Source organism: Castor canadensis, chromosome 11 (genome assembly GCF_047511655.1).
Source record: "Castor canadensis chromosome 11, mCasCan1.hap1v2, whole genome shotgun sequence".
Lineage (NCBI taxonomy): Eukaryota > Metazoa > Chordata > Mammalia > Rodentia > Castoridae > Castor > Castor canadensis.
Window position 1 is genome coordinate 109,041,032 of NC_133396.1, and position 52,386 is coordinate 109,093,417.

Here is a 52,386-nt window from a genome sequence, read left to right on the forward strand (position 1 = left end):
GTTCATGAGACCCAACTTCAAAACAACCAGAGCAAAATGGACTAGAGGGGTGGCTGAAGTGATAGAGACCCTGTTTTTGCGAGCAGGAAGCCCTGAGTTCAAACCTCAGTCCTACCAAATTAATCAATTAATGTAAATAAAAGGAAACCAAAACCATGATTTATGCAAGACAGTTGATATAGCAAATACTGGTAAATGTACATGTTTTAAGTTAAAGTAAAAATTTTAAATATTTTTATAAAAAACTTTTAAAATCTTTCTTCAATTATTATTAACCAAGTCAATTCCTAGTCTCTGCCTTCAGAAAAGAGAGCCACTTCTGTTTTGCAATAAGCTTATTCTCTCCCTGTCCCCAGTTTGACCTCTTCCACTCCTTTCTCCATGCTGTGAGTGAAAAGGCCTTTTAGCTTTCGTGATCAGGAGCATTCAGGTTGGTATGACTGTAGACAGAAAAGACCTTTTAAAGGCAAACTTATGGGTGCCACTCCCATGGTTAACCAAGTACTGGGTCCTCTTAACATGCATAATGGAATCCATATGCCTTGGGGCACTCAAGAGCCTTCATGCATTCTAGTTATTCAGGAGGCAGAGGTCAGAAGGATCACAGTTCAAGGGCAGTGTAGAAACTGAGACTCTTATCTCTCAAAAATAAAATACTGAACACACACACACACACACACACAAAAGGGGACTGGTGGAGTGGCTCAAGTGGTGAGCGCCTGCCTCCCAAGTGTGTAGCCTTGGGTTTAAACCTCAGGACCAACAAAAAGAAAAAAGGAGCCTTTATGAGCTGCTCCCTGTGCCTCCAGCCTTACTTTCTGCTGTCATCAAAATGGCTTCTTCTTTCTAATCTGTTTTCTGTTGCCAATAGCACAATAACACAGACCGGGTGAATTACAAATAAAGAGGTTTACTTTGGCTCATGGTTCTGGTACAAGGTCAAGAGGACACATCAGGCAGATGGCCTTCTTGCTGGCAGAATCCCAAGGCAGTGCAGGGTATCCCCTCGCGTGGCAAGTCGGGGAGTATGCACATGAGGACACATGTCTGTGCCTGTGTGTCTTTTCTGGCCACTGTCCATCGGAATTCAATCATGGGGGCTTTGCCATGATCTAATCCTAATCACCCCCCATACTCTGGTTTCTCTTGAAATCATATGAATCCTTCACTTTCTACTAATCACCTCCCAAAGGCTCCGTCTCTAAGCACTATAGTTGAATTAAATTTCCATCCTCTTAATACCTCACAGTGGAAATTAAATTTGAACCCACGAAGCCTTGGAAGACAGACTCAATCCATATTCAAACCATAGCACAGCTTTGCCAAGCACCCTTGAACTGACATTGCTGTGCACACTCTGTGCTTGGTCTTTGTGCTGCCAGGAATGCATTTTGCCTGCTTCCCACCTGTTCCTGTAGAGTCATAGTGTCATCTCCCAGGAAGCCTTCCACAACACCCACCTAACCCACAGCTGACTTTTTTTTTATTTTTCTTTTATTATTCATATGTGCATACAAGGCTTGGTTCATTTCTCCCCACTGCCCCCACCCCCTCCCTTACAACCCACTCCGCCCCCTCCCTCTCCCCCCCACCCCCTCAATACCCAGCAGAAACTATTTTGCCTTATTTCTAATTTTGTTGTAGAGAGAGTATAAGCAATAATAGGAAGGAACAAGGGTTTTTGCTGGTTGAGATAAGGATAGCTATACAGGGCATTGACTCACATTGATTTCCTGTGCGTGGGTGTTACCTTCTAGGTTAATTCTTTTTGATCTCACCTTTTCTCTAGTACCTGTTCCCTTTTCCTATTGGCCTCAGTTGCTTTAAGGTATCTGCTTTAGTTTCTCTGCGTTAAGGGCAACAAATGCTAGCTAGTTTTTTAGGTGTCTTACCTATCCTCACCCCTCCCTTGTGTGCTCTCGCTTTTAGCATGTGCTCATAGTCCAATCCCCTTGTTGTGTTTGCCCTTGATCTAATGTCCACATATAAGGGAGAACATACGATTTTTGGTTTTTTGAGCCAGGCTAACCTCACTCAGAATGATGTTCTCCAATTCCATCCATTTACCAGCGAATGATAACATTTCGTTCCTCTTCATGGCTGCATAAAATTCCATTGTGTATAGATACCACATTTTCTTAATCCATTCGTCAGTGCTGGGGCATCTTGGCTGTTTCCATAACTTGGCCATTGTGAATAGTGCCACAATAAACATGGGTGTGCAGGTGCCTCTGGAGTAACAGTCTTTTGGGTATATCCCCAAGAGTGGTATTGCTGGATCAAATGGTAGATCGATGTCCAGCTTTTTAAGTAGCCTCCAAATTTTTTTCCAGAGTGGTTGTACTAGTCTACATTCCCACCAACAGTGTAAGAGGGTTCCTTTTTCCCCGCATCCTCGCCAACACCTGTTGGTGGTGGTGTTGCTGATGATGGCTATTCTAACAGGGGTGAGGTGGAATCTTAGCGTGGTTTGAATTTGCATTTCCTTTATTGCTAGAGATGGTGAGCATTTTTTCATGTGTTTCTGGCCATTTGAATTTCTTCTTTTGAGAAAGTTCTGTTTAGTTCACGTGCCCATTTCTTTATTGGTTCATTAGTTTTGGGAGAATTTAGTTTTTTAAGTTCCCTGTATATTCTGGTTATCAGTCCTTTGTCTGATATATAGTTGGCAAATATTTTCTCCCACTTTGTGGGTGTTCTCTTCAGTTTAGAGACCATTTCTTTTGATGAACAGAAGCTTTTTAGTTTTATGAGGTCCCATTTATCTATGCTATCTCTTAGTTGCTGTGCTGCTGGGGTTTCATTGAGAAAGTTCTTACCTATACCTACTAACTCCAGAGTATTTCCTACTCTTTCTTGTATCAACTTAAGAGTTTGGGGTCTGATATTAAGATCCTTGATCCATTTTGAGTTAATCTTGGTATAGGGTGATATACATGATCTAGTTTCAGTTTTTTGCAGACTGCTAACCAGTTTTCCCAGCAGTTTTTGTTGAAGAGGCTGCTATTTCTCCATCATATATTTTTAGCTCCTTTGTCAAAGATAAGTTGGTTATAGTTGTGTGGCTTCATATCTGGGTCCTCTATTCTGTTCCACTGGTCTTCTTGTCTGTTTTTGTGCCAGTACCATGCTGTTTTTATTGTTATTGCTTTGTAATATAGTTTGAAGTCAGGTATTGTGATACCTCCTGCATTGTTCTTTTGACTGAGTATTGCCTTGGCTATTCGTGGCCTCTTGTGTTTCCATATAAATTTAACAGTAGATTTTTCTATCTCTTTAATGAATGTCATTGGAATTTTGATGGGAATTGCATTAAACATGTAGATTACTTTGGGGAGTATCGACATTTTTACTATGTTGATTCTACCAATCCATGAGCATGGGAGATCTCTCCACTTTCTATAGTCTTCCTCAATCTCTTTCTTCAGAAGTGTATAGTTTTCCTTGTAGAGGTCTTTCACATCTTTTGTTAGGTTTACACCTAGGTATTTGATTTTGTTTGAGGCTATTGTAAATGGAATTGTTTTCATACATTCTTTTTCCGTTTGCTCATTGTTAGTGTATAGAAATGCTAATGATTTTTCTATGTTGACTTTATATCCTGCTACCTTGCTATAGCTATTGATGATGTCTAGAAGCTTCTGAGTAGAGTTTTTTGGGTCTTTAAGGTATAGGATCATGTCATCTGCAAATAGGGATATTTTGACAGTTTCTTTACCTATTTGTATTCCTTTTATTCCTTCTTCTTGCCTAATTGCTCTGGCTAGGAATTCCAGTACTATGTTGAATAGGAGTGGAGATAGTGGGCATCCTTGTCTGGTTCCTGATTTTAGAGGGAATGGTTTTAATTTTTCTCCGTTAAGTATAATGCTGGCTGTAGGTTTGTCATATATAGCTTTTATGATGTTGAGGAACTTTCCTTCTATTCCTAGTTTTCTTAGAGCTTTTATCATGAAATGATATTGGATCTTATCAAAGGCTTTTTCTGCATCTGTTGAGATGATCAAGTGGTTTTTGTCTTTGCTTCTGTTAATGTGGTTTATTACGTTTATTGATTTTCATATGTTAAACCACCCCTGCATCCCTGGGATGAAGCCTACTTGGTCGTGGTGAATGATCTTTTTGATGTGTTGTTGAATTCGGTTTGCCATTATTTTGTTGAGGATTTTTGCATCAATGTTCATTAAGGAGATTGGCCTATAGTTCTCCTTTTTGGAGGTGTCTTTGCCTGGTTTTGGGATAAGTGTAATACTGGCTTCATAAAATGTGTTTGGCAGTTTTCCTTCCCTTTCTATTTCATGGAACAGTTTAAGGAGGGTTGGTATCAGTTCTTCTTTAAAGGTCTGATAGAATTCAGCAGAGAATCCATCAGGTCCTGGACTTTTCTTTTTGGGGAGACTCTTGATGGCTGCTTCAATTTCATTTTGTGTTATAGGTCTATTCAGGTGATTAATTTCCTCTTGGTTCAGTTTTGGATGATCATATGTATCTAGAAATCTGTCCATTTCTTTTAGATTTTCAAATTTATTTGAATATAGGTTCTCAAAGTAGTCTCTGATGATTTCCTGGACTTCCATGGTGTTTGTTGTTATCTCCCCTTTTGCATTCCTAATTCTACTAATTTGGGTTTTTTTTCTCCTCATTTTAGTCAGGTTTGCCAGGGGTCTATCGATCTTGTTTATTTTTTCAAAGAACCAACTTTTTGTTTCATTAATTCTTTGTATGGTTTTTTTGGTTTCTATTTCGTTGATTTCAGCTATTATTTTTATTATTTCTCTCCTTCTATTTGTTTTGGGATTTGCTTGTTCTTGTTTTTCTAGGAGTTTGAGATGTATCATTAGGTCATTGATTTGGGATCTTTCAATCTTTTTAATATATGCACTCATGGCTATAAACTTTCCTCTCAAGACTGCCTTAGCTGTGTCCCATAGGTTCCAGTAGGTTGTGTTTTCATTTTCATTGACTTCCAGGAACTTTTTAATTTCCTCTTTTATTGCAGTGATGATCCACTCTTCATTAAGTAATGAGTTATTTAGTTTCCAGCTGTTTGCATGTTTTTTGTCTTTACTTTTGTTGTTGAGTTCTACTTTTACTGCATTGTGGTCAGATAGTATGCACGGTATTATTTCTATTTTCTTATATTTGCTGAGGCTTGCTTTGTGCCCTAGGATATGATCTATTTTGGAGAAGGTTCCATGGGCTGCTGAGAAGAATGTATATTGTGTAGAGGTTGGATGAAATGTTCTGTAGACATCTACTAGGTCCACTTGATCTATTGCATATTTTAGATCTTGGATTTCTTTATTGATTTTTTGTTTGGATGACCTATCTATTGATGATAATGGAGTGTTAAAGTCTCCCACAACCACTGTGTTGGCGTTTATATATGCTTTTAGGTCTTTCAGGGTATGTTTGATGAAATTGGGTGAGTTGACATTGGGTGCGTACAGATTGATGATTATTATTTCCTTTTGGTCTATTTCCCCTTTTATTAGTATGGAATGTCCTTCTTTATCTCATTTGATCAATGTAGGTTTGAAGTCTACTTTGTCAGAGGTAAGTATTGCTACTCCTGCCTGTTTTCGGGGGCCATTGGCTTGGTAAATCTTCTTCCAGCCTTTCATCCTAAGCATATGCTTATATCTGTCGGTGAGATGAGTCTCCTGTAAGCAACAAATTGTTGGATCTTCTTTTTTAATCCATTTTGTCAAACGGTGTCTTTTGATGGGTGAATTAAGTCCATTAACATTAAACGTTAGTACTGATAGGTATGTGGTGATTCCTGCCATTTAGTTGTCTTAGTTGTTTGAAGGTTTGATTGTGTGTACCTAACTTGATGTTACTGTCTACTGTCTTGCTTTTTCTTATCCCCCACAGCTGATTTTAATGTTCATATTCTACACTCCGCCAGCACTCTCCTCTTACTCTACCAGGGCACCGATCATTCTGTGATAACATGTTTCTCCGTTTGCCTCCCCTGACTTGACTTTGCGCCCGTGAACATGGACCTATTTAAATGCATCACTGCATCAACAGTACTTGAGGGTAACCAGAATATACTAGCAAAATTATTTGTTGAGTAATAGTTAGTGTAGATAATGGTATAAAATCAGACTTGGGACAACTGTGTATATGTGTATATGGGTTCTCACAGGATACATATGTACCCCCAAAGGGCTGAAGAACTTTGTGAGGGGATTATTTGCAACGTTGTAGGCAGGGATAAGGGAAATGAGAGGAAGAAAAACACCAGGACCAATAAAATGAGGAAGCTGTCCCCACCTCTGGGTTAGACTGGGCAGGACAAGAGAGCAGTTACTAGAAACCAGAAAGAGCCTAGGGAGAGGGACCATTTATAGATGTCGTGGCAGCCTGGCAGGAAGGAACCAGCTGAATAAAAACCAATTCTCTCTCTTCCCATCTTCTGATCTCCTAAAGGATCTTCCACTGGCCCTCCAGGACAGAAGGCTGAGCAGGGCAGAGAAGCAGGAAGAGTGGAGCTGGAAGGGGTGAAGAGTACGCAGCACAGTGTAGAAAAGTGGAAGCAGTATTTCCCTGTCACACAGTTGCTCCTAGAGAATAAAGTGTCAATGCTAATTCATATAGACTTGTTTTTTAGTATGTTATCTTAATTTATTGAAAAACTTTTTTGTTGTGCTTACATATACAGAACATAAAATTTATCATTTTAAGTGTATAGTTGAGTGGCATTAAGTACACTTATATTGTTTGAAACTCGCTGCCACCAATCTCCATGATTTATATCTTTCCAAATGGAAAGTCTGTACCCATTACACAGTAAGGTCTCATTCTCCACTTCCATACCCCTTGGGAAGCATTACTCTGCTTTTTCTGTCTTTGTGATTTTGACTGCTCTGCACACTTTATAAAAGTGGATCATACAGTATTGGTCCTTTTGTGACTGGCTTATTACACTTAGCATAATATCCTCCAGGTTCATCCACATAGTGGCATGTGACAGGATTCCCCTTTTAAAGGCAGAATAACATCCACTGTGTCTTACTCCGTTTGTGCTGCTGAAAAAAACAAATACCCCACACTGGGTAATTCAGAAAGCTCAGAAGTTCATTTCTCACAGTTCTGGAGGCTGGAGCGTAGACTTCATATGCACATAACACCGGAGAAAGAGGGCAAACTTGGGGACTTTAGCATGAATATGTTCAAAAGTCCAAATAAATAAAGCAAGAATCGAATGCATAAAACAAGAACAAGATTACATGACGAAAAAAAAAAACAAATACAGATTTTACAAATAAAAGTCATGGAAATACATAAGGAGGGCACAGTGATTCACACCTATAATCCCGGTTAGTTATGAAGCAGAGACAGAAGGATCACAGTTTGAGGCCATCCTGAGAAGAAAAAAAAAAAAGTTAACTAGGTCCTATCTCAAAGAACAAGCTGGGCATGGTGGCTCACGGCGTTAATCCCAGCTTCATAGGAGGTGTATATGTAGGTAGGGGAATCAAGGTCCAAGACCAGCTAGGGCAAAAATTGCAAGACCCTATCTGAAAAACAATCACAGCAAGAAAGGGCTAGCAGTGTGACTCAAGTGATAGAGTTCCTGCCTAGCAAGCTCAAGGCCATGAGCTCAAACCCCAGCAGGGGGAAAGGGAGGATCTTGAATCCGGGGTTCCACCACCAATTTGTGGCCCAGCTCCAATGATAAGGAAAAGGATGTAGCCCTGCCCCCACTGTACCCCAGGAGGACCTGGGTGACTCACTACACCCACCCACTTTACAATGACCCTTAGTGTACTGTCCAGGAACCCAGTGAGAGATGTGAGGGGAATTTGGGCAGAGCTGGGAGGACCACACCTGTGCAGCCACTGCGATAATTCTTGCTTTGTCTCTGGCTCTCTCCATTCTCCTAAATCTCTCCCAGTAAACACAACAAGCATTTTTGGATGACAGCAGTCAAGGAGGAAGACTGGGAGGGAGAGGCAAGTCTGCACTGGCTGGGACCTGCCCACTGAGTGATTCCAGCCGCCTGTGACTCTAGGCAGCCAGGGCTGAGAACACTGGCTTCCTTGCCTCTCTTCTGCTGGGCTCTAAAACAAAGCTGAGAGAAACATTTCTGTTCTGGGATTCATTTTGTACCCTCCCAGCAGCTTGGTGTCAACATTGGCATTATACATGGTCTGTGAAGTCACCATAGCTTCTGGCAGGAATGAAAAACAAAAGCAAAGACTCCAGCACTTTACAAGTCCGGCCCATAAAAAAGATCAACTTCTAGCAGAGGAAAGAACCCAAATGTGAAAGTTGGAAAGGTATAAATTAATACTAACTAGGCAGCAAAGGTTGCTTCGTAAACGCTTGCTCACCCCTCCTCATCTCTTCACTGCTGCACTAAGCAGCACTAAACTGGGCTGTGTTCTCTTCCACAAAGCCAAAATCGCATTCGCAAGGTCATACAAGTCCTTGCTCTCTCACCAACCCAATCCTCGTTCTCAGCCTTCGTCCTCAATGACACTGTCGATGTGCCCACAGCCCTGAACCTCATCTCCTCCTTCCTGGATTCCCATACCATCTTGTGTCCTAGAAAACCTGGAACCTGTTTCCAGACATGCAGCCCATTGCATGTCTGTGATTGCAACCCATTGCATGTCTGTGATTGCAGGCAAATTCTGAGTCTTCTTTAGCTGGAAGATGGAGATATGGTAGGCACAAATGATTGGTTGTATTTACCTTCTGTCTTTCTTTTTATTTTTATCATGGAAAATCTGTATAAAAATACAATAGCATAATCTGGCTTGTGGGACTCAGTGTCACACCTTTACCGTTAGTGTTAATAATAACAATGGCCATAGTACTCGAGATAGGCCACACACTCATGAGGAGGTTTACATACTTTATCTCTTTTATTTCTCTTAATGATCCTACAGTGTAAGCTCTTGTTAAATACCTGATTTATAGATGAGAACGTGGAGGCACCAAGAGACAGAAATTTCCCAGATTTCACAGCAAAGAAGTAAGAGGCAAGGCCAACTGGCCTGACTCCAAGACTTGACCTGTTAAATCATTCATCATTGTTCTCCCCCTCTGTTTGCCCTAATTCCATACACTTTACCTCATTTTTTGTCTTCCAAGAGCTCCCCACCAACCCTGATTGGCACAGGTCTCCCACTCCTCTGAACTTGACTGTAGTCTATGAAAGACTTCAGAGTTCACTGTTGGGCAGCTGAAGATTTGGATTCTGGGAGCCTGGATGGAGTCTGAGATGCTACTTTTCTATCAAGTTCCCAGGCAGCCCCACACTGAGCAGCCAGAACTTCATCAGCTATATTTACTAAAACACAGACAACTGGTCTGGAGGCATGGCTCAAGTGGTAAAGCACAGCACAGAGCCCTGAGAGGAGAGAGAAACAATGGTTATATCTGTATACTCCTTTTTACCTTGATATTTCTGTACTTATTATTTTTATAATCAGAAATACGTGTCTAAGTGTTAAACTTACTGTGTATCCACACAATATTCCAAATAAGACTCAAATTTCCCCACTCAGCATCAGAGACTCTTTGTGATCTGTCCCTTCATGGTTTCTATGTCCTAATCTGTAATCTCCAAAAACCCCTCACTCTCACCCACCAAATCTCCCAACCATCTGTATTTCTCCAGCTGCCTCTTCCTTCCTTCTTCACTCCCTGCCTTCCTGACCTAGCTGACTTACTCATCCTTCATGTATCTCCTCCTCTAGGAAGTCCCCCTAACTCCCTTAATTCCTGTCTCTCTGCTTTCAGCTCTGCACTCCAACAGCAACCACAGTCACATTGGACACAGTATTTTTCACCTTATATGTGTTGCTTTACTTGTCCATCTGTTCTGCTAGATTAGAATTCTGCAAAAGCAAGATTTTCATAGCTCCAGGGATATAGTTGGCACTCAGTATGTGCCTGAATAAGTGTAAATCTTTAAAAAAAAAAGATTTGTAAAATGTAATAGGTTTCCAAATATAGTTGGAATATTCCAAATATAGTTGTCTGTTCCTCAGTATCCACAAGGGACTGATTCCAAGACCCCTAAGCATACCAAAACCCAAGGATGCTCAAGTCCCTCATATAAAATGGCATAGTGTTTGCATAGAACCTAGTCACATCCCCCTGTGTACCTTAAATCATCTCTAGATTACTTATAATACCTAATCCAATGTAAACTTTATATAAGCTGTGTTACACTATATTATTTAGGGAATAATGACATGTTCTTATTCAATACAGTTGCAATTATTTTCTTGAATATTTCTCACCTATGGCAGGTTGAATCTACAGGTGCAGAACCTATGCACACAGAAGACCCACTGTATTGGTTATTATTATTCTCACTTCAAAGATGAAGAAGCAGGTTCAGAGAGGTTAGGTGACTTTCCCTAAGTCACAAAGCTAATAAATGGGAGAACCTGAACTCAAATCCCAACTTTCTAACCTTCTTTCTACTTCACCACAGCTGCCAACATTAAATACTAACAAGAAAAAAAATATTTGTTGTCATGTGCTAGGTCAAGATGATAGACAGCTACCTCCTAACTGGAAGATTTCAGTCAGGAATAGACCTAGACAGCGCTCATGGCTGATGCATCTATTGCTGCCTTGTAAGAACAGATCAAGCTGAGATGTTTGAATGTCTTTTAAAACTTGCAGGGCTTTGATCCATTTTGAGTTGATTTTTATACAGGCTGAGAGGGATCTACGGTCAGTCTCCTTCACAGGGATAGCCAGTTTTCCCAGCACCACTTTTTAAAGAGTCTGTCTTTTCTCCACTGAATCCATCTGGAAACAAGTAACAACAAATATTAGTGAGGTTGGGGGAGAACTCTCCTGCTGCTAGGAATGTAAATTAGCCCAGCCACTATGGAATTCAGTAGGGCAGTTCCTCAAAAACTTAAAAATAGAACGTCCATATGATTCTGTTATAGCATGTTTGGGTATATATCCAAAAGAATCACAGTCAGCTTACTATAGAGATACTGTACACCCACGTATCACATATTTTCTCTCATATGTGGAAACTAGAGGAGAAAAAAAAAAGAGTATAAAAGTAAAAGGAGGATTACTAGGGAGGAAGAAGGGGAGGGGAAATGGAGGAAGGGGGAGGGAAGATAAGAAAGAGTACTGGGGCTGGGTACCAGTGGCTCATGACTGTGAGCTTAGCTACTCAGGAGGCAGAGATCAAGAGGATCGTGGTTCAAAGCCAGCCCAGGCAAATAGTTCACGAAACCCTCTCTCAAAAAAACCCATCACAAAAAAGGGTTTGTGGGGTGGCTCAAGGTGTAGGCTTTGAGTTCAAACCCCAGTACTGAAGAAAGAAAGGAGGGAAGGGAACGGAAGGGAAGGAGAGAGGAGGGGAAAGGGGGAAGGAAGGAAGGAAAGAAGGATGGGGCCCTGAGTTCAAACTCCAGTACTGCAAAAAAAAAAGTATTGAAGAGTATAAATATGACCAAAGTACATTATATGCATGTATGGAAGTGTCATAATGAAACTGTTTATACAATTTAATATATGGTAATAAAAATCATTTATCCATTTCATTTAACAACATTTACTTGTCAAAATAGGACATAGATTTTAGGACACAGAGAGATAAAGATAGAGACAGAGACAGGAACTGAGCATGAGACTGAGAGCCTACAGAGGTATTTCCATCTATCCACTCTTGCCCTCCTCAGATACCCCAGTAGGATTTTTAAGCACAGAGGATGCCACTCCAAGCTAGGACCACTCTCTCTCTTCAGCACCCCTTGTTGACTGCTGATTTCCACTTCCTACCAGCCTCCACAGTTACACACTACACACCAAGACAAACCAATGCCCTCACGGAACCTGCCAGACATTGAGAGAGACAAATGCCTTGAGAGAGACATAGGGGATTTCTCTACTCTGTGATAAGGGCCAGGAGATGCTAAGGGAGCCAAGGAGCAACCCCAGTTTAGGAGATGTCAGGTCAGGGAGCTTCATGGTAGAAATGACATCTGACCAGAACCTTGAGGCTATCTGGTTCTACAATTGGTCCTCAGCCAGTGTGTGTACCTCTGGCTCCTGTCACTGCCTTTCCTCACAGCCTGGAGTGTAAATTTCTCAAATGTAAGGAATGTGCCACCTTCATCTGTGCATTCCCCACAGCATCCCACAGCAGCTGCTTCCAAGACTGAAGCGCTCATCAACAGAAGGACAGCAGGGCCTGGCATCTTACCCAGATCCCAGCCTGACCATGAAGTGAGTGCCAGGAACCACAGGGTGTTCCCAGCAAAGCAGAACTCTATAAAGTGATAACCTAGACACACAGGCCACCTTGCCAAAGGCGAGACACACATTTAAGATAATCACAAAGCAGGTTGTTTCTTACTTAAAACTTCTACCCGAAGCTCAACAGCTGATCTAGCACCTTCTTTCCCAACCTCCCCACTATATCTGGTTCCAAATGCCTGGATCTGGACAATTCCTAGTAGTTGTGCTCTTTCCTCATCCTCAATCCTGCAGCTCAACTGTGGTAACTTGCAGATTCTTCCCGTGATTCCTCTCCAATCTGCACTTCCTGTCCACTCTCACCAAAATCATTCTGGGTCAGAGCTGCAGCATCACCCGCCTCATCATTCTGTCTTCTGGTCCTCATTTTCTCCTACCTCCACCCCACTCTACCATCATCATGGTATCACCATGCCATTACCTTATTATGCAGAGCCTGGAATTCAAAAGCATTCTTTGCGGGAAGGCAGCTGCTGTTCTGAGTTTTGCTGTCATACTGACTACCCATGTAGTCATACTGACTGGCCATGAATACTGTCTCTACTGGAGCTGTGTTGGAGCATTCCTTGTGCTCCTGCCCAGGTTATGGCTAGGTTCCTAAGCAGTTTTCCTTGCAGGTAGTGGTCACAGGGGTGGCTTTGATATCAGGTTTATCTGGGTTCTAGTGGGGCCTATGTTTGCCAACAGGGAAGTGATTTGCTCTCTCTCAGCTTCCTTCCCTCGTCTGAAAACAGACTTAGCATCTATCTTACAGGACTCTTGTCAGACTCAGAGATAATATATATGTCACAATAAATTATTACTATAATAATCACACTAGTCAACCTAAAATACCTCTTTTTTTTTGGCTTTGGGGATTGAATCCAGGGATCAAGAATGCTAAACATGTGCTCTACCACTGAGCTCTTCTCCCAACCCCAAAAAATACTTCTTGAGATGATTATAAGAAGTAAAACATTGTGGACTATAAAATTATTGGGCTGATTTTTAGTAGGAAAGACATGGAGTACATTTTGGCCTTTGAAATGCCCACTGGTTACCAGTAATTACCAGTAAGTACATCCTCCAGTGGCTACACACTTTGGCTTTCAGAAAATCTGTGCTCAAAATTGTGAGAATGAATTTATTTAAAAGTCAACCGAAAACACTGGTTGAATTTTATACCCAAATTGAGGTTTTGATCCATCTGGCACCCAGCATAGTTCAATATAACATCTCCATTTCACCACTTTTGGGGGCATTTTGGCAATACTGGAATTTGAACTTAGGGTCTGGTACCTGCTAGGCAGGTGTTCTACCACTTGAGCCATACTCCCAGCCCCTTTTTAGTTTATTTCTCACATGGAGTCTCCTTTTTTGCCCCAAACTGGTCTCGAACCACAATCCTACCTACTATGCCTCCTGCATAACTGGAGCCACAAACATATACTACCATGCTTGGCTTGTTGGTTGAGATGAGGGCTCAGTATTTTTTTTTTTTTTTGGCCTGGGCTAGTCTTGAATCTTGACCCTCCCCTATCTCCATCTCCTGAGTAGCTGGGATTACAAGGTACACCACCAAGCCCAGCCCTTTTCTTTTTTAGCATCTTGTACACAGAACATTTTATCCTATTGTTTAGAAAATGAGGTAGAAAACAAACCTAAATCACAGTCTCCATCTCAAGCCAGCTGGGTCATCTTCCCAACCCTATATTCAATCCTCTGGTTTCTATACTTGACTTCCTACACTTTACTCCAAAAGGGCCACTCAGGAAGAGACAAACCCCACTGCAGAGCTACTCACTCTGTGGCCACCAGAGGGTCCCACAGCATTACCTAGAAAGCAAGGACACATCCTTTTCCAGTACAAATCTCTGATCTTAAATCTTTCCCAGTTGGGCAACTCCAGGACTGCCCTGGAGTCCCACGGCTAAATGCTGGCTCACTCTGTTAAGGCATCAGTCTGTACTGATGCAGACAGCATTGCACAAGAGGTTTCGGTCACTGGGGCCCCACAGAATCAAATTTCTGTGCATCTGAGCCCTCCTCAGCCACATTCTAATGTCATCAATGAACAAAGAGTATCTGTGGCTTAAGTAACTGTTTGCCTTTGATACAGCCCCAGAATTTCTGCCAGGAGCACCATTTGCCCTCAAGTTTTAATCAAGAAAAGAGAAATGCCTACTATAGACGAGAAGCCCACTGCCCATGATAGGCAGGTCAGGTCTTGCCCAGTCCTGCCCCCAACACCAAGCATGGAATTTAGATAAGCTGATGTTCTGTTCAGGTCTAATTACTCAACTCAAGGTTCAGGGTGAGCTCCCTCCTCCATGGCAGGAACTGGGAAATCAGGTTACCTGATGGCTAGAAAATAGTAGAAGGGAGCTAAAATTCCATCTTTTCTCTGATAGCCACCCCAATTCATGACAGAAACAGACCCAAAATTTGGAACTGCTTTTCATTCTGGTTCTGTCTCTTTTTTGAGGGCTTATTAAGAGGGTAATAATATTTTTAATGTATTCAGGAAATATATTTTAAAAATAGCAAAAAGACTTCAAAAGATTGTTTTTAAATACCTACAGGGCTCCTTTGCCAGAATGGCTTCACACAAACCACTTCATATAATCCTCATAATAACTCATTCTCAAGGACAGAAATTTGAAACTCATTCTATGGAAGGAAAAAAAGAAGCAAAGACTTGCCCATGGCACAAAGCAATCATGCAACAGAGCCAGGGTTCAACCCAAAGCTATATGGTGCCCATTTACCCTCCACTTATTATTAACAAATAATACCTATAGCTAATATGAATGGAGTGCTTACCATGTATCAGGCACTCTCCTAAGAATTTGTACCCATTTATTTTTCACTTATATTCACAACATTCCTATGAGGCAGGTAACTACTATCAAGTCCATACTCCAGAGGAGAAAACTGAGGTTTGAAAAGGTTAGGTGATCATTCAAGATCATATAGTCAATTAGTAGCAGAGGAAACAACTCATTCCTAAGCCCATTTGAAACTCTAGAGTCTTCCCCTTGTAACCACTATGTTACCCGGTTGTTTTGTTTTTCTGTTGCTAATAAAAGTCTTGACCATATTCCTGTAAATACTGCCTCTCCACCCTCATCTCATGTCACTGTCTCCCTTGTTCAGTGGTTTTTGGGACATTTCTGCTATCAGACTAAGCACTGCCCTGCCAATGAGCCTTTGTACATCTTCTTCCCTCCACTTGGAAAGCTGCCTCCCACCCCTCCTAGTGCAACCTAGTTCTTCTTCCTCTAAGTCTGGGTTTCAGTCCCTGACTCAGGGCAGACTTGCCTGACTTTCTATCTAAAACAAGGCCTTTCCATTCTTCTCAAAGATCCTTGTGGTACTCATTGCGACTTAAATGTTTAGTTTACTTCTCTCCTTGCATTTTCTCTGTCTTTCCCACTAGAATGTAAGACTCATGAAGGCAGAAATTTGTCTGTCTTGATACTGGCATGCCAAAACATGCCAGAAGTAGGTGCTCAGTAAGTATTTGATAGATTATAATCATTAGAATTTTCAACTTGCATATAAAAGAAAGTAGATGGTTTACAACTTAAGCTAAGAGTTCTTCTGTGTCCAAACAAAATTTTTTTAAACTACAGTCTTTAAACTGCTAGAGAGAATTAGCACAGCCTCAGCTAAATCCTCCAGAGCGAAGTATGCTTAAAGGCACTCATTCACAAATCACACACACCAGAGACCTTGCGCAGCCAACAGACCTGCTTGGCTTCCTCAAAACTGCTTCTCCTCAGAGTGGCGAATCACACAGAGGGGACAGGGACCTGTTCTCCAGCACCTGCTGCCTGCTGAGGCTGAGCTGGATACCTCCATGTTCGTTAAGTGGCTCAGTCTTTCCCATGCTTCAGAAAATAGAGACGTCTACTCCATTTTACCTGAAAGGAGGCTTGGGTTCACAGTAGTGAAGTGATAGCCTAGAGCCATGCAGTTCAGTGGAGAGTCCCCACTCCCTCTAGCATTCTTCAGTGGCCCCTCCTTACCTTGAAAATAAGTTCCAATCTCCTTAGCAGGTGCCAGAAAAGTGATACCTCCTCTCAGGATTCTTCCCATGCAGGGTGCCAGGGGCTTGCAGAGTTAGAGGAATTCCTGGAATGGGTATAACACAAGTCCATGCTTGGGCATCTGCTTTTTTCTCCTGTCTCTCCCCCACAGAATGTGCCTTTTCCTACTAATCTTTTAAGATCCACATAAACAAATACACCAAAACAGATAACCCCTAGTAGAAATCTGTCCTACCAAAACAAACATGTGGGCAAAGATACTTATTCAAAAGTAGTCTTTTCACAAATAATTACTTATGACTGAAAAAATTACAAACAGCTTAAATGTTTTTAAAATGTGGGAAGACCAGATATGGTGGTACACATCTGTAATCCCAGCTATTTGGGAGGCAAAGATAAGAGGATTATAGTTTGAGGCAGACCCAGTGTGAGACTCTGAAACAAACTGAAATCAAAGAGACTTGAGAGTGTGGCTCAAGTGGTAGAGCACTTGCCTAGCAAACATAGAGCCCTGAGTTCAATTCCCAGTACTGCCAAAAAAATGTGAGAAATGTTTAACAAACTAGAACCTCCTATGCAGGGCATACTAGTACAGTCACACTTATTGTTTTGGTTTTTGTTACTTTCTTTTATTTTCTTTTTTGGATTGCCAGCAAAAAGGTCTTGACCAGATTGGTATTTAAAAAGTATGATTCTCAATGAAGTGGCTTGGAAGACTACCATGATTCTTTACAAGGGCATGTAAAGTTTCTACAGCTATGATTCACAACAGTGTCTGGACAGACAGGAGATTGAGGAAAGCTGCACAGGTTTCTGTGGGGTACAGGGTGCATTTTCCAGGACCTGTGAGCACTTTATCTCAAGAGTGTTTACAATAGAGTGGTAAGGATTGTCAACGGTTCTACCCAAACAGTAACACTGTGCTAATATGATCAGTATAAGAATGTCATTATTATATTATACATGTAAATTGATCCCTTCAAATGTGCTGCCAAGTAATAGTAACACTCAAAAGAATGTTACTCTGTTCATTAGGGTTATTCTGTAGTAAATAAGCCTTCAGATCCTGGGATCTTCTTATCCACATAACCAGTCCAACTGAGTCAGCAAGTAGCTTTCCTCCATGTGGTGATTCAGAGACCCAGGCTCCTCCTAGCTGTGGCTCTTCCATCTCTACAGCCTCAGAGTCCTGACAGATGGAGAAAAAGAATATTGAAAAGTCCCCTCTTGCTGCTTGGGCCTGCAAGTGACATAATCGCTTGCAATCTCATTCTGTGGGTGACTAGTCACCTAGTTCCAGTTAGGCACAGGAGGTGTTAGGAACATAATCCCTGGCTGAGCAGAACTCTACCCTGTGAAAGGAGAAATAACATTTCTGGTTAATAGCCCATCATCTGTGCTCCTGCCGCAAATTCAAAATAGTCCAGAACCACTGAGTAATGGGGTTTTGTTGCTATGCCTCATGAAGAAGTAGGAAAATATCCAGTATTGCCTCCCTAGCAGACCAGTCCTCCTGCTCCCAGCATTCTGCATTGTCAGGTACCTTGGGTGTGAGGGAGGATTTACACTGCCTTCTCTGGATCTGGCCCCCATTCCATTCCTCCAATGCCTTTCAGTCTGTTCTTCTGTGCACAGCTTCCCTTCATTGTCTGCTATGACAACATCCTTGCTGGCCAGATCTGGCTCAGGCACTGGTCCCTGCTTCGATCAGTTGTCACTAGGGAAGCAAAGCAAGCTTCACTGTATGCATGTGATTGATGAGACATAACTACTTCCCAGAGAAAGTAATTGCTTGGGACCACTTTTCCTAGAGAGAGATTTATAGGCATGGCAGGTACTTGGAGCTTTATAGAGCAGTGCACAGAATAGTTAATAGGCCACACATGGGCTGGGGGATTAGCTCAGTGGTAGAGCTCTTGCTTCATTGTCCATCCTGCTGGCCACATTTGCCATCACTTAGGCCAATCTTTCAGAAACTCAATTCCCTTGTGTTGCTGCACTGATTAGGGCCTCAGTGTCTTAGAGTCCTGTTGTCAGATTGGAGAAGAGAGAATAGTCACTTGCTGAATGAAAAAGAAAAAAGAATGAGTGAACCAACAAACAAACACACATGTTCGTAATAAATACTTAATGACATAGATAGTAAAGATATAAATTATGGAACAAAAATAGAATACTATATAATTTTTTACATCAGTATAATCATAACTATGTAAATATGTATTATATGCATAAAAAGACTAAAAAGAGCTCAGCACAGTGACTCATGGTGTAATCCTAGCTACTTGGGAGGCTGATATAAGGAGGATCATAGTTTGAGGCCAGCCTAGGCAAAAAGTTGACAAGACCCCCATCTCAATCAATAGCTGGGTGTGGTGGTATACACCTGTTATCCCAGCTGGAAGCTTAAAATAGGAGGATGGAGATTCAGGCTGGCCTGAGCAGAAAGCAAGACCTTATCTCCAGAGAATAACCAGAGAAAAATTGCTGGAGGTGTGGTTTAAATGGTAGAGGGACAGCATACAGCCCAGCGTTCAAACCCCAATATCACCAAAAAAAGAGACTAGAAAGAAATACATGAAAATGTTTATAAATTATTTATAATTTTCTTTTTTAATTTGTGTTTTCCAAGCCCTCTACAATTCTTACTGTAATGTTTTACAGATTAAAAAGTCACAGTGAGGGTTATTGTTATTTTCTGAGTTTCCTCCTCCAGGAATCTGGGAAGCCCCTCTCCAACATTCTCTTAGTATTGCATGCCACTCACCAATCACACCAGATTTTGTTTGCTTTTCTATCTCCCAATAAGACTTGGTGGTCTTTGAGGAAAAAGACCGCTTCTTTTATCTCTGAATCCCCAGGGCCAAGCACATACTAAGCATTCCTAAAGGCTTGTGGACCAGAAAACAAATAGCAATGGAATAGGAGTATATAAACCCCGCGTTCTCATTCTAAATTCAGTTGCATCTTCCCTGGAATTAAAGAGATCAGGATTTCCTCCACTAGAGACCCTCCCCTGAGGTCTGGGAGGCACAGGGGGTATCCGGAAGAACTGCCTTCTTGAAGTCAGCCCTAGGGTTTCAGAGACCTAGGGGAAGTGAGAGCTGAAATCTAAGTTTGGTTTTCCTGGCAACAGCCAAGATTAGTCACGTGGTGGGACTTGGAGGATTCCCTGAGTCTGCCCATTCCTTTGGGATCTCTCACCCTTCTCCGGGCCTCCCCTGGGAACAAAGGGAAACCCCAGGATTGGGGATTGGCCTTTTTTCCGACAACAGCTGGTAGTAGTTTGCACTTAACTCTAGACCACAAATAAAATAAATGTCGTATAAGAGGATGAACTCTCATACTGTTAGGAATGAATTATGTTTTCTCTAAACATCTTCCAGAAATTTCTTATACAGGGCTTTGAGCGCCAAGTAGACCCATTCTAGAGCAAAAAGGAAGAGGCTTGGAAACTTAGGTTTTAATGATATCAACCACGACTGAAAATTGAACTAGCGACCGAGTAAAGCCACATGCATCAGAAGCGGTAAATTCCACAAAAGGTTTGTAACGCCCTACGAACTGACAGCCCAAACAGCACCCTCCCTCCGCACCCTGCGGAAAGGCGGGGTGGGCTGAGCAGGGCCGGGACTTCTTGGAGAGATGCCCGCCCACCGCAGGCGCGAGTCGTGGAGACCCCAGGACCAACCTCCGAGGGCCTGATGGGAGAACAACCAAGTCCGAGCGCCCTGGAGCACTGGAGTCCTGGACTCCAGGTTGTCCTCCCTATTGTGTCATCTAGAAAATAAACTGTAGGTTACCGAAGAGCCGCTTGCCTCTGGTTCTGGGCCAGCATGCCCCACGGGACGGCTGGGTTCTTTGATTCCACACTCACGCACTTTCTAAAACTAAACCCGAGAGGAAGGGCACGGCCCAGGGTGGGGATGTCCTGAAATATCCGAGAGTAAGAAGGGTGTGCACGCTGCGCCCGCGTACGAGTGTGTGTGTGTGTCTGTGTGGCTGCAGGACAGGAAAGGGGGGGGGGGATCGGGGAAGGCAGCAGCTGGGGCAGCCCAGGCTCCTCCTGTTCTGCCGCCCCAAGCCTCCGCCCTTTTCCCACCCGCCCCGCGTACAAAGCCGCCCATCCCGCGGTGCTGTCCTCACCGCCAGCGTCCCAGCTCGCCTAGCATCTGCCGAGCCTCCAGGCCAAGGTGAGTTCCGCCCCGCGGCCTGCCGCTCCAGGGCAGTCCCCAGCCCAGGATCTGACTCAGGGAAACCCACGGCCGACTGCGCTGGTCCTCCCCGCCCGGCTTCGCAAGGCGCCCCGGGCATAGCGGGGCCAGGGCGGGCGGCGCTGGCTCGGAATCCGCTGTGCAGTGGAGGTGGGGGGGACACGACACCCGGGAGGCGATCAGCGCCCCTCCCCAGCCCAGGCGCCTGCCCCCCCCAGACCCAGGCGGACCAGAGGAGGGGGCATTTGTCCTTTACTATGGGACCTTGGTGTTGGTGCAACTGGATGGATCTCTGGTCTCCTCCCTTTCAGTTTGCCTTGCTTTACTCCCACCTTTCCCACTCTCCGACTAGTCTCGGACTTAAGCAGACCCCTGCTTCTAGCTCCTGTCCAGGCTGGCATGCTTCGTTGTGGGTTTCCGCTGCACGCTGACCTCGGTCCAGTTGTCCGTAACCTCCTTCCAGCCGGACTGCATGCCGGAGCAGGCTGATTTGAGTTGGGGAGGGCTGGTGGCTGGGCGGCTGGAGGATTCCGTTCCGAAGGGATACTGCTCAGTTCCTCGCCCCAGCACATGCGCCAGGTTGGGCTTCCTGTTGTTTGTAGGTCTGCTAGTCCGGAAAGGACTTACCGCAGAGACAAGGAGCTCTGTTTGGTGTTTTTATAAAGCAGTGCTGGGAGGGGAAAGAGGGGAGGACACTATGTGAAGTGATTTCTCCACTGAAAGAGAACCCTCCTTGTGCTCTTAATTAAATAAAGGGGACTAGAAAGAGATGGGGCACAGCAGGCTTGATGAAGGATCTTCCAGTCCCAGATTACTTTGACCTGGTGCAGTGAGACATAAGTCCATTGATACCTGGTTCACAGCCTGAGCTTGGCCAAAGGAATGGTGCTGTCTTTGGATCTTAAAACTGTCCAGCCTCAGACAGGTTCTGCCTAACTGAAACCAAGAGCTCTGCCATTCTGGGAGGGGTGGTGTGGAAAGCAGAGCAGCTATGGGCCAACAAAGCAGCCTTGAGCCAGATTCTGAAATACATTAAACCCACCTCCCGTTGGTCCCCTCACACCCTCCCCTCTCAGGGGAAGTTGGACGCGTTTTGCAGGGTGGGGTTAGCACAAAGGGCTCCAGGATTCTCCTGGTGATCTGAGGCCTGTGACTCAGCTGTTGAGACCACGTGGGTGTGGCCCTGTTGGTTGCTGATACTCTCTGGATGGTTGGGATAGAACACTCCCTGAAGGAAAAGAGGAACTGTGCCATCTTACAGGACATTTTCCAATAGGAAGTGAGTCACCCCAAGACTGGCCTCAAATCTGAAGGAGAGGTTTCTTCACTGAGCTGCCAGACGATAGTAATTAGATTGGCAGGGCCGCAGTGGACAGCTGCTCCTTTATTGCCAGGTCATTGGCCCTTAAGCTGCCTGGCAGCAAGCCTCAGCTTTATTGGGAAGGTAGTTCTTACCATTGAGAGGTTTACTGTTGCTGCAGAGTGTCTTTTCCACTCTGAAACTCAAGTTTCAGCCTCCAGGAGTGAATTTTTATATCCTGCACTTCAGGTGAGGCCCGGCTCATGGAAACACCCTCGCAATGATCTTTGCCTCCAGTGTGCAAATTGCAAAAGATAATACCAGGGGTTGGGGCAAGAATGAGTTCATATAACTTGCTTGAAATTTCCTCATCAGCCCTGCCCTTACAGATTCCTAGCTGGTTTCTATTTAATCATCTCCTCTCAATAGCATGAATGTTCTTTGATAGCCAGAGGGGTTTCTTCACATGATCCTTATCCAACATTTGGAGTCTACTCCAGTTCCTTAACTTTTCTAGGTCTGTTGGGCATAGAGTGATTGTTTTGGCTCACCCTGATTTCTAGGTGATGCTGTTCCCCTAGCTTATCCTGGATATAATATCAGATGGGCCCTTGTCCTCCCATGTCTGGCCTCTGAGCAGCTTCTGAGCAGCCACCCCAGGTGGGTGGGGTTAAGTGTGGCTACTACGCTGCTTTCTCCACTGACAGCTCAGAAAATGTGACTTTTTAGAGCACCCTACTCGCCTGGTACGCTCTCAGACACAGTCCAGTCTTTTAAACCATAAAGTTGAGGAAACAATAGAATTCTTTCAGGGTTATAATGTATAAATCAGCACTCAAGAGTGCTGGGAATGCCAAAGTCTTAGGATCTTTCTTAAGCTTCTCATTTTCCCAGGACTCAACAACTTAGGAATCTCACATCAAAAGCAAAGAGAGGCACAACAATAAAAAATAAATAAATAAGAAATAAAAAGCAATTTCAAAAATAAAAGCACAAAGAGGGCTGGGGTACAGCTCAGTGGTAAGCCACAAGCTTAGCATGTGTGAGGCCCTGGGTTCAGTCCCCAGCACCACCAAAAAGAAAAAAAGAATACTTAAACAATTTTCAGGACTTCTATCCCTTCATTAAATAACTCCTACTCACCCTCCAAAGGATTTAATAGCAGCTGTCACAATAGCTATTGTTGGCTGGTTTAGGCAAATGCCTAAGGATTTTCTGAGGAAGAATGGATGTACTTTTGGTTGGGTTAGAGGAGGTTTCTGAGTTTTCTTCCTATTGAATTGCATCTGGAACTTTCCTTTGCTGACCAGTTCTTTAATGGGCAAGTTTTGTTTGGTGATGGAGACAGCAGATCCATTGCCTCAATACTTGCTTTTTGCTTTTGTTTTGTCTTTCTGAATTCCCTTAGGAGTTAAAGTAAGAATTAATTTTTTCAAAATCCATGAAACAAAAGGAAGGAGACCTCAAGTGTATTTTGAATAATATATGTTTGTTTTTACTGACACCCTGGCAATTATTTATGGGTGACTGTTAAAACTAAGGTATGAACAAGATATAAAGGAGAAAAGTAAATCAGGCTTCTTGGAAATTATGGCCTGGATTTGGGCATAGGTCCAGAGCAAACATTTGGGATTGCTCAGAAGCAGACACTTCTTTAAGGGGGACTCCTGCTTCCTGCTAGTCCCAGGAGATCAAAATTGCACTATCATCAATCTCATTTTTTCCCTCCCATTAAGCAGGCCCTATGAAATTGAGCACTGACTTAAGGAGCCCACAGTTTAGTGGACAAGGAATTAGAAACACAAGTAAGTCTGAAGACAGACTTCTAAATTTTATCCCCATTAGCTGAACTCCTCAAAGGCGAGAGAGAATGAGAACCCTACACAGAGAGAGACTGTGAACTTCTGAGCCTCCATTGTTAAGACCAATTACCCACACAAACATGGAGAGGGTATACATAGGCATCAGAATAAAATGATTCAGTGAAAGGACAATGAGGTCAGCACATCCTGTGGAGCTCAACAGTGAGACTTCAGAGCTAGAGAAGAGAGTGGAAGGTGGAATGAATGAAAACATGAGAAAACAGGAGGAGCAAGAAGTCCTGTCCATCTGACCAGACCAGTTTAGCAGGACGCATATTTTTTCCTTTGCGTCTGGAATGTGCTCTACTGTTCCATTATTAGGGGGAACCTGTTGGGGCCCCTTTCTTGACCCTTCTCAGCTCTCCTGTCCTGCTGAGCTCTGAGCCACAAAGTTTTCAGCCACCTCTGGATGATTACACCTGCATCTCAGTTACTGTGAAGGAGACTGATTAATCCATTGACTCACTAAACAATTATTTGGTGATCTAAGGATAAAAGCAAAATAATTCTTGACCAAGAGGGGCTCAAACCTAAGACAGATGAACAACGAAAAGTGGTTGGTTCGAGTACAGGAGTGGGTTGTCGGCACTCAAATGATAGCACTGCCTCTTGACCCAGTACCAAGGTCCTCCCTCCAAGGTGTAGCCAGGAAGTGGGAGACCCACCCCTGCTGGAGAGCATCTTGTGGGGTGCTTGTGGGGTGGAAATGCCAGATTCAAGATCCTGAAGAACTTGGGTTTTAGTAACCAACAGTTTGCACTGCAAGTCAGCCCTGCCCGGCCTGCCCAAAAAGGGAGGGGCACAGGATTTACTCTGCTGACAACCGCTGCTCTGGGGAAGGGCTACAGGATTCGTGCAGCCAAAAGAACATTTTAATTACGTTTCCTTTTTTTCCTTCATCTCACTTTAAAACCAGCGTGGGGCCCCTTCAAAACACAATCCCTTGCTTGTAGCCCTGGTCAGTGCCCATGGTACTGGTTACTGATGACATGGAGGGCATCTCTGGTTTTCAAGACTATTTTCACCTTGTGGCTTGCCAACCCCTGCTCTGCATTCTTACTGCAGGTCTACAGCACAAGCAGGAAGCCGAACTCACCACCAGATTAGTGAATAAAACAGCTGGGGGAGGTAGGGCGTGAGGGCCCTGCAGGGCAGGAGTACATCTTCATAGAGAAAGGCTCCTTTACTTCATAACCAGCATAGGCCAGGAAGGGCTGAGAGTGGAGTGACCTCAGACCTCAGTGCCTGCTCCAGTTGAGATAGACAGAAGAAGTATTAGAGTATCACCAGGTTTTCCTTAGTTTACAACTTGTATTTTGTGAGCGTTTCTGGATTAGCCCGTGCTCCCGTTGGGAGATCTTTATCCTTCTGTATCCCGTTTCTTCCTTGGCTTTGAAGTGCACTATCCTTCTGCTCCATGAATCATCTAGGTGTTTCACCCACTTCTAACCTCTGGGATCTTTGGGAAGTGGTCAGAAAGTGCTCTGAGACGCTGAGATCGGGCATAGATATTTTTAAACCTCTGTGGTTTCTGACTCCTTTCCTGAGTTATTTAAGTACAGAGATGGGATCTCATGTCCTTCTCCTGCAGGCCACTCACTCAGTTCAGTTCTTGTAAATTTCTGGACTTCCAGACCAATCCAGGCAACCAGATTCCTTCTAAACCATTGTCACAGGAAGCTCATATGTGATCTGGGAGAGGCAAAACCCCACTGTGTAGGAAGAGAGGGAATGGGGTGTGGTTCCCCTGGAATTCATCTCACTGTGGACCTTGAAGCATGAATTTGCTGGTGTCTCCCAAGAACTGCCTGGCAGATGAATCATGTTGGATTCTGGTTTGCATTGTTCTCTAGAGTAGCATTCTTTGGCATGCTGGTTCTCATACTTTTCTGTAGATTAAGGAGTAGAATTTCCAATTCTTAAATATAATTGCTCAATTGCCTAATCGTAGTGTTCATCGCTCTACCTTTTGCTCTGTAAAAGATAGTATTTAGAGATCTGTGTTGAATAGGCATCTGTCAGCAGCAGGAACCTGGTTCCAGTTGACACTCTTCAGCAGAATTGTCGGTCTCTCTTTCCGCCTATGCTCAAAGACTGTTGTACATGCAGACGTGTGTGTATGTATGTACGTGTGTGTGTGTGTGTGTGTGTGTGCTCAGCAGTAGTGATTGTACATGATATTAATCAAAGATTCTGTGTCCTGGTCAAAGCATGCCTTCCAACTAAGCCAAAATCCATTGAGCTCCAATTGAGTACCAGGCACTGGGTCTTGGTGAGACACATGCCCAGTTCATTATATCTGAATACAATGATCTGACATGTTTCCTTTCCTATAAATTCTTCTTGACAAAAAGCTTTTTATCACTGCACCCTAGAGGGTGAGAGCAACTTTTCTATCTAGTGCTGCTAAAAATGTGTCAGGCCCCCAAATGACTTAAAATATCCTGTTACTTAGTACTAATAAACTTTGGGAAGCTTGTACTCAGGTAGAGCAGCTGCATCTTATTGCTAGAGATGCAAGTTCTTTACTGTAACAGGTAACAAGTTCAGAGATTTAGTAGAGAGTACATATCCAGCAGACAAATTCATCTGTAAACAGATTTCGAAAGCCTAGACTGAGATAAAACCCGATACCAGGTTAAGTGGGGAGGGTTGAAGTTTTCATATGAATCATACTTGATTGTGTGGGTTGTTGGCATTCAACCATATCTACAAGTCTCATTTACTAGTGCCAAGAGAAATGAAGAAATATGTGATCTTTCCACTAACGGAGTGGCTCAAGTGGTAGAGTGCCTGCCTAGCAAGCATGAGTCCCTGAGTTCAAACCCCAGTACCACCAAAAAAAAAAAAAAAAAGGAGAGAAAAAGAAGTAATCTTTCAATAGGTGCTTTGTCAGTTAGAGGAACACTGGTCTTGCTTTTCCAAATGGTTAGTTAGGTTACTTATGCAAAATTAGTTGGCAACCAGATAAACCCCTTATTCAGAGCACCAGTACCTGAGGTACCTAGTACCACTAGCAAAATGGGGGTCACTTGCTCCTTAGAGTTATTGAATTTTCCAGAAAAAGTCCAGAAAGTATTAAGTGGATGATCTAATCACCTTCCTTCTCATTGTCCTCAGAAGACTGGCAATACATGTGACTTAAAGATTAATGTAAACCCTGTTTCTCTGTATCCTTTAACAGGTTTCAACAGACCTCGCCAACATGCCATCTCAAATGGAACATGCCATGGAAACCATAATGTTTACATTTCACAAATATGCAGGAGATAAAGGCTACTTAATAAAGGAGGACCTGAGGATCCTCATGGATAAGGAGTTCCCTGGATTTTTGGAAGTAAGTGTTAGAGGTCTCAGAAAGGACCAAACATAGGGAGTAATACTTCTTTTTGTCTTGCTCTTCTATCCCTTCCCTATGGGGATCACTACTAGAGAGGAATTTCATTTATTTATTTATCAAACATTATTGTGTAGGGGAAATAAAATGAAGAAGATACAGCCTCTACCCTCGAGTAGCTTATAATCTGCACATGATATAAGACTGAACACAGCCACTACCTAAGGAATTTGTTAGAAAATTCTATCAGGAGTTATCCACATTTATTGGGACAACATGGGAAAGAAGGTTTTCACAAGGGAGTTATCAACCAGGGAATGACCACTCTCCTGTCTGTAAACCCAGATGCCACATCCTGGTCACATTCCACTTTGAGAAACTTGTGTGAGTATGTGTGTGCTGGGGATTGAACCCAGGGTTTCATTCATGCTGAGCAGATGCTCTACTGAGCTTTACCTCGAACCCAAATCTCCCTTCTTAAATCCTTTTAGACCAAAGAGTTTTTCTTTTTTTGTTGATATTGGGGTTGAATTCAGGGCCTGGTGCTTTCTAGACATGCACTGTACACTTGAGCCACATTCCCAGCCTTTTTTTGCATTAGTTATTTTTCAGATAGGGTCTTGCATTTTTGCCTGGGGCAGGCCTCACTCTGAGATCCTCCTATCTGTGCTTCCCAGTAGCTGGAATTACAGTGTGTACCACCACCCCTGGTTTAACTGAGATAGGGTCTAGCTAATTTTTTATTCTGGCTGTCCTCAAATCTCGAACCTCTTGATCTCTCCCTCCCAAGTAGCTGAGGATTACAGGTATGAGCCACTCTACCCAGCCCTTAGGATTTTTCTTTTTCTGACTCTAATCCATAAAAGAATGGTGTCAATTACCTGCTGAATAAGAACTGAGCATCACCCCAGAAATAAGTGTTTTTCATACTAAAAATGATATTAACACAAGAACACAGTCCAGTTTATGCCATACCTCTGACAGATTGACCCTGAAAGACAACAACTCTTTAGTCAGACCAGTATTATTACTTAGGGCATTAGGCCATGAGGCACAGTTGTCCTGTGACTTTGTAGACCCCCAAGAAGACGTTGTCAAATTTAATGTTCAACCAAGACAAAACACTGCTTGACAGACACAATAGCAAATTGTGTCATCTTGCCATGCCACAGCTATAGTCACCTAAAAGGATCCTTCTTATGCAGGTCATTGAATAATGAATTAGCCCCTGAAGGGTGAAGGAAAATGATGATAAAAGGGTAGTTCCTGCCTCTTGTCATATGCCTGGTAAATATCAGGTCAGTCAAACCCTACTCCTGTACCAGTAGACACAGGGCCTTGTAGAACACTACGTTTACACATCATCAATATCAGTGAAATAAATAGCCTAACTCCTCTCTCCAAGCTGCAGTCACCACAATGCTATGTCAGAATGAGCTGGAATATACAGTTAACTCTGCTGTTGTAAGGTCTAGTGATCTAGCCCCAGACCAGGGCTCAGAAGATCTGGCTCTAGACTAACTAACAACGAGCAGGTTGCTTCAGCTCTCTGACCTAGTTCCCTCCTCTGAAAAATGAGAAGGCAGGGCATATTTATCTGCAAGATCATTTTCACTTTTTATGATCCTTCTAAGCAAGCATAAATGCAAGAACAAAATGTGCCCAATGCAAGCCAGCCCTTCACATTGACAAAGGCTTCCTCAGCACTACTCACTTGCTCATCGTGTTGTGGCATAAGTTAGGAACAGAGTAAACCTCACATAAGACGTAGAGCCTTCCTTAAGGTTATGTGGCAAGAGAAATATAAAGGGTGTGTGTAGTGTAGAGTGTTGAACATGACGGGGTAATTTATCTCAGGAACAGGGTCATAATTCCAGACACACCCATACTTACTGCATTAACAGGGCATTTTGTTTCTAAAGTAGACCCCTTATGTCATCCAAACTTCACTCATTCTGACCACAGCCAGGAAGCTGGGGGCGAGGCCAGAATTAGCTGCATAGAGCAGGTTTTAGAGTAGAAGTTTGGAGTCCTCATGTAGGAAATGCAGCTTCTTTACTTTAAAAGATTTCTTAGTGCAATCTACAAACATCCAACATACTTGAAACACTGAATATTAGTTACCTCACTCATGTATGTAGTCACTGGAATTCATAAATACTTAATCTGAACCTTGTAATAACCTCTCATGGGTTAGAGGTTATTTCCCTCTCTAGTGGATGGCATGGACCTACAAGAGTAATCATACTTTCATACTTCTAACCAGCATTGCTATGAAAAGGAGTGAGCAAACCAATTGCCACAGAAGCAAGATGAAAGCAAAAGGGATCTCTTCTGCCCATCCCTCCCTTATATACTCATATCAGGCATCAGGGAGTTTGTAATTCCACTACACATACTCCTTTTGAAGCTTGTCCAATGTACAGCATCCAGTGAAGATTATAGGATGGCATAGCCTTACCAACGCAAAGAAGGAAGTGGGGCTAGGGGTGTAATTCAATGGTAGAGTGCGTACCTAGCATGTGGGTTCAGTCCCCACCAACACACACACACACACACACACAAATGGAAGAGACCCTCCATTCATAGTTAATACACAGAGACGTGCTAAGCTATTTGACTTACTGAAGGTTACGTGGCTAATATAGTATGATAACACTAGCCTGGCCTCAGCTGTGCCAGAGAGAAAAGAGAGCTGTCTCTCCATCTTCTCCAAACCTAAAATTCCCACATCATTAGCACTTCCTTAAAATAGGTAGGACAGTGGTCTGAAACTTACTCCCTAAATAGTCTTTTTGTAGATTTTTCATAAGAAATTTCCTTTTGACTATGCTATCAGGAATAAAAATTTACTAAAAGAATGTAAATTTGAACTGGAAAATGGTGAGTATAGAATAGTTCCTAGGCAGAATCTAAATATGAAGTTACTGAAATGCTCCCTTAAGACAAAAAAAAATAAATCAAGATGACACACAAAGATCACTTATGGTCTAAGACAAGAGCTCAGATCACTAGGATATTATGCACATGGTTGTCAGAAGTGCAAATCAGATAAGCTCATAGTTGCAACCACTGACTCTTATGTTTTGCCTTTGTTCTTTTTTTTTTTAGAATCAAAAAGACCCTCTGGCTGTGGACAAAATAATGAAAGACCTGGATCAGTGCCGAGATGGCAAAGTGGGCTTCCAGAGCTTCTTTTCACTAATTGCAGGCCTCACCATTGCATGCAATGACTATTTTGTAGTACATATGAAACAGAAGGGAAAGAAGTAAGCAGATTCCCATAATTACTCCTGCCCTAATAAGAGTTCTCCCAGAGGGTCACTTAAGGGATCTGCCCCACAGCTTCTCCTTGTATCAAGATTTCACAAACAGCCCAGGACCCTTAGGAAATATGCAGATAATATCCAACTCCCATTTGGCAAGCTGAGAAAGAAAAGTTAATTAAGTGCCACATAAGATTTTGATTTTTTTTATATTGTTTGCACCCTTTTGCCCTCAATAAATAAAATCCTTTTTTATTCCGAATGTGAACTAGCATGTTTGTTTCTTCTTCCTAAATGCTTATTACCTGCTTCTTAGGTTCATGAAGAGTCAGCTTGGGGTTGCATAAACAGTACATAATAACATTTTTTTCCCCATTGAACCGACAAAATGGGAAAACACTATCCATTCAGGCTTGAAATCTTAACTTCTCTAATTGCTCTGCCCTTATAACTCTATCTATGTGAAGGACCAAACTCTAGGGTTATGAGAAGACTCTGCAGGAATATATTCTGTACTGAGCACAGTCTTGCACACTTAAATCAGTGTCTTTCCAGCCGGCACCTTGGATGTCTGAACTTTTCTGGAAAAAAAGTTCACAAAACTCCCATCTCGACTGCGGGTGTTGGTGCTTGTCTGTCATCCCAAGCTACATAGGAAGTATAAATCATGGTCTAGAACTGCCACATAAACACAAGACCCTATCTCAATCTAGGAGTGGGTGGCTCACACCTATAGTCCTAGCTACTTAGGAGGCTGAGATCAGAAGGATCTGGTTCAAGGCTAGCCCAGGCAGATAGTTGGAGAGACCCCATCTACAAAATAACCAGGGCAAAATGAACTGGAGGTATGGCTCAAGCAGTAGAGCACTGGCTTTACAAGTATGAAGACCTGATCAAAAGAAAAGACCCAATCTCAAAAAATGACCAAAGCAAAAAGGGCTGGGGGTATGGTTCAGGTGGTACAGTGCCTGCCTAGTAAGCATGAGACCCTCAGTTCAAACTCTAGTACCACCAGGAAACAAAAGGGAATACAGTTCCAATCATTTTATTTTGCCTCCGTTAACAACTTCACAAATCATAGTTTTGCAACTATAAGAGCATATCAGCAGGCTTACAAAGGAATTTATTACACGAGTATTAAATGGAGGAGTGAAGTTGGCTAGCTAAAAAAACTGACTCTAGGTCTACTCCAGAAATTACTTCCAAATCTATCTAGAGCTGGACCACCAAGGGCTGTCCACTGAATCTCAGAAAGCTGCCCGCTGAACTGAGAAGCCATTGCAATAGCTGGCAGCTCAGAGCCATGCAATCTGTGGCACAGTCTAAACAGACAGCTACCGATGCCTATTGCCCTGCCTCTTTCCATACATGACTTGGTCCCATATCCAAGTCTCAAGGAAGTGCATCTGATTGTTAGAACCTCAATCACATCAAAACCCTACCTGTAAAGGAGTCTGAAAAAGAAAATTTTACATTTTCCAGCCTCTGCACACCAGGAGCACCACCCTTTCTGTCACAGTGATGATTCTTAATTCTAAGAGGTTTTTTAGCCTGTAAATTAAAGGAGGCCCTAAAAGGTAACATTTTGACAACTACAGGGACTAAGAAATCAACTGATCCATGATAGCAAGGCAAACCATCTCTCATACTTGAGAACATGTATCCGTCCAGTCTTGCCACTTTGGATTACCTGCCTCCCGGGGGAAATGTTTACTGGGTATGATAAAGGTTAATGATCAGTTCACAAATGGGTAGGTAAAACTTTAACACTGGATGGTGATTATGAGCCCAGATGCCCATAAAACTTTCACACCCATGAAAACTTTCACACTCCAGCTGGGCACCAGTGGCTCAAGCTTATAATCCTAGCTACTTGGGAGACTGTGATCAGAAGGATCTGGGTTTGAGGCCAGGCCAGGCAAATAGTTTGTGAAATTTCATCACCAAAATAACCAGAGCAAAATGGACTAGAGGTGTGGCTCAAGGGGTACAGCTCCTACTTTGCAAGCACTAAGACCCTGAGTTCAAAACCAAGACAAAACAATTTTCACACTCTAAGCCTATTTACCTGAGGAGAGATCTATCCCAGGAGGAGGGGGCTTGAGGGATAAGGGAAAGGAAGTATCAATTAATCTTCACAGTGGGTGTATAGATTCAGAAAAATTCTGAAGCAATGTGTTATTCCCAGCAGATTATTCCAGACTCTGGCATTCAGAAAGGTTCTAGTTGCTAGGGAACCTTCTATGTCACTATTCGGGATGGGTGTATTTCTTTGTGTGCTGGGAGGAGGGTTATGACACTTTCCTCACTCTAGCCCCACTGCTCAAAGCATTTATTAGGGATCTAGTGCAAGGAAAATAAAAATGGTATTTATGGCTTGAAATCCTTCATGGCTCTTTGTGCCAACAAAAACACACAGCTCCCGTAATCTGACCTGTTAAAACAGCCATCTAGGCATTGGGGCTGCAGCCTAATGGCTCCCAGAGGGCAAAGCTGCAACTATGCCAATAGCCAACAAGAGGAACCATCTGGAAAATTCCACTCATTCTGTCACAAGGCTGAATTGTAAAGGCAGATCCCGCCCCCTCCGCACCCAATTGTGAAGGAAGAACAGATAGCAATGCAGAAAGTCCGTTGCAAACATGCTGCAGAGCTGATCACAAAAAACAGCTCATTTTCTCTCTTGGACTCCTCTTGTCCAACTCTCCTGAACATCTGTGATTTAATACTTTTCTCCTTAACCCATCTCTCTGGGAGACCAAGATAAACCTCTCTCAGGTTGACCTATTTGAAGGTGATTGGTCAAATATCCTCACAGAGACAGTTAAGAATAAAAATCCACTAATTTGGCAAATAATAACAAGGGCTACTTGTGAGGGGCACCAAGCAAATTTCCACATAAGTAAAGAGAAGCTGATGGCCACAGGACCTGTCAGGGAGGTTACAACCTAGGCTGAAAGATAATAAAGCAGATAAGAAGCTAAATAACACAACAGAGCATTGTCAAAGGTGATGTGATGAGCACCCTTAGTGGTGACAGGAATGTAATTTATACAACCTGTGGGGAAGGCAAAAGTTGGCAATATGTATCAAATCCTTTAATGTGCTTCTTTGACCCAGTATTTCCAGTCCTAGGAATTTATCTTAATTAGGCAATCAAAGACATTTAAGATATTCATGTAAAAAGATATTTGAGCAGAGTGTAATGGTTTATGCCTGTAATCCCAGCTGCTCAGGAAGTGAAGATTGGAAGAATCGTGGTTTAAGGCCAGCCCAGACAAAAAGTTAGTGAGCCCCCATCTCAACAAATAAGCCAGGTATGTATGCCTGCACTCACAGCTACTTGGGAGGCATAGGTAGGAAGATCATGATCTAAGGTCAGGTCAGCCCTGGGTGAAAAGTGAGACCCTCTCTGAAAAAACAAAAACAGAAATAAACAAACAACAACAACAAACCTTAAAAAGGAAAAAAGGGCTGGAGGCTCAAGTGATAGAACACTTGCCAACCTCAGGACCCTGAATTCACCTCTCCTCCCCAAAAAAAAGATACTTGATGTAGCACAATTTAGAATGGCTACAACCTGAATAAAACCTCTATGTTCAACAACAGGGTATGGCTAAATAGTCATGTATAAATGTATGTAGGATACTCTATGGATTGAAAGCCATAACTTTGAAAACAAATGAGATGGAGAAACATCTATGTAAAGTAAAGTAGGCTGCAAAATTTGTATATATTGGGATTCCTTTCTTTTTTAAGTATGTGTGCCTGCTTATGAATATGCACAGGGAGAGAGAAAGAGAGAGAGAGAGAAGGAAATACACTCACCTGTGTTTACTTTCCAGAGGAGGAATTAGTGGAAATTGTTATCTCCAGAAAGATGTTTTGTTATTATAATTTTCTCTATATACACTGCTATGTTATCTAAGCTTCTGTAGTAATTTCAGAATCTGGAAAATAAAAAAACTCAAATATACTTTGAAAGAACATATGTATTTATTGAGGGTCTCCAATGAGTCTGGACCTATATGAGGCATTTCTTAAGCATTATCTTGCTTAGTTCTCACAATAGGCCTGTTAAGATGTCACAATATCCATTTTACAGATGACAAAACTAAGACTTAAGTAAACTTAAATAACTCCCTCAAAGTTCCACACTACTTACTATGTCAAAATATTCTGTTTCTTTCCTTCTATTCTGCAGCTGTATCAAGTGTTATTTCAGTAAATTGAGTATCAAGTGTGTTAACTCTTTTGAAAGAGTAATGAATCATGTGGGTGGGTAAGACTATTCAGAGAAGATTCTATGTTAGATAGGATATTATCTAATTCTTGAAGATTATAAGAAATTTGGGTAAAGTTAATACTCACTGAATTCTTACTACATTCCAGGCTCTGTTCTACTGCTTTACTTGTACTAATTCTTTTGTTCCTTCCAACAACTGTGAAGTAGCTATGAAACTGTTCCCACTTTACAGGTGATTTGACCAAGGTGTAGAACCAATAAGCGGTGGAAGCAGAATTTGGATCCAAACTGGCTAAGGTTTTAGCCATTCCTCTGCAGCATCCCAGACACAGCAATGACGGAGCCAAGAAATTCCTAGGGCACAGAGCACTCGGGAAGCCAAGAAAATCCAGAACAGCTAAAAGAGGAGGTGTTCACATAGAAAGTACATGTAGGCAAGACAGGAAAGGTGGGAGGTGTTAAATGAATTCTAAATGTTAAGGAATATAGGTTATATGAAATGTGATGTCGAGATCCCTCAATTTAAAATGCTACAGATTTAAAGTTTAGGTTATTTAGACTTCTGTAGGAGAAAGAGATGACTCTAAAAGGAAATAATCAAATCATAAATATTCTTCAGTGTTCCACCCATTCTCCTCCTGCACTCACATTCTAATCACACTCCTGCTACAAAGGATAAAGCAAGGTGGGGTTCATATTTATCTTTCTGAAATGCCTTATGAACAGAATAGGAAGGAAAAAAATTAGCCTAACATAAGTGATGTCAAATTTAAGAGAAGCCTGCAAAATATTATGTTCATTCTGACTGTAACTACTGAATTTTTTTTAAATGCATGAGCGTGTGCAAAGTCTGGAAGGGGTTATATAAAAGTGAAGCGGTTATGTTATCTATCTTTTCTTTAATACTATTACATCAGTCCTTCAATAAGGTGGAAAATAATTTCCATTAGCTCTGTGGACACAGAACTTGGCATACTCAGTGTAAAATCCTATCTGTTGTTACCCAAAGCCACTCATGGGTGAGCAATCCCCACACTGCCAGCTGTTTTGAAGGGCCCCAGCTCCAGCTCAGCCCTCTGGCCTCTTTTAGGCCCTGGAGCTATAGCAAGAGCACTTAGCCTCCAGACTGGTTTTCTTTTTTTTTTTTTTTTCCTTTTTCTTTTATTATTCATATGTGCATACAAGGCTTGGTTCATTTCTCCCCCCTGCCCCCACCCTTATCACCCAGTCTGTCCCCTCCCCCTCCCCCCCCAATACCCAGCAGAAACTATTTTGCCCTTATTTCTAATTTTGTTGTAGAGAGAGTATAAGCAATAATAGGAAGGAACAAGGGTTTTTGCTGGTTGAGATAAGGAGACCTATACAGGGCATTGACTCACATTGATTTCCTGTGCGTAGGTGTTACCTTCTAGGTTAATTCTTCTTGAACTAACCTTTTCTCTAGTACCTGTTCCCCTTTTCCTATTGGCCTCAGTTGCTTTTAAGGTATCTGCTTTAGTTTCTCTGCGCTGAGGGCAACAAATGCTAGCTAATGTTTTAGGTGTCTTACCTATCCTCACCCCTCCCTTGTGTGCTCTCACTTTTATCATGTGCTCATAGTCCAATCCCCTTGTTGTGTTTACCCTTGATCTAATGTCCACATATGAGGGAGAACATACGATTTTTGGTCTTTTGGGCCAGGCTAACCTCACTCAGAGTGATGTTCTCCAATTCCATCCATTTACCAGCGAATGATAACATTTCGTTCTTCTTCATGGCTGCATAGAATTCCATTGTGTATAGATACCACATTTTCTTAATCCATTCGTCAGTGGTGGGGCATCTTGGCTGTTTCCATAACTTGGCTATTGTGAATAGTGCCGCAATAAACATGGGTGTGCAGGTGCCTCTGGAGTAACCTGTATCACAGTCTTTTGGGTATATCCCCAAGAGTGGTATTACTGGATCAAATGGTAGATCGATGTCTAGCTTTTTAAGTAGCCTCCAAATTTTTTTCCAGAGTGGTTGTACTAGTCTACATTCCCACCAACAGTGTAAGAGGGTTCCTTTTTCCCCCCCGCATCCTCGCCAACACCTGTTGTTGGTGGTGTTGCTGATGATGTCCAGCCTGGTTTTCTAGGAGGAAGCAGGTGGTTCAGAGTTGTTCCCTGAAGGAAGGACTCTGCTCTGTCCTACTCCATTCTGGGAGCTAGAATGAGTCAGCACAGTTAGGTTTCTTGGCCTTCTTACAAATTTATAGATATTGACATTTCCAGTAAATAATGTGACTTAAAGCACATTTGCTTTTCCATAAAGCACAGAAAATGTGGTCACCAGCCTGCAAAGAGTTCACAGTCTGGTGGAACAAGAGTCGTGCATTTCAGAGCAATACTTGACAGCATGTGATAGATATACCCCAATGCCATGGGAAATGGGAAATGCTGGTGTTAGTGTGAAGCTTGAGGATTTGATAGAAGAAGAGTTTTTACAGGAGAAAAAAAGGAAAATCCACTTTGGGCAGGGCAGCATGGGAAAGACACAGAGCAGAGTAGGGGAGCCATGAAAAACCTGGCCTGGCTGGGACTTCCTGTTTATTAGACCAGGGATGTGCAGGGACTTCATCTGTAACTAATCATGTTTGAGCAAGGGAAGGACATCCCAACACAGTTGATCTGACACCAAATGGCAGATGTAGAAGGAGCTGGAAAGGTGACTGCTCATTGTGCAGTCACGGAAAAGACTGAGGATGATCTCCATATGCTCACTTGGAATGATGTTCAAGACACGTTAGAGTGAAAACTCAAGTGCAGAAGAGGAAGCATCTGTTAGTCCATCTGTCTGTCTGTCTACTAAATCACCATTTGAGGGAAATTGATAGTGGAGAATACAAGTATATAATTACTTTGCTATGCAAAACATATCTCCAGAAAAATATATAAGAAACTGATAGAACTGGATGCTTCCCAGAAGAAGCCGGGTGGCCTGGGGATGAAGGAGAGAGAAGCAGAGTATTCACGTGCTCTTTCATAATGTTGGAATTTGCATCCATGAAGATATAAAAATATTAATAAAGTTAAACTTTTAAAACAATTTACCGCTTTTGTATTTTCTGTATTTTGTATTTTTGAGAACTTGGCTGTCTTTAATGAACATGAATTGTTCTAACAATTAGATCTTAATGCTATTTTTTAAAAGTTTTAAGTGCATGTGGTAATAATCCAAGGAAGACAATTTAGTTTGGACTAGAATACTAAAGCAAGGATCTGAGAGTGAGGAAAATACAAAATATTTCATATCCAGGGCTCCCTAAACCCATGCTTCCCTCAGTGTGGCCAGGCATGTTGGGTGAGAAGAGGCAGTGACAGCTCATCCAGTTATAGCATAAACGGGAGGCACTTTTCTGCAGCCAGTTTTTTACCTGATGATGTCATTTGAAACAAACAGAGCTTTCATATAAAACACAGGGCTCCAAAGAAAATTCCCTCCTAGGGTATTCCTTTTGGCTGCATTTTCTACCCCCGCCCCCCACCTCCCCATCAAACACATACACACACACACTCACTCACTTTCCTCTGCTACAAAGAGCACTTTGGAGGCAGCCAAGCTCACCCCATGCCACACAAACAGCTCCACATGGCAAACTTCCAGCATTTCCCACAGTCCACCCCAACCCTCTGGGCTCTTCACTGTCAGACCAGTTCCCATTATCCCAGTTTCTGACCTCTTTATTCTTACTCTTAGTTATGCCTCTTCGTCTTTAAGACCCTTACTTTGCATACTAACAACTTTGACTTCTCTCCAACATAGATTCTCTCTACCCTCCATAGACTACCCTGAGACTCTAGAACCTACTACACTACTGTAGCCTTCTGGGGAGCAGAATTGTCAGCAGCATTTCTTGGGCCACATACAGAGGGACCAGGATACAAAAGAAGTTAAATTCAGTCATAAAAAAAGATCATCTATGTTACAACATAGATGAAACTTGAGGACATTAAAGTGAAATACGCCAGTCACCAAGAGGCAAACACTATATGATTACAATAATATGAAGTACTAAGGTAGTCAAACTCATAGAAACAGAAAGTAGAATGGTGATTACCAGGGACTGGAGCATGGGAGGAATGGGGAGCCATTTTCTAATGGGTAGGAAAGTTTCAATTTTGCAAGATGATAAGAGTTCTTGGAAACTGGTTGCACAACAATATGAATGACTTGATGCTGCTGAATTGTACACTTAAACATGGCTAAAATATTAAATTTTATGTTAGTGTATTAAAATTATTTAAGGTTTAAAAAGCTAATGGAACTCAATGATGGACAGAAAATATAAGCATTAGCTGCACTTTAGAAATACAAATATTAGATGCACCACTGGGGCTAGGGGTTGGGTTGGCAGACTTCCAAAAGAACTCCTGAATGACTGATAATGAATGGTTATATACAAGGATTTATCTGAACCAAATTCTCACTTTGACCTAGCATTAGAACATCACATGGACTGCATGGTCCCTGTTGCTATTTGTCAGCAACATTGTAGGGCCAAGCATGTGATTCTGGAAACTCCTGTGGTCTCCACCTACATGTCACAGAACTTCTCATCCCCTGCCCCACTGGTCCTGGTGCTGCCTCCTCATTGGTGACCACTCATCACAGTGAAATGAGAAGAGGAGGAGACAAAGACACCTGAGTGGATAGAGACTGATCCATTGATGGCATCAGGAAAGTCTGGAGGGAGGGTGTGTAGCACTCTAAAGGAATGCTCCGGGCAGTGTGTACAGTGGTTAAGTGTTGGGGCTCTGGAGTCCAGTACACCTGTGCTCCAGTCTTGTCTATTACGGACATTGGACATTTTATAAGAATAAGAGCTAACTATGGTGGTGTACACCTGTGTCCCAATACTTGGGAGACTGAGGCATGAGGATCATGAGTTTGAGGCCAGACTGGGCTACAAAGTGAGACCCTGTTCAAAAAATTAAAATTAAAAAAGAGGAAACATCTCCCCTCCATACTGAATGGGTTCTCAACGTGCCTTTTCTCATGTGTTCTTTACAGTGGCTCTTTGAGTTATCCCCACATTCCCAAGAAAGAAGTTGAGCTGCAGAGAAGTTAAGAACTCTGTCCAAGGCCACACAAAATTTTAAGTGACAGAGCCACAATTCATACCCAGGTCTGGCTCCAAATTCTACATTTAGCCAAATAATTTATGAATAGATGTGGAAGAAGTCAGAAAAATCAAATGTGGGGATCAAGTCTAGTCATTTTTATCAGAGACCTAAGAGGCAGCAGCATAATTATTTAAGAGTCCAGATGCTCTGGGTTCAAAATCTGATTCTGACCTTGAGTGTGGCCTTGAACAAGTTACTCAGCCTCTGAACCTTGGTTTTCTCTTTTACTAGTAGAGATAATAACAGGGTTCCTCTAGGATTAAGTCATTGCATATCTGACACCTAGAACAATGGTTGGCACTATGTAAACATTTATGATTATCCTTGAAATTCTTTCTAAGTTTAAGTTCAAGAAGTTGAAAGAAGAAAGACAAAATCCTGGGAAGTAGGTTAGATGCCAGGGGATAGTTTGAAGCCTCATAATTCATCCTCCAAACAGCAGGTCCCTTCCTATCCCCAATCCATATGAAACAATACTTTGTTGAAAAAGCAAGGGCTTTAGAGTCAGAAAGATATTGCTTCACCACCCATATGGCCTTGACAGACCTGTTTGAGTTTCCGTTTTCTCATTTACAATGTAGACACAATAGTATCCTAATGGCAGGATTGTTGAAAGGAATAAAAGAAATAATTAAGATATGCCTGCTGGTGCATCTCAGCTGCACACACAGGCAAAAGCAAGGCTGTTCATTCTAGGAAAGTCTGGCCCAGGAAGAAAGTTCAGATCTTTGATACAGAGTTGGTGAAACATTAATAAAGGACAGGCTCTTTTGCTAGATCTCTACCAACTGTCACTGCACATTTGTTCCCACAGATGCTCTTTGCATTCTGGCTAATCAGGTCGTAAAATAATGACGCAACTACATTTCAGTCATTTTCAGGGCACTTCCTGTGGAGAACTTGAGTGTTTAAAACACTGCAGGTAAAGGAGCATTACAGTTGGGCAAACATTTACCTTGGGTCAGGCCTAGGTCCTCCTGTGTGGCTTCGGGCTAGTTATCTAAATTTTTTGTACCTCCATTGGATCACCTGCAAGTTAGAGAAAACAATATCCACTCCCGAAAGTTCTCTAGTGTTAAATGACATAACATAGAGCCTACAGTCCCCACCTCCTGCTTTTCTCCTGCTAAAATGGCTGAGTGCCCCTCTTCCCCTCTGCAGCTAGTCCCTCTTGCTGTGTTCTGGTTCTCACCTCCTCCCTGCCTTCTAAGAGATTTCTCTCCACCAGTCACCACTCTTTGCGGACCTTCCTCCTCCAGGGCATTCCACTCATTCCCATGAACACTTACACATACCTAAGTCTCCCTCACTGGAATACAGTCCCTCAAATCCATAGCCACAAATTTCTTCACTGCTCTCTGCATTTTCTCACCTCTTCTTTCTCCATTCTTTCTGGTCTGTACTATGCCCACACCACTTTGGGGAAAATGCTTTCACTCAAATTTCACAAAGCTCCCTTCAATGGACAAATTTTACCCTTAATTTATCTGATCATTCTACAGGATTCCTTCTTCCTGGCCATTCCCTGTTTTAAAATACTCTTCCCTTGGGTTCCATAATATCTCATTCTTCTAATTTTCCTTCAGTCTCTCAAGCTTATTCTTATTCTTCCAGTTAGCATCTTCTTCCTCAAGGACATTTCATGGACCCTCTTCCCTTACCACCTTGACCTAATCTCACTGGACATCGGCCCTGCCCCCTTCCATCATCATCACTATAGTGACAATCCCACCTGCATGTTCTACAAGCCTCTCCAACTCATCTTCCTACCCCACCTCTCTCCTCAAGTAAGAAAGTTGACCTTGCCAGGGTTCTTGGTTTCAAACAACAAATTTCATTCAGACTTAAGCAGAAAGGAAATAACATTAAAGTAACTCTTAATTCATCTACTTTGTTTTGTCCCATTCCAATTCACCCTCTCCATTGGGCCAAACTGACCTTTCTAAAATGCATTCCTGAAAATGCTGCAATAGATTTCACTTACTCTTAGGACAAAGTTCAGCGTCCTACAAGATGCTGTCAGTGCCCTGCCCATGCGTCCACCCTGCTCCCTGTCACCTACCTTCCCTTATACATGACAGCTTGCTGTGTCTTTCAGCCTGAGAACATTCTCTGGCTCAAGCCAGGCCCAGTAGTGACAGGGAGTTAAGGCCACCAGAGACAACTCCCAACCAATGAGGGATGACAGTGTGGGATCAATGCCTCCATTCCTCAGGCTCCATGTGACAACTTAGAGGCATGTTCTACACAGGCACTGGGATGGTTTCCAGTGGGACTGATCCTCAGTTGCCCAGAGCAGTAACCTGCTTGTTAATATGGATTTATGGGCTCTCTTCCCTTCTCTTACTTCTCCATTTCTTCATCATTGCATTTATTTGGAATCACCTTTCAAATAAACCACCCAAGCCAAGCTCAGTGGCACATACCTGTGGTCCAACTACTTAGAAGTCTGAGGCAGAAAGATAGCTTGACCAAGGAGTCAAGGTCAATCTAGACAACATAGTGAGACCCCCTATTTCAAAAATAAATAAATATAATTATAAATATTCCACCTAAACCCTTGCACAGGTATCTGCTTTTGGGACACCTTAATCTAAGGCAATCTCCTGAACATGACTTACAAGTCACTTTGTCATCAGGGCCCTGCTTCCTTCTCCAACATCTCCCAACTTGCACTCTATTCTCAAGGTCCATAGGACTTCTTTAAGATTCTTTCATGTTCTCCCTCCTCTAGGCCTTGCCATACACTCTCTCTCTTCCTAGTCATCATCTGACTCCTAGTCAACCCTTATATACCTGCTTAAATGTCACTTCTGGGCCGAGGTCTGTAGCTTACTGGTAGGGCACTTGCCAGCATGTGCAAGGCTCTGGGTCCATTCCCAGCATAAGAAATTTTTAAAAGTCACTTCCTTCAGGGGAAACCTGAATCCTCCAGTTCAGGTTTTATGCTCTTTCTACCTGCTCTCAAAGCAATTATAAATCATTTGGTAAAAAATTCCCCTTAATTCTCTGCCCCCCACCAGTACTGTGAAAATTTGAGGAAGACACAGACCATGTCTTTCTCATACATTATTGCACCAGAAAAATCTAGCACAATTCCAGATATAAAACTGATTAATAGGCCTGGCGCATAATAGGTGCCAAAAGTTTTTTCCTGTAAGTAAAGAAGAAAGAACTGGCACAGTTCTCAAAACAAGTAACAGCATAATTAACCAAACTGAAAGACGCAAGGCAGAGAAGGAGCATGAGATACTGAGGCTCACCTTCCTTCCAGCCCCACCCGGGTGCTCTGTGGAACGTAGGCCTCCAACTCAAGAAGTCATGGGGAAGAGTTTTCAGTAAAAATAGGTCTTTGGATAGCACCACTGCCAAAATAACTCATAATTTTGAACTGATCTAGAGTTAACCTTGACAAATCATCAGCAAATCTTCAAAGTCTAATACCAAATTTCTGTAATTTGGCAACAGAAAATACAGGCTGTATCAGAGTAGGTTAAATGCTGAGTCAAAAAAATGAAAAAAAAAAAAACAACTCCACAATAAAGGTCTGGCAGCTTTCCTTCCAGAGGTGACTCAGAGACTTCAGTCAGAAAAAGAGGTTAGCAGTGGGAACAAGTGTCACATCTGATACTTACCTTGGCCTTGAAGTAAACCTGTCCCTTCCATTTACATCTCTCTGCTGAGAACTGGTGACCAGGTCCCCACCAGAGTTTAAGGTAGAGGCTGAGTAAGGCAGTTCCAGGTGGGGCATCTGCAGCTCTGCACCAGGGAAGGTCAGCTGCCCCTTCTTCCATGCAGCCACAGGTATGGCTTCATTTCAGGAAACTGAAGCAATCTGATAAGAATTAAGATTCCTGGGGCAACATGGTGGCACACATTTATAATCCCAGCTACATGAGAGATAAGAGTAGAAAGATTGAGGTCCAAGACAGGCTCTGGGCAAAAGTGAGAGCCCTATCTGAAAATAAACTAAAAGTAAAAAGGGCTGGGGGCATGGTTCAAGTAGTAGAGAAATTGCCAGCACACATTCAACCACCATACAACAAAGAAAGGAGAGAGAGAGAGGAAGGAAGAAAGGAAGGAAGGAAGGAAGGAAGGAAGGAAGGAAGGAAGGAAGGAAGGAAGGAAGGAAGGAAGGAAGGAAGGAAGGAAGGAAGGAAGGAAGGAAGAAAGAAAGGAAAGAAAAAAGTTAGGATATTTTTTCTACTACAGCTTCATGGCCTTAGTTAGATCTAGCAAATGGAAGATGGGCATTGCTAGCCTCTCTTCCATGGACCACCTCTGATTTCTCTCTTTTCTACCTTTATCTCCCTTTCCAACTGATCAGTTTCACAATAAGTGTTCTAAATTCAAATCTGCCCTATTTAAAGTCCACTGATGACTGTCTAGTACCTGTAAGATGCAGTATAAATTCCTCAACATTACGTTAAAGGCCCCCATGACTGCCTCTAAAAGGCCCCCATGACTGCCTCTCACCTATCCCTCCCACTTCATCTCCTGCTACTCCCTCTCCCACTCTTTACACTCAACAGCTTGCAGTACTCAACACATCAGGCTACTTCTTGATTTCCTACCTGTGCACATGCCACACCCCTGCCTGAAATGCCCTCCCCTGCTTCTAGGAATACCTACATTATTCTTCCAGATTCTGCTCATCTCTCCACCTCCCAAATATTGTGAGCTACTTTCTCCTTTAAACCACCACTTTTCTTTGTACATTTATTGATTATCACACTGCAGTTGCTTGCTTACACATCTGTCTTATCTGTTCTACTGTGAACATCTTAAGTAGAGGGACCAAGCATTTTCATCACTGTGTTTCTGAGCCTGACATGATATCTAAGACACATTAGTAGGTCAGTACGAATGAATTAATGTATGTGTAGACATAGGAAGGAATAGTGAGTCATGCAAAATTAACCTTGAGTGGTGACATTCTTTGTTGCTCCTAGAAGCCACCAAGCAGATGAAGATAATATATTGCCAAGCCAAAAATATGCCTCTGGAGCCTCTAATTTCAATGTAGCTTGTGACTAAAAAATTCATGAACAATTTCATTCCAATTCAGGTGGAGAGAAAAAACAGTATTTTCTCATTTCTGTTGACCCTTTTATATATTCATAAGTTCAAACCAAACATTAGACAATCAGATGGAACAGCAAGTAGGAGCAATTTCCTGAGAAATGACATAACAGAGAATTTATGCTTGGTCTAAACAACTTTCCATAGATGAAAATGGATTCAAATTTTGATTTTTCATCCCTTTTTTATAATAAGAACTAGATAAAAACAGGTGATCAGTTTTAATAAACAACTTTTTAGGGAGAAAAGTTGTATATTCACACTGTTAGGAAAAACGCCACTCACAAAGAAAGCTCGTGAGAAAAATCTCACGTCCAAGAGCAAAGTTTAATGGCAGGCTCAAACCACCAGGCTGGCCAGGGAAAGATGGTGCAGCACTGATTCTGGGCCAGGTGTGGCTTTTGTAGAAGAGGGAGGGTAAGAAAGTTAGCGCATGCATGGTAGTCTCTGGTAGGGGTGAGGCTGTCTTAGAGAGTGGGAATTTCTGTTAAGGGTGGGGCTGTCCTTGGAAGTTTTCAAGTGAGGTCTGAGGATAAAATGGCCACTGATTTACAAATGGTGACATTATTGTTCTATCATTCCCCCATTTTTTCTTTAATAATGATGAGGGTAGGGGCTGAGGATTGGGAATTGGGGCAAAGCATCAGCCTCTTAGCTGCTTCCTGTTGGCAAGGGGCACTGTATGGGGCAGGATCCTCAGACTCCTGTGGTGTCCTGGTAGGGGCCTTCACAGCAGTCCTGTGGATGGTTTTGGAGAGGTTGATATCCCTGGAGGTGCAACTAGTTAAACTTTTGATTAGCAATAGCAAGCATGTGGTTTAAAAGAAATCTTTCTACTGTTTTTATAATATAAGGGAGGAAGCTTAAGAATAGGAGAGTAAGAAATATAGGCATTAGGATGGGCATTGGCCAGGAGAGCCACTGTGAAATGTTCTTCCCTAGAGGATCCCAAGAGTCTTCCAACTCCCTTCTCTGTTTTTCTAACTGTTCCTTGAGAAGTGCTGCCACTGGGGGATCCCATTGAGTTTGACAGCAGTGGGTGTTGTGAGAATGACCAGATGAGGGCTGGTCCACCAAAGTCCCAATGGAGAAGGTAGAAGATCCTTTAGGAGAACAAGATCCCCTGATTTAACAGAAATTGTTATAGGGTGGGGCAGGATCTGGTCTGCATGCTCTCTGAGAAGTTCCCTGAGAAGGTTAAGATAAAGTAGGTAGTCAGCCAGAGGAGCAGAGTCTGTTGGAGGCAAGTTTTCTAAGAGAAATGGGTGGCCATACATTATTTAAGACCCAAATAGGAATATTAGGGGGAGCATAAAAAGGTGTCTGCTAAGGGACTGCATACCTAGGGATACAGATTCTGCAAAATCCTGTAATCCCAAGAAAGCTCTAAGCTGCCCTATGGTATGGGGGAGAGGGAAACCGAAGATTGGATTGATGCAGTCGTGACTCAGGGAGTGAGTCTGTTCTTTTAAGGCCACACCTAGGTAGGGGACCTGTGGGAGGCAGGGGCTTTCAGGATTTAAATGTAACACTCTTGTATAAAAGAGGACTCTAGCTCATTTTTATATAACTTTGTAAATGTTTGTACCATATTTAGATAAAGTATAGACACAACACTGCTAAAAGGTGGTCATTTAAGACACATAAGCAAATATGTAAGTGAACTCTGATTTAGTAGTACTTAAAGCTTGACAAGATCAACAGAAAACACAAATAATTTCTTGGATAAAATCTTTTTCTGTAACGGTTTTTTGTAGATGTTACTCAGAGCAGAACAATATTAAGATAACCTTGTTATTTTATAGACACAGAGAATTTGATTTTAGTTTGACATGACCCTAAAAATCTTTAAGCAACTCTTAGATTATACTCAACTTTAACTTTATTACACACCAAAGCTTTTTATTATACACTTTTAAAACTTACTCAGACCTTTATATAACATACTAAAACTTTTGATGGCTTGTCCTTATCCCTCCTATTTGAAACAATCTTTAGGACAAACCCTTCTCTACAAAAGCCTTTTTCATCCAAAAACATTCCTTTTTTCTTTAACGTCTCAAAAAATACATTCACTACCTATCTATATCCTTTCCAGTTGTTTACTTTGTAACTTATATTTTAAAATTAACTTTTATAAGAATTTTGAATTTATTATAGGGACTGAAGTAACTAATTAGTAGCCCTTGTTATTTTAAGGAATTTATGATAGGCATAGGGCCTCAACATCCCTCAGGCTTGAGGGGATATTGTTTTGGGTGTGGAAACTGTGAGGGATTTTTGGGTTTTATTTGAATAGGGAGGGCCAGCCTGGCTCGCCCTATACTCATTTCATCAGTCCACACTGTGGAATCTCTTTGTTCCTGAAGTAGGGGGCAGCAGAAATAGCTGGCTGGGGGAGGAGAATTTGAGCTTTTAGTTGAGATAGTAAATCCCATCCTAGCAGAGGCACTGGAGTTTCAGGAACTATAAAGAAAGGGTGACAGAAGAGGAGGTCTCCCAAAGAGAAGGCCAGAGGCTGGGTAAACTAGTACTCTAGGGGCTGGCCAGATTTGCCCCAAATGATAAACTTGTCATTGGACTGGGGACTTGGAGAGAAAGGTAAAACAGAGAAATGAGCTCCACTATCTAGCCAGAAAATGATCTTTTGTTTTTTCTGCCACAATGGCTACCACAAGGCTCCTCAACATCGATGCCAAGAAGTGGAGCATGGACAGGAGGCCAGAACCCATCAATCCATAGGAGGTGGCACCTTGCCTTCCATCTGGAGGCAGGAGCACTTAGACCTCCAGTGGTTACCTTTGCAGAGAGGGCAGGGTCCCGGTTGAGGGTAGGGCTGTCTCCCGGGCTGTTCCCCCTTTGGAGCATCCTCTGCAGAAGTGCCCCTCCTGACCACCATGGTAGCAAGCTCAGGATGCAGGCCCTAGTTGATGGGGCCCTCTCTGAGAGCAGCAATGAGGCCATGGTGTCCCTTATCTTTTTCTCTCCTGTTAGTAAGATCCCAGACATACAGACATAGCTATACATACAGTCGTGGCTAGCTGTATTACTTGGTTTAATGACTTTTCTCCTTTAGCCACAGACTTTGAGTTTTTTATGAATATCCGGGGCTGACCGTGTTAGAAATTTATCTTTGAGGAGAACCTCTCTCACCTGTGATTCTGAGTCCACTGTGGTATATTTTCTGATAGCGTCCTCAAGATGCTGCAGAAATATAAGGGGATTTTCTTCAGGGTGTTGCTGTAAAGTTGTTATTTCACATTGACACCTGACACTCTGGAGAGCAGATCTCTGAACCGTTCTGGGCCTCATTTTCCTCACTTGAAGAATGAGGGATCTGGTCTAACTTAAACTACTTTCTCCCACTATGAGATGGCTGAAGTGACATTAATGCCACTTATCTTTCTTACCTTTTTTGTTTGTTTGATTTAGCAATGCTGGGGAATTGAACCCAGGGCCTTGCACATGCTGGGCAGACACTCTCCCACTGAGCTACATCCTTACCCCAAAATATTTTTTCTCTTTCCTTTGGCTGTACTGAGACTTGAACTCAGGACTTTATGTCTGCAAAGTGGCACTCTACTGCTTGAGCCATATCACCAGCCCCTTTTGGTGTGGATCTGTTAAAGGGACTGCCTGTGCCCCTGTAGGTATAGGCACATTTGTTCCCACATTTCCAGGTGCCATGGGTATTGGGGCTCATTGTAAATGGTAATCATTTTCAAACTGAGCTGCCTGGGCCAGAACCCATTATTTTTCTAATGAGACAAGAGTCTGGTCTAATAGAAGCCTGGCAAACTAGTTGGAATAACTTAAGTCATAAGGTACCATATTTCAAGTTTTTCATGGGAGGCAGGTTCCCAGTAAGCCCAGGGAGGGGAAGTCAGACAGAGACAAAGGACACGTGGTGAGACCATGGAGGAAGCAGAAAAGGTGTCCTGACATCTTAGGTAAGGAGGGGAAGGCAGAGCCTGGAGGCATGACACACGCCTGAGGGATTAGCCATCACCTGTGTCTGTAGGTTGCTTCCATTGACTGGTACTGGAACACTTTCAGCAACATGAAACTTCCACTCTCTGGTCACTGTCTCAGGAAAAAGGTGGGGCGGGGGGAAGAGAAGCAGTCATCAGATGACATAATCAAACAGGACTCCCTCAATGTAGCATGAGGCATACCTGAATAAACCCTGGGCTTGGTCTCTGCCCACAGGGAGGGAGCATGAGCTCTCCCAGAGCTGCAATCACCTTGAGGCCAGAGTTGCAAGGAGTGGCTTGACATATGACAGGAAAGTCCCTCAGGACGATAAGAAGATGCAGGCAGTGTGAGCAGTGCAAGAAGTCTACTTACATGGGGAAGGAGGAAGTTCGGGAGAGATTTGGTTCATTTAGAAGCTGGTTTAGAGGCTAATAGAACCTGCACAGGGGAACAGGAAGTACAGAGGGAGAGTTTGGTGCAGAGATAGGAAAAGGATTGGGCATAGGGTATTTCCTTCCATTTACCAGCACACTCACAGAAATTGTATAAATCCCTTAAAATATTGGGATTGAAAGTGCCATTAAGTGCCATTTGGGGACATTGTCTAATGGGCATTGGGGCCATGCCTGATTACAGAGGAAAATGAGTTTTCATGGCTTAAGATCAGGCATTAGGTGGAGGAGCCCAAGATTGGCCAGGAGACATCCCAATGGGGAGTCTGAAGGAATTTTGGATGGTCCAACTCTCATGGTGAGGCCTGACCTGAGGAGAGATATGGTGGGCATCACCAAAATATCAGGTCCTCGGGAGAGAGAGAGAGAGAGAGAGATGTGGAGCACCCAGAGGGAACGTCTTCACCATGGGAGTCCACAGTCTGTAGTGGGGAACCCGGTTCCCAGGGACGGGAGCGAGCCAAGACCTAGTGCTAGGATTTCAAGGAAATGGGAAAGAGATCACGGCTCTGCATGCGAGAAGGAGTCACTGAGAGAGACCTTGAGGGAAGATTGGCCGGTGGTGGATGGCAATTGGAGGCACACTGGGGTGGAGGAAATTCCCTGTAATCTGTGAGAGAGTGATGTTTTCTAGGATCAGGGGTTCTGGCAAAGCAGCTCAGATCCTGGAGGAAAGGAATAGGAGTTGAGAGAGAGAGAGAGAGAGAGAGAGAGAGTGGGATGGGGTAGGGGAGGCTGGGAGAGTAAGGTCAGTGCCGGGAGCACACCCGATCTGAGTCACAGCACCAAAATGTTAGGAAAAACGCTGCTCACAAAGAAAGCTCACGAGAAAAGTCTCACATCCAAGAGCAAAGTTTAATGGCAGGCTCAAACCACCAGGCTGGCTGGGGAAAGATGGCACAGCACCGATTCTGGGCCAGGCATGGCTTTTGTAGAAGGGGAAGATTAAGGAAGTTAGCACAGGCCCAGTAGTCTCTGGTAGGGGTGGGGCTGTCTTAGAGCATGGGAATTTCTGTTAAGGGCGGGGCTGTCCTTGGAAGTTTCTCAAGTGAGGTCTGAGGATAAAATGGCTGCCAACTTACAAATGGCGACATTATTGTTCTATCACACACTATTTTTTTTCTTTTCATAGTTTTCCATTTTTAATATTTGGTTAAACAAAATACATTTTTTGTAAACAAGCCCAGCACAAGTCCAACAGAAAAAAAAAAAGTGGGGAATAAAAGCAAGAAAAACAAAATCTAGGGTAGCCCCTTACTGGGGATCAGGGTCAGACTTGTCCCTTCTTTAAAGGAAGTGGGGTTTTTTGCCCTTGGACATCAGCACGGGTCCCTGTTCCTAAGCACCAGAATCGGATATGAACAGAGAAACCAGCCCTGAAATGCTTTCGTGTCTTTGCCTATCCCATTGGCTCACGGGCTCCACATGCATGGATCTCTGAAGTGCCATTTGCACAGGCTCATTCAGATTTGTCGAGAGAAGTTTCTTCCTCTTCCCAGGAAATGCTTACTGTCACCAACAGTGCCAATACAACCACACTTTTTTTAATTAAAATGTCAATGCTTATACCAAAAATGCAGAGTTTTAAGTTTCAGAAGACAATGGCTTTCCTAATCTGCTTATTAAACATTAATTTAAATCATGCATCCAAACTTCAGTGCTGAATTTAACTATGTATTTTTAATTTCATTCTTCATGGGTTAGTCCTGGTTAGTTTATTAATCAGGAAGACAATGGAAAATAATATCTGTTGAGAGGTAATAGGTACCAGGTACTGTGTTAGATGCTTTGTGCACTATCCTATTTACTCTCCCTTTACCCTCATAAGGAGATGCCCTAGGCAGGTTTTAGGCCGCACAGCATCTGAATTCCCTTCACAGGCTTGAGGGATTTCCTATCATATGAGTCTTATTAGAGGCAGTCTTCCCTTCCTCTATTAAGACTGGAAGGCCAGGGTCTCACTTTCTAAGACTAGCACAAGACCAAGTCCCTAACTATCAGTAAGCCACTTCAGACTTGAATCAGAAGCTGGTGACCCAGTTATGCTGTGCTTCATGGCAGGTCCCGTGAAGAGTTTCAGCAAACGGGACCATTGCCTGTGGTCACCTGGTGAAACAGCCCACTGAAGAGAAGAGCTGTGGGCAAATAGTCAAAGACCAACACAAACAGCATAGGGAACTGAAGGGCTGTAGAGTGGAGGCACTTCTTTTAAGGTCACTGGACAGAATAAGGAAACACATAATAAGCTTACAACATGAACTGAAAGCCAAAACTTCATATCACCACAATTTTTTTAAAGTTAAAAAATTTAAAATAAAATTATTGTCTCATAGGGCTATAAGACTGTGATAGTGCAAAGAACATCACAAAGTATGATCTGTGGGCTCCAAATTATTTTTCCAGTCTACAACCTTGCAGTTCTGTGGGATTTAGGGCACTGAGCAAGAAGAATTAAACCCTAAATACTGGATATGGCAGACTCAGCCCTCAAAAACCCCACTTCTGCTTGAGTGTTGGTAATGACCAAGGCTTCCATGCCCTCTTGTCTGATAGTGTCTCAGCCTTTCCTGCAACTTGAGGGAGTCACCATGAAGAGAAACCACTTCATTCCTGCTTCACCCACACCGTACCCAGTGTCTCCAGACCTTTAACTTTAGAATCAATTACAACATCAAGCCCAAGAAAAAAAGATCTACAACCTCAGAAATTGTTAAAACTCTACAAATTGATATTGGGGGGAAAACTGAAAAATGTATATGAAAATAGATACAGATTATATTGTTTTGCTGTGCAAGCTCATACAGTAGGAAGTTCTAATTGCTGGCTCAGATAGTTACCTAAACCTCATTAATGTGGTAGAGCACTTGCCTAGCAAACTCGAGGCCCTGGGTTCAATCCCTAATAAGCAGTAGGGGAGGGGAGGAACTGGCAGGACTAGAGGTGTGGTTCAAGAGATGCCTAGCATGTGCGAGGACCTGAGTTCAGTCCCCAGTACTGTGAAAAGCAAACAAACAAATCTAATTAATGATTGCTCATCCTAAATGAGGTTGAGAAGCCAGAAATTCTCTGCATTGTGGAATAAATTATCCCCTATCACATCAAAAGGAAATCCATTCTTTTCTTTTCTTTTTTTTTTTCTCTTGCTTTCTAACCCAGGCTGATCTTGAACTCCTCATCCTCTTCCCTTGCCTACCTAGTGCTGGGATTACAGAC

General features: G+C 42.7%; 1 protein-coding gene and 1 long non-coding RNA gene across 4 annotated transcripts; one reads left to right on the forward strand and one right to left on the reverse strand.

The window, feature by feature from the left end:
* Positions 1-6,514: 6,514 nt before the first annotated feature.
* LOC141413922 (uncharacterized) lies at positions 6,515-22,090 on the reverse strand. 3 transcript variants are annotated; one of them, XR_012438941.1, is made up of 4 exons: positions 20,096-20,428; positions 17,836-18,355; positions 16,272-17,644; positions 6,515-10,788 (listed from the first exon to the last, which is right to left on the reverse strand). It is a non-coding gene; the product is annotated as an uncharacterized lncRNA (long non-coding RNA). The 3 variants fall into 3 exon arrangements; XR_012438940.1 differs by lacking the exon at positions 20,096-20,428 and adding an exon at positions 20,939-22,090 and having other exon boundaries at positions 16,272-18,355; XR_012438939.1 differs by having other exon boundaries at positions 16,272-18,355.
* Positions 20,328-30,539, forward strand: S100a10 (S100 calcium binding protein A10). Its single transcript, XM_020186941.2, has 3 exons — positions 20,328-20,485; positions 26,853-27,005; positions 30,117-30,539. The coding sequence occupies exons 2-3, from the start codon at positions 26,874-26,876 to the stop codon at positions 30,276-30,278; spliced, it is 294 nt and encodes a 97-aa protein (XP_020042530.1). The 5' UTR covers positions 20,328-20,485; positions 26,853-26,873; the 3' UTR covers positions 30,279-30,539.
* The last annotated feature ends 21,847 nt before the right edge of the window (positions 30,540-52,386 follow it).

Excerpts from the sequence above, each read along its gene's own strand:
- S100a10 (XM_020186941.2), top strand. The coding sequence starts at position 26,874 with ATGCCATCTCAAATGGAACATGCCATGGAAACCATAATGTTTACATTT. Across the intron at positions 27,006-30,116 it reads AGTTCCCTGGATTTTTGGAA|AATCAAAAAGACCCTCTGGC; the intron begins GTAAGTGTTAGA and ends TTTTTTTTTTAG.